The sequence below is a fragment of the Oncorhynchus clarkii genome, chromosome 24 (assembly GCF_045791955.1).
Source record: "Oncorhynchus clarkii lewisi isolate Uvic-CL-2024 chromosome 24, UVic_Ocla_1.0, whole genome shotgun sequence".
Classification (NCBI taxonomy): domain Eukaryota; kingdom Metazoa; phylum Chordata; class Actinopteri; order Salmoniformes; family Salmonidae; genus Oncorhynchus; species Oncorhynchus clarkii.
This window is the reverse complement of record NC_092170.1, coordinates 13970400-14042488: the sequence shown is the minus strand read 5'-3', so window position 1 is coordinate 14042488 and position 72089 is coordinate 13970400. Positions and strand designations below refer to the sequence as shown.

Below are 72089 nucleotides of genomic sequence, written 5' to 3'. Positions count from 1 at the left end.
ATTCTCCTCAGGACTTTAAACGGCCCCACACACTGCGGCCCCAGCTTCCGACAGGGCAGGCGGAGGGGCAGGTTCCGGGTCGAGAGCCAGACCCTGTCCCCCGGTGCAAACACGGGGGCCTCACTGCGGTGTTGGTCAGCGCTCCTCTTCTGCCGTTCGCCCGCTAACCGTAGTGAGTCCTGAACGGCTTTCCATGTGTCCTTGGAGCGCTGTACCCATTCCTCCACCGCAGGAGCCTCGGTCTGGCTCTGATGCCATGGAGCCAGGACCGGCTGGTAACCTAGCACACACTCAAAAGGAGACAAGTTAGTTGAGGAGTGGCGTAGGGAGTTCTGAGCTAGTTCAGCCCAGGGAACATACCTTGCCCACTCACCAGGCCGGTCCCGGCAATAGGACCGCAGAAACCTGCCCACCTCTTGATTTACGCGCTCCACCTGCCCATTACTCTCGGGGTGAAAACCTGAGGTTAAGCTGACCGAGACCCCCAGTCTCTCCATAAACGCCCTCCATACTCTGGACGTGAATTGGGGACCCCGATCAGAAACGATGTCCTCAGGCACCCCATAGTGCCGGAAGACATGGGTAAACAAGGCCTCAGCAGTCTGCAGGGCCGTAGGGAGACCGGGCAACGGGATGAGACGACAGGACTTAGAAAACCGATCCACAACGACCAGGATTGTAGTACTTCCCTGGGACGGGGGAAGGTCGGTAAGAAAGTCCACCGATAAGTGTGTCCACGGCCGTTGTGGAACGGGGAGGGGTTGTAATTTCCCTCTAGGCAAGTGCCGAGGAGCCTTGCTCTGAGCACACACGGAGCAGGAGGAGACATAAAATCTCACGTCTTTAGCTAGCGTGGGCCACCAGTATCTCCCTCTCAGACTCCGCACTGTCCTCTCGATGCCCGGATGACCCGAGGAGGGGAGAGTATGAGCCCACCGAATCAGCTTGTCCCGGACCCCCCTCGGTACGTACTGGGTTCCTACTGGACAGTTGGGGGGGGCCGGCTCTGACCGTGAGGCCCCCTCTATCTCTGCGTCCACCTCCCATACCACCGGTGCCACGAGACATGACGGTGAAATGATGGGAGTTAGCTCAACGGGCCGCTCCTCGGTATCATAGAGGCGGGACAGCGCGTCGGCCTTGGTGTTTTTGGAGCCGGGCCGGTATGAGAGGGTAAACCGGAATCTGGTAAAAAACATGGCCCATCTAGCCTGACGTGGATTCATTCTCTTCGCTGCCCGGATATACTCGAGATTACGATGGTCAGTCCAGATGAGAAAGGGGTGTTTAGCCCCCTCAAGCCAATGTCTCCACACCTTCAGAGCCCTGACTACAGCTAACAACTCCCGGTCCCCCACATCATAGTTTCGCTCCGCTGGGCTGAGCTTGCTCGAAAAAAAAGCACAAGGGCGAAGTTTGGGTGGCACGCCCGAGCGTTGGGACAGCACGGCTCCGACCCCAGCCTCGGACGCATCCACCTCCACTATGAACGCTAAAGAGGGGTCCGGATGCGCCAACACGGGTGCATTGGTGAACAGCTCCTTCAAACGAGTGAATGCTCTGCCCGCCTCTGCTGACCAGCGCAAGCGCACCGGTCCTCCCCTCAGCAGCGAGGTGATGGGAGCAGCTACCTGACCAAAACCCCGGATAAACCTCCGGTAGTAATTGGCAAACCCTAAAAACCGCTGCACCTCTTTCACCGTGGTCGGAGTCGGCCAATTACGCACGGCTGTAACGCGGTCATCCTCCATCACCACCCCAGAGGTGGAAATACGATATCCCAGGAAGGAAACGGACTGTTTGAAAAACTCACATTTCTCCGCCTTGCAATACAGATCATGCTCCAGCAGTCGCCCAAGTACCTTACGCACCAGAGACACATGCGCCGCGCGTGTGGCAGAATAGATCAAGATGTCATCGATGTACACTACCCCTCCCTGCCCGAGCAGGTCTCGGAGAATCTCGTCTACGAAGGATTGGAAAACGGCTGGAGCATTCTTCAACCCGTATGGCATGACGCGGTACTCATAATGACCAGATGTAGTACTGAATGCAGTTTTCCACTCATCCCCTCCCCGGATACGCACCAGATTATACGCGCTCCTCAGGTCCAGTTTTGTGAAGAAGCGCGCCCCGTGAAATGATTCCACCGCCGTGGCGATGAGAGGTAGTGGGTAACTAAACCCCACTGTGATGGAATTTAGACCTCTATAATCAATGCACGGACGCAGACCTCCATCCTTCTTCTTCACAAAAAAGAAGCTCGAGGAGACGGGTGATGCGGAGGGCCGAATGTACCCCTGTCTCAGTGATTCAGTAACGTATGTTTCCATCGCTACCGTCTCCTCCTGGGACAATGGATACACGTGACTCCTAGGAAGTGCAGCGTTCTCCAGAAGGTTTGTCACGCAGTCCTCTCGACGATGAGGTGGTAATTGGGTCGCCTTCTTTTTACTGAAGGCGATAGCCAAATCGGCATATTCAGAGGGAATGCGCACGGTGGAAACTTGGTCTGGACTCTCCACCGTAGTCGCACCAACGGCAACTCCTCTACACCTACCTGAACACTCCTCTGACCACCCCTTAAGAGCCCCCTGTCGCCAGGAAATCACCGGGTTGTGTTGAGCTAACCAGGGAACCCCCAACACCACCGGAAACGCAGGTGAATCTATAAGGAACAGACTAATCTGCTCCTTATGATCCCCCTGCGTTACCATGTCCAGTGGCACCGTAGCCTCCCTAATCACTCCTGACCCTAATGGTCGGCTATCTAATGAGTGCACGGGGAAAGGTTGATCTACCGACACCAGGGGAATCCCTAGCCTTAACGCAAGCCCACGATCCATGAAATTCCCAGCTGCGCCTGAATCGACTAGCGCCTTATGCTGTAGAGAGGGAAAAAACCCAGGGAAAGAAATCAAAACATACACATGACCGACAGGAGGCTCTGGGTGAGTCTGGTGCTTACTCACCTGGGGTGATCGAGCAGTGCTCCGCCTGCCATCCCGACTCCCAGACGAGTTCCTCCAGCACCGGTCTGACGTGTGCCCTCGTCGACCACAACTGGTGCAGGAGGACACTCCTCCTCCGGTCTCCCTCGAAGCTGCCCCTCCTAATTCCATAGGGATAGGGGCAGGAGGGCTGGGAAGTGGAAACGACAGGGCCTGATCCGAACGCCCGCGAGCAGCCAGCAGATTGTCGAGACGAATAGCCAAGTCAATGAGCTCATCCAGTGTGCAGGTGGTGTTCCGACATGCCAGCTCCCTGCGGACGTCCTCCCTGAGACTGCATCTGAAATGGTCGACCAAGGCCCTGTCGTTCCATCCTGCTCCTGCGGCCAGGGTCCTGAACTCCAGAGCAAAGTCCTGAGCGCTCCTCGTCTCCTGCCGCAGGTGGAACAGCCGTTCACCCGCCGCCCGACCCTCTGGTGGATGGTCAAAAACAGCTCGGAATCGGCGGGTGAACTCTGGGTAATTATCCCTCGCCGAGTCCGGGCCATTCCATACTGCGTTGGCCCACTCGAGGGCTCGCCCAGTCAAGCAGGAGACGAGGGCGCTCACGCTCTCCTCTCCAGAGGGAGCAGGACGCACGGTAGCCAGGTATAGCTCCAGTTGAAGGAGGAAACCCTGGCACCCAGCCGCCGTTCCGTCATACTCCCGTGGGAGTGTCAACCGCAGAGCCCCGGAGCCAGATGTGGTCACAGGAACAGGAGGTGCTGGAGAAGGGGGTGCTAGCGATGATGTGGGAAGACCACTCCTCTCCCATCGATCCATCCTCTCCATCATTTGGTCCATGGCAGAACCAATCCGATGGAGCACGCTGGTGTGGTGGAGGACTCTCTCCTCCATCGATGGGAGAGGAGACGCGGCTGCTCCTGCTGATTCCATGGGTGGTGCGGGATTCTGTCACGTATTAACAAGGTAGGTGGAATCAAGCGCAGAGAGCAGGTGCAGTGAGTCGATAGTTTATTCTCCGGAACAAACACTGAAAACCCGAAAACAGGGTGAAATAATCCAACACAGGATTAAGATATATCGGAGCAAATAGCACAATACGTAATCACTAAAATACATGAAACCAAAACAATCCCGCACGAAACAAGGGCGGGACAACCTACTATAAATAAGGACGTCAATAAACTAAAATACACACAGGTGAAACTAATAAGACAAAACCAACAGACAAACGAAAAAGGGATCGATGGTGGCTAGTAGGACGGTGACGACGACCGCCGAGCACCGCCCGAACAGGCAGGGGAGCCAACTTCGGCGGAAGTCGTGACACACTCATTGTAATTCATGAGTTGAATCAAAACCTATGTTTAAACCCTTTCTCGTGTTGTCCGGGTAGCTGGTCAGACGATCCCGCAGGTGAAGAAGCCGGATGTGGATGCTCAAAAATGCTCATTATGTAAACAAATTTGTGAACAAAACTTAAGAGAATTAAGCTTTTTGTGCGTATGATACATTTTGGAATGTTTTATTTCAGCTCCTGAAACATGTTGCGTTTATATTTTTTGTTCAGTATGCTTTAAGACAAGCTAGAGAGCACACACATTTTCTTCAAGAAATGTACAGGAAACTGACAAAATAAAGGAAACACCAACATAAAGTGTCTTAATAGGGCGTTGGGCCACCCACCATGCAGAACAGCTTTAATGGAGGGATGTGACACCATGCTTCCATGAGAAATTCCATAATTTGGTGTTTTGTCGATGGTGGTGTAAAACGCTATCTCAGGCGCTGGTCCAAAATCTCCCTTAAGTTTTCAATTGGGATGAGATATGGTGACAGACGGCCATGGCATATGGTTTACATCATTTTCATGCTCACCAAACAATTCAGTGACCACTCGCGCCCTGTGGTTGAGGGCATTGTCTCTCTTGAACAAGGCACATTCCCCATGGACATGAAACACACTAAAGTTATACCTCTGTATAAGAAAGGGATAAAGTCTGACCCAGGGAATTATAGGCCTGTATCTATAATCAGTGTAACATCAAAGATCCTGGAGAGAGTTGTACTCCAACACCATCATTATGTATGATTTTCAGTTGGATTTTAGAAAAACATACTCCACTGATTCATGTCTACTCAGTTGTGTAAAGTAACGAAGTAGAAATACTTTGTTACTGTACTTAAGTCATTTTTTGGGGTATCTGTACATTACTATTTATATTTCTGTCGACTTTTACTTTACTACATTAAAAAAAGTAGACTTTTACTCCGATACATTTCCCCTGACACCTTCGTTACTCGCTACAAAATCGAATCAATCTGAAGCTGGAAGAAAAAAATAATCATGTTGGCAAAAAGATGCAAGCAACATCGGAGAGTCGGCACACTCATGGGTGAACTTGTTTTGCTAGGCAGCAGGCAACGACATACAGAGTTTATCCAATCCTCATCAGTTTGGGCAAATCCAAGGGTCCTAAAGTGTAAACCCCATCCACCTGGAGCCTGTCACTTGCAAAACAGTCATCCACTCAGCAGCACTTCGCCCAAGTGTGTCCGAAATCGCACAATAATGTCCGACATCGCTCTACCACAACCACCAGATGAGGACGAACACCCTTGGCTGTATCTAAAATAAATGTTTTCTTTTCTCGGAATGAAGGATTCATCCTACCGGATGAAATGTCTTATGTTTACCAAAAGTTCAGGAAATACTAGCGTTCAAGAATTCACCGTCGATCCTAAAAAAAACACATTAATGTAAGTCTACTGTTAGCTTGCTAGCTAGCTAGAATAACGTTAGCATGCTAATTAGTTAACCTAACATTAGCTAACCTAACTAGCCCACATTTGCGAATGCCACAAGCAGTGTTAGTTGATGCTAGCTAATCCTATATAGTTCACTAGCTAGTAGCTACCTACTTTAGCTGGCTAAAATGTGCCCAGATTCAGAAGCTTTGTTAGCTAAAGCAATCTTTTTGCAAGACGGCGTCGATAGAGATGGCAGCTTCGATTCAAGTCCTTAGGAAACTGCAGCATTTTTGTTTTTTTTAGGTGGTATAATTTCTTAAGTGTTATTACATGCACCCGGGAAGAACTATTGGATATCAGAAAGATGTAAATTTACCAGAACAATCAGCACTACGACCAGGAATGCGACTTTCCCAAAGCGGATCCCTAGTCTGCACCTCCCAGGGCAATTGAACTGATTCCAGAGGCCGACCAAAAACAACACCGTTGGAGGAGAGGGTGCTGGAGCGGTCTTCTAGTGAGGCTTCGGATCCGCGCACACCACTCACCGCTTCCGAGTATATTACTCACTAATGTCCAGTCCCTAGTTAACAAAGTCGGCGAAATTAGGGCAAGAGTTGCTTTCCAAAGAGATATCCGGAATTGTAACATACTCTGTTTCACGGAGACATGGTTAGCAGGGGACATGATGTTGGAGTCCGTACAGCCAACAGGATTTTCCGTGCATTGCGCAGACAGGAACAAACATCTCTCTGGTAAGAAGAAGAGCGGGGTGTATGTTTCATGATTAACTACTCATGGTGTAATTGTATCAACATACAAGAACTCAAGTCCTTTTGTTCACCTGACCTAGAATTCCTCACAATCAAGAGAACTCTCCTCGGTTATCGTCACAGCCGTGTATATCCCCCGCAAGCGGACACCAAGACGGCCATCAAGGAACTTCACTGGACTTTATGCAAACTGGAAACCATATATCCTGAGGCTGCATTTATTGTAGCTGGGGATTTTAACAAAGCTAATCTGAGAACAAGGCTACCTAAATTCTATCAGCGTATCGATTGCAGTACACAAGCGAGTAACACACTCGACCACTGCTACTCTAACTTCCGCGATGCATACAAGGCCCTCGCCATTCTGCCTTTTAGCAAATCTGACCATGACTCCATCTTGTTGCTCCCCTCCTATAGTCAGAAACTAAAACAGGAAGTGCCCATGCTTAGGTATATCCAACGCTGGTCTGACCAATTGGATTCCTTTGATCACGTGGACTGGGATATGTTCCGGGGAGCCTCAGAAAATAACATTCATGTACACGCTAACTCGGTGAGCGAGTTTATAAGGAAGTGTATAGGAGATGTTGTACCCACTCTGACTATTAAAATCTTCCCTAACCAGAAAATGTGGCTTGATGGCAGCATTTGTGCAAAACTGAAAGTACGTACCACCGCATTTAATCATGGCAAGGCTACTGGAAACATGACTGAATACAAACAGTGTAGTTATTCCCTCCGTAAGGCAATCAAACAAACAAAGCGTCAGTATAGAGACAAAGTGAAGTCGCAATTCAACGGCTCAAACATGAGACGTATGTGGCAGGGTCTACAGACAATCACTGATTACAAAAAGAAAACCAGCCCCGTCACAGGCGTCTTGCTCCCAGACAAATTAAACAACTTCTTTGCACACTTTGAGGACAATACAGTGCCACCGACACAGTCCGCTACCAAAGACTGTGGGCTCTCCTTCTCTGTGGCCGAAGTGAGTAAAACATTTAAACGTGTTAACCCTTGCAAGGCTGCCGGCCCAGATGGCATCCCTAGCCGTGTCCTCAGAGCATGCGCAGACCAGCTGGCTGGTGTGTTTATGGACATATTCAATCAATCCCTATCCCAGTCTGCTGTCAACACATGCTTCAAGATGGCCACCATTGTTCCTGTTCCCAAGAAAGCTAAAGTAACTGAAATAAATGACTATCACTTACTTCTGTCATCATGAAGTGCTTTGAGAGATTGGTCAAGGATCATGTTACCTCCACTGTACCGGTTACCCTAGACCCTCTCCAATTTGCTTACCGCCCCAATAGGTCCACAGACAATGCAATCACCATCCCACTGCACACTGACCTATCCCATCTGGACAAGAGGAATACCTATGAAAGAATGCTGTTCATTGACTACAGCTCAGCATTCAACACCATAGCTTGAGACCCTGGGTCTCGACCCCGCCCTGTGCAACTGGCTCCTGGACTTCCTGATGGGCAGCCCCCAGGTGGTGAGGGTAGGAAACAACATCTTCACTCCGCTGATCCTCAACACTGGGGCCCCACAAGGGTGCGTTCTCAGCCCTCTCCTGTACTCCCTCTTCACCCATGACTGCGTGGCCATGCACACCTCCAACTCAATCATCAAGTTTACAGATGACACTACAGTGGTAGGCTTGATTACCAACAATGACGAGACAGCCTACAGGGAGGAGGTGAGGGCCCTCGGAGTGTGGTGTCAGGAAAATAACCTCTCACTCAATGTCAGCAAAACAAAAGAGATGATCATGGACCTCAGGAAACATCAAAGGGAGCATGCCCCTATCCACATCGACTTGACAGCAGTGGAGAAGGTGGAAAGTTTTAAGTTCCTCGGTGTACATATCACCGACAAACTGAAATGGTCCACGCACAGACAGTGTGGTGAAGAAGGCACAACAGCGCCTCTTCAGCCTCAGGAGGCTGAAACTCTCACTAACTTTTTACAGGTGCACAATTGAGAGCATCCTGTCGGGCTGTATCACCGACTGGTACGGCAGCTGCACCGCCCACAACCGCAGGGCTCTCCAGAGGGTGGGTCTGCACAACACATCACCGGGGAAAACTACCTGCCCTCCAGGACACCTACAACACCTGATGTCACAGGAAGGCAAAAAATATCATCAAGGACAATAACCACCCGAGCCACTACCTGTTCACCCCGCTTCCATCCAGAAGCCAAGTACAGGTATATCGAAGCCGGGACAGAGAGATTGAAAAGCAGCTTCGATTCTCAAGGCCATCAGATTGTTAAACAGCCACCACTAGCACAGAGAGTGGCTGCCTACCTACAGACTTGATATCATTGGCCACTTTAATAAATGGAGCACTAGTCACTTTAATAATGCCACTTTAAGAATGTTTACATATCTCGCATTACTCATCTCATACTGTATACTGTATCCTTCACTATCTCTTCTTTACTATCTATTGCATCTTAGCCACTCTGTCACTGCTCATCCATATATTTTATATTTATATATTCTCATCCCATTCCTTTACTAGACTGTGCATATTACGTTTTGTTGTGGAATTTTTTAGATATTAGGTTTGTTGTGGAATTGTTAGATATTACCTGTTAGATACTGCTGCACTTTCGGATTTAGATATATCGGATAAGCATTTCACTACACTCGCAGTAACATCTGCTAACCATGTGTATGTGACCAATATTTGACACAAGCTAACTAACTAGCTTCTGAAGTTTCCGAATCTGGGCACATTTTAGTCAGCTAACGTTAGTCTAGCCAAATACCTTTTTTTTAAAACACCCAGTCAAGCTAGTTAGCTAGCTAATGTTGGCTTTCTAATTTTAGCTAACACCCAGTTAGCTAGACATTTTATTATTTGTGTTAGTTGATAAAGTTGTTCTTAACTTGCTAAGTTATTGACATAACCTACTGACTAGCTAGATCAATGAACATATTTTTTTCTCATTGTAATATTAAATAGTCACTAACTGTCACTTAACTAATGTTGTTTATAGCTTTAAAATTAGGATCCTATCCTTAAGTATTTGGTGATGGTAGTTATCTACAGTTAACTGTTTTTCTCTTTTCCTTTTCTTATTTCAGAGAAAGCATGTACAATCTAGAAGAAAAAGAAGCGCACACCTATTTAGGCGAGGTGCTGGCTAGCAGAGTAGAAAACTTGAAAATGAAGGAGCTCAGATGCAAAAATGTAATATCCAACGTTTCGACAGCCAAGCTGTCTTCCTCAGGGTATAATCACAAACACTGCGGGATGACTCGTTTATATAGTGTCAAAAGACACACAGGTGTCTGTAATCATGGCCAAGAGTGGCCTAATATCATTGGTTAATTCTCAAATATTAAAATGGCATACAAAGAACATACAAAAAACAAATGGATAGCATATGATCATAAATAAATTTTAGACTACACAAGCTTACAAACAATTACAATGGCAAAGTCACAATAATCACAAGAATGGCATCAGTCTACGTTGAGACCGAAGGGAGCAAGGGTCTTTAAGTTAAAGATCCAGGCAGCCTCTCGTTTTAACAATAAATGATCAAGGTCACCCCTTCTCCTAGGGAGGGTGATATGTTCGATGCCAATATAACGCAGAGACGAAATCGAGTGGCTTGCCTCCAAAAAGGAATTTATGATCGTATGCAATCCATTTGTTTTTAACTTAAGACAGAGCTTCATTGGTGTTACTGCCCACTGTATAGACCCTGACAGTTTCAACAGATGCTCTGCAGCCCTGGCCTGTAAACGGTTGACAGGATCGCACACCTTTGATGTGTTGGCAGGCGCCCTAAATAACATCCATTCTGAGTTTGAAATCATGGTAAGGATTGTGAGAACAACAACAGACAACTGCTCTAACTTCTTGAATGCTTTCCATGTTTTTGATGAAAAGATGAAAAACAACGAGACAGTGGAAGCAGTGGGTGGTGAAGCAGCTCAGCCAGGACAGGAAGATGGCGAAGAGGAACAAGAGGAGAGTGAAGAAGTGGAGTTTGTTGATGTGGCAATGATCCTGAATGAAGATGATGGTTTTGAGTACCAGCTGCCAAAGCACCAGCGCTGTGCTTGCCACCGACTCAACTAAGTATCTACAGTCAATGCCCTGAAAGTAACATCCAGAAAAGAAAAAAAAAAGAAAGTGTCCCGTTCAACATTTGGCAAGTGTCAAGCCCCAAGCACTTTGGAACAAATGAGTAAGATCCACACTTGCAGCCGAAACGTTTGAAGATGCTTGTAGCTGCTGCGCCCGAATGCTACAGTACAAGGTGGAACTCCTGGTTCATGGCTGTAGAAAGACTCCTGAGGATCGTCAAAGACAAAGGAGATGCGGCCGTCAGAGTTCTCTGCAAAGACTTCGAGGTTCCAATGTAAGTAAGGATTATGTATGATTTTGTCATCATTTAAGTTCTTGAATGTTTAAATCTGTTGCAGTTTCCTGACCCTTTGCTTGGGGACTTATAACTGTTTCACATGTTGTAGCCATACACTAACATTGATCCATTTAGTCAACTACTCATCCAGCCATTGATTACTGTAGTTGAATCAGGTGAAATGGTTAGTGGTCCCCTTTGTATAGGGTTAGGAAACACAGTATTATTATATATATTTTTTTTTCATAGGTTCAATCCAGCTGAACTCACCTTCCTCACGGAGTATGCTGCCACCATGAGCCCAGTCGCAAAGGCCATCAACATCCTGCAGGCTGAAACCAATGTCCAGATGGGGTGGCTACTTGCAACTACCAACCTGCTCATTACAAATCAAGTTGTCCCTGAAGTACTGTAAGCCTCTGGTGGATGTGCTACAACTGAGACTGAAGAAGCGCTTCAGCCACGTTTCACGGCCCTGAGCTGATAGCCGCTGCAATCCTTCTCCCCAAATTCAAAACAATGCGGACAAAGGATGACGCCACCATCAGAATGGGTAAGACAACGTGGTAGATGAATAGTATTTTATTATTCATAAACAACTGTGTATAGTGTACATTTTGACACTTCATAGATTTGAGAAACACCCATTTAAAGTACAATCCTGACTTTGTGGTTCAGTCCAACGTGTAGCCTGTTGCTTGGTTTATATAGATAGGGGATGGGGATGGATTAATGTAGGCTCTTAACTGCATGATTTCTATTGTCGTCTTCTTTGTATTTCAGGAATGGACTACATCAAGGACCACCTGGAAGAACCCTTGCAGCAGCTAGGTGATGGAACCAGTTCATCTGATGAGTACTTCTTCTCTGCCATGAAAACGTCTCAAGCACAAGAAAGCTCCAAACAGATGGACGGACACCTGGCCTGTTCAGCGGATCATATAGAGTTGCTCAAGTCCTTCCCGGCAGTCTGTCTCTGAGGTTAAACACACCCTTACCTACATCAGCTGCCTGTAAAAGGCTGTCCAGCATTGCAGTACTTGTTTTCAGCCCCAGGAGAGCAAGGCTGGATTCCAGAAACTTTGAAAACCAGCTTTTCCTGAAGATGAACCGTAAATTCTTCAACTTCAAGTAATGACAGCTTAACGCTAGCAAGCCCAAGGACACGACTGCCTAATGCATTTTGTTAATTTATGTTTAAAATTCACAAGTTTTACCCCCAAGCCATAAGACTCCTGAACAGGTAATCAAATGGCTACCCGAACTATTTGCATTGTGTGCCCCCCCCAACCCCTCTTTAACGCTGCTGCTACTCTCTGTTTATCATATATGCATAGTCACTTTAACTATACATTCATGTACATACTACCTCAATTGGCCCGACCAACCAGTGCCTCCACATTGGCTAACCGGGCTATCTGCATTGTGTTCCACTGCCCACCACCCCCTCTTTTACGCTACTGCTACTCTCTGTTCATCATATATGCATAGTCACTTTAACCATATCTACATGTACATACTACCTCAATCAGCTTGACTAAACAGTGCCTGTATGTAGCCTCGCTACTGTTATAGCCTCTCTACTGTATATAGCCTCGCTACTGTTATTTTTCACTGTATTTTTACTGTTTTATTTCTTATTTCTACCTTTTTTTGCACTGTTGGTTAGAGCCTGTAAGAAAGCATTCCACTGTTGCATTCGGCACACGTAACAAATCAACTTTGATTTGATTTATAGGTGTCCTTGTTACAAAGGTATGATCTAACACACCGATTTCTAATACAGTTCCATCAGTGGTGATGTCCTCATATTCCTACAGTGAGGTTGTGTGCAGTTCTATACATGTACAGAATTGTTTATTTTTTTAAGTATAGGATTCTATTTTTTCTTAAGCAAAGTGTCTGATTGTAAGTGCTTGCGTTTACTGGCTATATTCCTTCATTAAGGCATAATTATATTTTGTCTGTAAGAGATATATTTTGAAGTGCTGCCTATTTGAGAATACAGTTGTTGTTTTTTTGTATCTGAGCTATTCTTGCATCTGTAAGACTACCTTTCAGAAAAGCTCAAACCAAATAAAAGGGCTGGCTGTTTTGCTTTTTGGATTTACAGTATGTTTCATACTTTTACTTTTGGAGCCAGATACTTAAGGACATCCAACAATGCTTAAAATAAGGAATTGAATGTACAACTTTTACTTTTACTCAAGTTTGAGTACTTTTTACACCATTGAACTTAAGTACATTTAACACCAGATACTTTTTGACTTTTACTCAAGTAGCATTTTACTTGGTGACTTTCACCTTTACTTGAGTCATTTTCTATTAAGGTATCTTTACTTTTACTCAAGTATGACAGTTGAGTACTTTTTCCACCACTGTGTCTACTTTAATTCACTGACCTCATCAGGAAAGAGATTGAGGTAAATCTCTGTGGAATGGTACTGCTTGACCTACAAAAGGCCTTTGATACTGTTAACCACTGTCTCCTAATCTCCAAACTGGAGGCACTGGGGTTAAGCAGTATCCCTCTAGGCCGGGTAAAGTCCTATTTATCAGGTAGTGAGCAAGTAGTAAAGGTTAATGGCTCACTGTCTCAGGCAAAATCAATGAGTTGTGGCGTCCACAGGGGAGCGTGCTTGGGCCTCTCCTGTTTTTTACTGTATATTAACGATATGAAAGATGCTTGTTCTTGCCATCTTTTCCTTTATGTGAATGACTCCACTTCTTGTGTCTCACAAAAGTAAAACTGTTGGAGAGCATACTTATCACAGAGCTTACTAGCAAATGGCATGGCGATAATAAGCTATCTCTCCACTTAGGTAAAACTGAGGCAATTATTTTTGGAGCCCGACCTAAATTGAGTAGCTCCTCTGAAATCAGAGTGTTAGGGGGTGAGGTGCTGACAACTAAAACCTGTTAGCAACCTGGGATGCTTCCTTGATGGAAGCTTGGGAGGTGTGAGCAGGGTCTCTAAGTGCAAGGGAAGGTTAATGCCAGGACTAAGTTTTTGTCTCGAAAGTCCAAGCTGCTTGATAAGGACTCCATGAAAGCGCTAGCCACTGCCTTCCTTCAATGCCATTTTGCCGACACTAGTAATTCCTGGTTTGGGGGCTTATCTAGGCTTAAGGGGAAGCTCCAGATAGCCCAGAATAAGTTGATCAGGGTAGTATTGAAGGTGAAACTCAACAGGCTCCCTGTTGAGGCTAGGGTGTCCCATATTAGACTGGGTTTGGTTTACAGGAGTATTTATGGTCTGCACCCAGATATCTAACTGATTACTTTCCCCCGTGTTAGGGATACACAAAACCACAGCACCAGATCAGGTGTTGCTAATGTATGGTTATACAGATTCAGGAGTAATGCTGGGAAAGGCACTTTTTAGTTTACTGGAGCCTCAGACTGGAATGAGTTGCCTCTGCCCATAAAATTACATATTCTCTGGGCAGCTTTAAAAATACAGTAAAAAACTGTTTGATGTCTTCTGTGTCCATATGAATGACCCCTATGATGTAACTGCAATGATAATGTTCTTATTCTTTGTTTCAAGAGGACCACAACAGAAATGAAGCCCCAGACTTTGTGTTATCCATGATGATTTTACTCATGTATGGCTTTTTCAAGTTTTATGTGTTATTTTTTTTTAAATGGTCAAATTAATAAACTAAACATCCAACGGGGGCTTTGCCATGGTAGCCAAAATCAAGGCCAGCCCAGCATTTTTATACATGACCCTAAGTATGATGGGATGTTAATTGCTTAATTAACTAAGGAACCACACCTGTGTGGAAGCACCTGCTTTCAATATACACTGCTCAAAAGAATAAAGGGAACAATTAAACAACACAATGTAACTCCAAGTCAATCACACTTCTGAGAAATTAAACTGTCCACTTAGGAAGCAACACTGATTGACAATACATTTCACATGCTGTTGTGCAAATGGAATAGACAACAGGTGGAAATTATAGGCAATTAGCAAGACACCCCCAATAAAGGAGTGGTTCTGTAGGTGGTGACCACAGACCACTTCTCAGTTCCTATGCTTCCTGGCTGATGTTTTGGTCACTTTTGAATGCTGGCAGTGCTTTCACTCTAGTGGAGTCTACAACCCACACAAGTGGCTCAGTTAGTGCAGCTCATCCAGGATGACACATCAATGTGAGCTGTGGCAAGAAGGTTTGCTGTGTCTGTCAGCGTAGTATCCAGAGCATGGAGGCGCTACCAGGAGACAGGCCAGTACATCAGGAGACGTGGAGGAGGCCGTAGGAGGGCAACAACCCAGCAGCAGGACCGCTACCCCTGCCTTTGTGCAAGGAGGAGCAGGAGGAGCACTGCCAGAGCCCTGCAAAATGACCTCCAGCAGGCCACAAATGTGCATGTGTCTGCTCAAACGGTCAGAAACAGACTCCATGAGGGTGGTATGAGGGCCCGATGTCCACAGGTGGGGGTTGGGCTTACAGCCCAACACCGTGCAGAAAGTTTGGCATTTGCCAGAGAACACCAAGATTGGCAAATTCGCAACTGGCGCCCTGTGCTCTTCACAGATGAAAGCAGGCTCACACTGAGCACATGACAGACGCCGTGGAGAACGTTCTGCTGCCTGCAACATCCTCCAGCATGACCGGTTTGGCGGTGGGTCAGTCATGGTGTGGGGTGGCATTTATTTGGGGGGCCGCACAGCCCTCCATGTGCTCGCCAGAGGTAGCCTGACTGCCATTAGGTACCGAGATGAGATCCTCCTACCCCTTGTGAGACCATATGCTGGTGCGATTGGCCCTGGGTTCCTCCTAATGCAAGACAATGCTAGACCTCATGTGGCTGGAGTGTGTCAGCAGTTCCTGCAAGAGGAAGGCATTGATGCTATGGACTGGCCCGCCCGTTACCCAGGCCTGAATCCTATTGAGCACATCTGGGACATCATGTCTCGCTCCATCCACCAATGCCACGTTGCACCACAGACTGTCCAGGAGTTGGCGGATGCTTTAGTCCATGTCTGGGAGGAGATCCCTCAGGAGACCATCCGCCACCTCATCAGGAACATGCCCAGGCGTTGTAGGGAGGTCATACAGGCACGTGGAGGCCACACACATTACTGAGCCTCATTTTGACTTGTATTAAGGACATTACATCAAAGTTGGATCAGCCTGTAGTGTGGTTTTCCACTTTAATTTTGAGTGTGACTCCAAATCCAGACCTCCATGGGTTGATAAATTTGATTTCCATTGATAATTTTTGTGTGATTTTGTTGTCAGCACATTCAACTATGTAAAGAAAAAAGTATTTAATAAGAATATTTCATTCATTCAGATCTAGGATGTGTTATTTTAGTGTTCCCTTTATTTTTTTGAGCAGTGTACTTTGTATCCCTCACTTACTCAAGTGTTTCATTATTTCGGCAGTTACCTGTACTTTTCCAGTCATTTTTATTCTTCTTCCACTGGAACCTCTGACGCAACAGTTTTTAAAGTTACTGAGACCAAAACAACTTTAAAACCTTTAGGCTGACTTGCTCCAGGTTGCTTGGAATCTTTTTTTGATAGTACTATTACTTTTCCTACGACAACCACATTTGCATGAATCACAATGGAGTTTACCCAAACAACCCAATATTCAAGTCTATCAAAGTAGTCATAGTGCTAAACAGAACTCCACCAATCCTTAGATAGAACCTCCATATGCAGCTTACTCTGTGTCAGTCTTAAACAGCACTTCCCAATCTCCGTCCTCGGGACCCAAAAGGGTGCGCTTTTTGACCTAGCACTACAAAGCTTGATGATTAGTTGATTATTTGAATCAGCTGTGTAATGCTAGGGCAAAAAAACAAAACGTGCACCCCTTTGGGTCCCGAGGACTGAGATTGGGAAACCCTGGTCTAGAATGGCAACGCAGTACGCTATTGAAGCACGTTCTTTCCGTGGCTTACCGCCCCCGGTTGAGCTGGCTGTGCCTTCACTGCCGTGGCTGAGGAGAATGGTCATTGGAGAGAGCCAAGGGGAGTGGCACTGTACTGTGCTGGCTCTGGTATTTTCTAGACACATTCTCCTTTCTGGCACAGTTCCAGCAATTATGCTGAATGCCCATTGGAGAACCCTTTGAATAACCGTTTTGGGTTCCAGGTAGAACACTTTTCACTGAATGTTCTACATGGAACCAGAAAGGGTTCTAAGCTGGAACCAAAAAGGGTTCTCCTATGGGGACAGCCAAATAACCCTTTTTTCTAAGAGTGTAGAGACTACATAATGACACCACAGACAACAGTACTGGATATGTAATAAATCACTCTGTGCCTTGAGATGTCATAATACTCCTCGTCTGTTAACTGAGCAGAATCGTGCTGGTCTACAATCTTTGTTGTTGAATTCTCATACTGCTAACAGCAATACACAAGTGCATGTGAACAGTAACCTCCCCTGAATTTCAAATCAAGTACCAGCCCCCACTACATCCTATGCACTTTCGGATTCAGGGAACATTTCAGCTTTAATAGAACATCAAATGATCAGGTAGCTTGACATCATTGGAAAGGATTCAGATAGGCTACACGATCACAACATTTATAATCACCATCTGAATATCTTTTTTAGAGAAGACTACGCTGTGATTTTGAACATGTAAACCTCAGTGTTTAATGTATGGATATTAGAGATTTTGTCAGATTTATTTTTTTAATAGATGTTGCTATGGATTCAAACCACTGTAGACTCAACATGGCCATAGTTTCATTGAAACATTTCATTTTCAGTAGATGCCTGTCGTATGCATTTTCATCATCGCAGTAGAAACATTGAAATGTCTCACATAACTTTAATAGCAGGTTTAGGGTTACAACAGCAGGTTGTGACATGTGTTAGCACAAATCAAATTAACAAAATAAAAAAAGGAGTTAAAAAGGTAAAATCCTACGGCCCATCTACGCCCATGTATTAAAATGTTTTTGTTCACAATATTAAAAACAGATCATGAGTTGGTCAATGTGTTACCAGGAACTACAAGCATCAAACCAAATAAATGGAGAGGTTCTATGAGCTCTGCCTAAAAAAAACACATGACTTCCTACACATGAAAGCACTTGGTCGGGTCCAGGTCCACTGTCTGTCACACTTCATTGACTTCGTCACCTGTGAAAATGTCAAATCATCAATAGAACATTCCCTGCTTGGCCTAGGACTTTACTCCATATAAAACAATGAACATCAATCTTCACAGGGCCGGCCCCCGACCAAATAATATTAATATATATTGAGTATATAAAACATTAAGAACACCTGCTCTTTCCATGACAGACTGACCAGGTGAAAGCCATGATCCCTTATTGATGTCACTTGTTAAATCCACTTCAAATGAAGGGGAGGAGACAGGTACGTTTTTTATTTTTAAGCCTTGAGACATGGATTGTGTATGTGTGCCATTCAGAAGGTTAATAAACAAGACAAAAAAAATGTAAGTGCCTTGGAACGGGGTATGGTAATGGATGCCAGGTGCACCGGTGTGTGTCAAGAACTGCAACGCTGCTGGGTTTTTCACACGTTTTTTTTCTCCACAGTTTCCCATGTGTTGTGTGTTATAATTGTAGAATACACAAGGTGCAGTTTCGAAATCTTGTTGTGGATCAGCAGTTTCTCTTGTTATGGCCATCACTCAATCAGCCATGTCAGCTCACAATTCTTAGATTGGAGTCCCTCTGGATGTGCCCAATTAAAGTAATCGTCCACTTGATCAAAGGCACCAACATATTTTTCACCTAATTGGCTTGGGGATTCGAACCAGCAACCTTTGCTTTTAGTGGCCTTTTATTTATTTTTTGTAGTACGTTTACTAGTTTCTCCTCAATTTCATATTATCCAATTGGTAATTACAGTCTTGAACCATCGCGGAACTCCCCTCCAGACTCGGGAGAGGCGAAGGTCGAGAGCCATGCGTCCTCCGAAACGCGACCCTGCCAAGCCGCACTGCTTCTTGACACACTGCTCGCTTAACCCGGAAGCCAGCCGCACCAATGTGGGAACACCATCCAGCTGGTGACCGGGGTCAACTTGCAGGTGCCCAGCCCACCACAAGGAGTCACGTGAGCGCAAGGTGGACAAGGAAATCCCGGCCGGCCAAACCCTCCCCTAACCCGGATAACGCTAGGCCAATTGTGCGCCGCTTCATGGGCCTCCCGGTCACGGGATTGAACCCCGATCTGAACCCCGCCTCAAGCACTGCGCCACTCAGGAGGCCAATCAGCCCAACGATCTTAACCGCTAGGCTATCTGCCACCCCGCTGATTTTGTTAGTCACTCTCATATCATTAACATGGCATAAGTCTTGACAAAATGTGTAGAATTGCAGGACATTAGCTTTAAAAACATAAAAACTTATCTCAATCCCATGACAAAATGGGAAGAATTGTAGGAAATTAACTGTAAAACTACACATTTTATACTGTAGAATTGCATGGAATTTGATATAAAGTTGCTAAACTTCTCTCTGAACCATGGCAAAATCTGTAGAATTGCCAAAAGTTTGCTTTAGAAATGCAACATTGTCTTTACTCCCCATGACAAATGTATAGAATTGCAGATAATTAGCTTTACAACAAATATATTTATCTCCGCTGTCAAGAGGGGGGCCACTAAATGTTTTTCCTGGGAGGTGCAAATCTCACTTAGGGCACTCAAAAGGCTAGGGCCGGCCCTGCATCTTCATTCCTGTCATTTAAGCATGAGTATGAGAAATGTAGGTTTGGTTATAGAAAGGTTGTTATGTACTTACTCTCTGCACACGGGGAGCTGTATTCACTCACAGCTTCATCACCTGGGAACAGAAAAGAGGAGAATGCAGAGGTCAGTTCCATTCTAATGATAACTACTTCCCTGACAGTCAACATCATTCAATTCCCACTTCAATGGTGAACCAATGGGCCCATACTGGTGAGGTCTCATTTCCTTCTTCAGGGAACTAGAGTTATGGACAGTACCAGGCAAAAGTTTGGACACACCTACTCATTCAAAGGTTTCTTAATTTTTTTACATTGCGGAATAATAGTGAAGACATCAAAACCATGAAATATGGAATAATTTAGTAACCAAAACAAAGTGTTAAACAAAATCAAAACATGTTATATTTGAGATTCTTCAAAGTAGCCACCCTTTGCCTTGATGACAGCTTTGCACACGCCTGGCATTCTCTCAACCAGCTTCATGAGGTAGTCACCTGGAATACATTTCAATTAATAGATGTGCCTTGTTAAAAGTTATTTTGTGGAATTGCTTCCCTTCTTAATGCATTTGAGCCAATCAGTTGTGTTGTGACAAGGTAGGGTTGGTATACAGAAGATGGTATTTTACCAAATAGGGCTAAGTCCATATTATGGCAAGAACAGCTCAAATAAGCAAAGAGAAATTACAGTCCATCATTACTTTAAGACATGAAGGTCAGTCAATGTGGAAAATGCATATTCCCCCTTAGGAGACTGAAAAGATTTGGCATGGGTCCTCAGATCCTCAAAAAGTTATACAGCTGCACCATCGAGAGAATCCTGCTATGGCAACTGTTCGGCCTCTGACCGCAAGGCACTACAGAGGATAGTGCGTATGGCCCAGTGCATCACTAGGGCCAAGCTTCCTGCCATCCAGGACCTCTATACTAGGCGGTGTCAAAGGAAGGCCCTAAAAATTGACCCCGTACGGCCAGCGGTATTGGAGCGCGCAGTCTAGGTTCAAAAGGCTTCTTAACAGCTTCTACCCCAAGTCATAAGACTGCTGAACAACTAATCAAATGGCTAACCAGACTATTTGCATTGAAACCCACCCCCCTTTTTTACACTGCTGCTACTTGCTGTTTATTATTAATGCATAGTCACGTTACATGTACATATTACCTCAATTATCTTGACTAACCTGTACCCCCGCACAGTGACACGGCACTGGTATCCACTGTATATAGCCTCGTTATTGTTGCTCTTAAATTTCTCTTACTTACGTTTATTTAATTGCTTTGTTGAGGGCTCCCGAACAGCGCAGCGGTCTAAGGTTGTGGCGTAACTACAGCCTGGGGTTTGATCCCAGGCTGTGTCACAACCGGCCGTGACCGAGGGTCCCATAGGGCAGTGCACAATTGGCCCAGCTTCGTCCGGGTTAGGGGAGGGTATGGCCGGGGGGGGCTTTTCTATTCTGGTTAGAGACAGTTTGTGCTGTTCTGTGAAGGGAGTAGTACACAGCATTGTACGAGATCTTCAGTTTCTTGCATGGAATCGCCCTAATTTCTCAGAACAAGAAAAGAGGCCGACGAGTTTCAGAAGAAAGGTCTTTGTTTCTGGCCATTTTGAGCCTGTAATCGAACCCACAACTGCTGATGCTCCAGATACTCAACTAGTCTAAAGAAGGGCAGTTTTATTGCTTCTTTAATCAAAACAACAGTTTTCAGCTGTAAGGTCTAATACCTGTTGTATTCGGCGCATGTGACAAATATAATGTGATTTGAAATCCATAGAATGCCAGACTTTGATGACAAAATTTCCCCACGACTGCCCGCTGCACCACCTTCCTGTTCAAGTGAGCACAGGTAAGTCGAAAAATGTATTGTATGCTGCTGCATAAATTATGTAATATGCCAGGGAGATACGTATACTGTAGCTAATTAAGTAATACTAAGTGTATGTTGTGTAGTAAGCTATTATTAGCCCATGTGCCTCACCCTAATAATTTGGTCCCTTTCCCCCTCATAATTTAGGCTAATGTTCTGACTTGGTGGTGCACATGTAGCCTATAGCCTGTTTAGTGAAATGTAGTCATTGAATATTGTAAGAGCTTTCATTGTCTGCTTATATGCCCCCTTTACTTATCCTACGGTTCTGACTTGGTGTACAGGGAGAATACTGTCAGAACGCCCATGTTCTGAATTATGTCGCTGTACATTTCAAAAGTGCTGAACAAATAGTTATATTGACTACGTCCGTCCTAGCTTGCTCATTAATGTCTTAACTTCTTTGGGGTAGGGGGCAGTATTTTCACGTCCGGATGAAAAGCGTGCCCAGAGTAAACTGCCTGCTACTCAGGCCCAGATGCTAGGATATGCATATTATTAGTATTGAAAACATTTGGATAGAAAACACCCTGAAGTTTCTAAAACTGTTTGAATGATGTCTGTGAGTATAACATAACTCATATAGCAGGCAAAAACCTGAGAAGCAATCCAACCAGGAAGTGGGAAATCTGAGGTTGGTCGTTTTTCAACTCAGTCCCTATTGAAGATACAGTGGGATATTGGTCATGTTGCACTTCCTAAGGCTTCCACTAGATGTCAACAGTCTTTAGAACCTTGTTTCAGGCTTCTACTGTGAAGTGGGAGAGAATGAGAGCTGATTGAGTCATGGGTCTGCCAGAAGGCCATGTGCTCAGTCAGGCGTGCACCCATGAGAGTTAGCTCTATTCCCTTTCATTTCTAATGACAAAGGAATTCTCCGGTTGAAACATTATTGAAGATGTATGATAAAATCATCCTAAAGATTGATTATATACATTGTTTGACATGTTTCTACGAACTGTAATATAACTTTTTTGACTTTGTCTGGACCTTGTGCCTGCGCATTTGGATTACTGCACTAAATGCGAACAAAAAGGAGGTATTTGAACATAAATGGACTTCATCGAACAAAACTAACATTTATTGTGGGACTGGGATTCCTGGGAGTGGTAAGTGAATATTTATAATGTTATTTCTGACTTTTGTTGACTCCATAACATGGCGGGTACCTGTATTGCTTGTTTTGTTCTCTGAGCGCTGTACTCAGATTATTCCATGGTGTGCTTTTTCCATAAAGCTTTTTTGAAATCTGACATAGCAGTTGCATTAAGGAGAAGTATATCTTTAATTCCATGCATAACAGTTGTATTTTCATCAAAATGTATGATGAGTATTTCTGTAAATTGACGTAGCTCTCTGCACTTTCCCCGGATGTTTTGTGGAGGCAAAACATAACGCGCCAATGTAAACAGAGATTTTTGGATATAAAAATGAACTTTATCGAACAAAACATACATGTATTGTGTAACATGAAGTCCTATGAGTGCCATCTGATGAAGATCATCAAAGGTTAGTGATTAATTCTATCTCTATTTCTGCTTTATGTGACTCCTCTCTTTGGCTGGAAAAATGGCTGTTTTTTTTGTAATTAGGTACTGACCTAACATAATCGCATTGTATGCTTTTGTCGTAAAGCCTTTTTGAAATCGGACACTGTGGTGGGATTAACAACAAGTTTATCTTTAAAATGGTGTATAATACATGTATGTTTGAGGAACTTTAATTATGAGATTTCTGTTGTTTGAATTTGGCGCCCTGCACTTTCACCGGATGTTGGTCAGGTGGAACGTTAGCGTCCCATGTAACCTAGAGAGGTTAATCGAAATGACGTATTGCCTCTTATCCGCTCGTCGTCCCCTTATGCCGTAGTTTGTACATCTCAAATGTCAGTAGAAACCACATTTGTTTAGGAAAGTCAGCCATATGAGCCATGTATTGTTTTCTTTTAAAGGCAGTAAAATTAGGCTGAATTAACTTTTTCACTGCCAGACAAGGGTTTCTGCGCATGAGATGCAATTTTTGCTGTCTGTGTTAGATGGAATTCTTACTTGTCTGGTAGTAGTCATACACTTTCACCACAGCTGGTTTCAGATTCCTCACAGGCACATCCTCATCTATGGCCAGGCTGTACGTCTTCGTTTCCTTCTGCTTGAGCTGGAAGAAAAGGAATAACACATTTGACATTGCAGTTCAATGTTATAGATTCACATAGTGTTACTGTATAAAACCTCCACTACAGTCTTACTTTGATGTTACTGTTCATGTTAAATCCAGTGTGTAGATGCAAATGAGACCACATCCAACTAGGTTCTGTAACCGATAGACAGCCCCGTTTAGATGCAACATTCATTATTCATGTTCCTACCCCATCTAGGTAGATGATGACATGTCCTTCCTCCAGGTCAACACGTTTGACAGTGGGGTCATTTTTCAACTGGAAGAACAGAACACAGGACAGTGTCATAGACAGTACAACTTATACGTTCAAAGGACAACTACTGGCATTACAATTAGAACAGACGCCATTATCATGTTATACATCAACTAATCCTCAAGGTGATTATACTTAGGGCCTGGAGTGTTCCCTAAACTGGTAAAACTCCTGGCCCTGATTAAATGGTGTTCCCCTCAACTGAGGTTCTCTTATTGACTCACAGGCCTGAGGGAGGACTTGTCCAGGACGAAGCCGGAGAGAAGCTTGACATTGATGATCACCATGTTGGTCTCCTCTCGCCGACCATTGTACCTGTCAGTCACAGAGTCAGATGAAGGATGGATATTATCTTAAAGGTGCAAATATGCAGGAATCGCTCCACCATTTCCTGATTGCTAAAATTCTACTAGTTAGCTTAAGTTAAGTTTGTGACAAACAAGCAAGAAAATCATTGTACATTCTAAACCGCTTTGAAATATATTTTCAGTAACCAAACATTTTTTATTTTATGCTGTTCAAAACCAAAAGTAAAAGACGCAAAAACGATACTTAAGAATGGGAATCATAAAAATAGCGCACATAGAACAGATCTAACAGATCTTAGACTTGCTGTCAATAAGAATGACAGATCTATAACTCATATTTCTACATGAATTTGGTCAGGTCGCCCAAAAAGTTACACAGTGCAGCTTTAAAGATACTTTTAAAATGCATCTACACACTGGTGGTTCAGTCATTATTTTCAGCTGCTATTTCAAGGGTAAAAGGAATACCACTGTACCTGACAGCCACAGACACGATCAGAGATTTCTTGGTGCCGTCACATTTCCCAAGCGTCTCTGTTGAGATGTTGAAAGCAGAGAAGTCAGGAGGAGGGGGAATATTGTAGTGCATGGCGATCTGAAAAGACAGACGATACTACTGAGATGCATGAAATCAACATACACATTTCAATGAACAGTAGCACACATGCATTTCCATTACTGCTGAAATTCTAGGGTTGAAACGTTAGTTGTTGTGCAACAGTGTGCTCTACTGAACACAAACCAGATACTCAGTACATGCAGTACTGAGAGGCAGCAAAGGGAAAAATGGCTGGAGCCTGACCTGCACAAACACGCAGCTCTTGCCCTGTGCCTTGATGTTGTAGTCCCCAGGGACCTCCCTCAGCTGCTCCTCCTGATAGAGCAGCCTGTTGTTCTGATTCACAGTAAACTCCATCTTCAGGCCGCCGGCCGAGCTCACACTGACTGTACTAGCGCCCTCTGGACTGAAGGTGGCAGCACCGTACTTGGCCAGGGCCTGCAGTGCAACCACTGTGTCCTGGTGACAGGGGTGAGGTGGGAAGAAAAGTACTGTTGCAAAAACAAATCCGGGTCGACTATAGCTTGGGTATGGATGGAGAGAATCAATATACTAAAGCAATACATATGAAGACTGTAATATGAAGCTAAACAATTCAAGGAAATCCATGTGTTGTGTTATGAAATTATTGTAAAGCTTTAATACAAATGTCAAATTTACTACATTTCATATACAAATAAGGCTTTGGTGTGATCCATGTTTGGCCATGTACTAACAGTAGCATCTATTGGCAGAGGAGTTGCTAGAGTGAATAAATGTCTACCAGACCAATAAAGTACCTGTGTGGAGGCGAATCCTCCGTAGGGGTTCTGCTGCTGGGCCAGCCAGCGGACGATGCCAGTGGAGTAGTCCAGCCCAAAGCCTGGCATGGTGGGACCGGAGAGCAGCGCCAGCAGCACATAGGATGTCATCTCCACCTCCAGAGAGTCCGTCTTCGTCCCAGAAGACTCTGCTCTCTCCCAGTGACGATTGCCACCTGTGGGAATTTTCATTGTCAGTGGTCGGCAGTGACCGTTTTACAGCAGACAAAGGTAGAGAGAGACATTTTCACCAAGAGACAAGACATACTGGAGGTAGCAGCTATCTTGTCCAGGTGGGTGATGAGCTTGGCCCTCATGTCCTGGTTTTGGGCCAGGGTGAAGGTGTAAGATAGCAGGGCCATGGTGTAGGTGTTCTCCAGCTGGTCAGACACTGCTGCCTTCAGACACATCAGACTCTTCTCCACCATGGGGTCCTGACACACCCACAGACAACATGATTGTGTTTATTAGGCACCAAACAGAGAAGCACTGATTGAAACTGGAAGGGAATATCTGGACCAATAAGAAACATGCACATTTTCAGTTGCAAAATGTTCATGGGTTTTCCATTACGCGCCCTAATGAATACAACCCAGACCTTTATTACATTTTAAATACGGGTATGAGTACCGAATCATTTTAGCAATATAAATAAATTAACTAGTGTATATACTGTGTACAGTGACAGAGCTTGAGAGGATCTGCAGAGAAGAATTGGACAAAATCCCTAATGTAATGTATGTATGTATGTATGTATGTATGTATGTATGTATGTATGTATGTATGTATGTATATATACACACACACACACAATAATATATTTTTGATTTTCTCCCATTCTTCTCTGCAGATCCTCTCAAGCTCTGTCAGGTTGGTTGGGGAGTGTTGCTGCACAGCTATTTTCAGGCCTCTCCAGAGGCAAAACAGTCGGAGGTCCTGAGCGCTCTGGAGCAGGTTATCATCAAGGACCTCTCTGTACTTTGCTCCGTTCATCTTTGCCTTGATCCTGACTAGTCTCCCAGTCCCTGCTACTGAAAAACACCTCCACAGCATGCCACCACCACCATGCTTCACCATAGAGATGTTGCCAGGTTTCTTCCAGACGTGACACTTGGAATTCAGGAAAAATAGTTAAATCATGGTTTCATCAGACCAGAGAATCTTGTTTCTCATGGTCTGAGAGTCTTTAGGTGCCTTTTAGCAAACCACAAGTAGGTTGATATCTGCCTTTTACTGAGGAGTGGCTTCCTGGAAGTCTGGCACTACCATAAAGGCCTGATTGGTGGAGAGCTGCAGAGATGGTTGTCCTTCTGGAAGGTTCTCCCATCTCCACAGAGGAACTCCAGAACTCTGTCAGACTGACCGTCAGGTTCTTGGTCACCTCTCTGACCAAGGCCTTTCTCCCCCGATTGCTCAGTTTGGCCAGGCGGCCAGCTCTAGGAAGAGTCTTGGTGGTTCCAAACTTTTTCAATTTAAGAATGATGGCGGCCACTGTGTTCTTGGGGACCTTCAATGCTGCAGAAATGTGTTGGTACCCTTCCCCAGATCTGTGCCTCGACACAATCTGTCTCAGAGCTCAACAGAATTTTCCTTCAACCTCATGGCTTGGTTTTTGCTCTGGCATTCACTGTCAACTTTGGGACATTATATAGATAGGTGTGTGCCTTTCCAAATCAAGTCCAATCAATTGAATGTACCACAAGTGGACTCCAATCAACTTGTATAAACACCTCAAGGATGATCAATGGAAACAGGATGCACCTGAGCTCAATTTCAAATATCATTGCAAAAGATCGGAATACTTGTGTAAATAAGGAATTTCTGTTTTTTTATTTTCAATACATTTGCAAACATTTCTAAAAACCTGTTTTCGCTTTGTCATGGTGTATTGTGTGTAGATCGCTGAGGTTTTAAAACATGTTTTTAATCCATTTTAGAATAAGGCTGTAACGTAACAAAATGTGGAAATAATCAAGGGGTCTGAATACTTTTCCAGACGGAACTGTATATTGGGATGTTGTTTAACAAATTCGAATACATAGCAAGTGAGGCGTTGTGTGGGTGATATCGTCTTATTTAGAATTGTGTGAAGTAGTTGGACGGCTAAGCAGAAATATCCACTAGGGCCGTTCATGTTTTGATAAAAGCACCAAATGTGGCCTTGTTAATCAATAAGATTTAAAAAATACTTGGATATGAAAGAGGTGATAACTCACAGAAGTGTTGCCATCCAGCTCCAGTAGTGCAGCGGTGATGTAGGCAGTGAGCGACACTTGATCCCCAACCCCTCCCTATGACAACAAAGGATGCCAGTAAACTTCATACAGTACTCCAAGGTGTTAGTTACAAAGTCACATTGATATCAACTGATATCAGGTAAAAACATTGCACTGTTTAAAACAACATTCACATGATAATGGTGCACAAAGATAAGGAAAACTGTACTGTTTTGGAGATGCACAAAAGCTGTCGGGACTAGTCAGCCTGAGGTCCCTTTAGGGAGGTGGTGTGCTCTCGGGACTGGCTAAAACATGCTTGGGATTCTTGTTGTGCTCAGTGTGTGCCATTTTGTGCTCTTTTGGGGCACACGTGGGGTTCTAAGGTTCTCCTGAACAGTACATTATCCTACATGTCAGTGAAATATGAATTATGTAAAGTACAGTCATGGCCAAAAGTTGAGAATGACTCAAATATAAATTTTCACAAAGTCTGCTGACTCAGTTTGTATGATGGCAATTTGCATATACTCCAGAATGTTATGAAGAGTGATCAGATGAATTGCAAAGTCCCTCTTTGCCGTGCAAATTAACTGAATTCCCCAAAAACATTTCCACTGATTGAGTTTGAATAACAGACTGGAAGCTTCAAAAGGAGGGTGGTGCTTGGAATAATTGTTCTTCCTCTGGTCAACCATGGTTACCTGCAAGGAAACACGTGCCGTCATCATTGCTTTGCCCAAAAAGGGCTTCACAGGCAAGGATATTGCTGCCAGTAAGATTGCACCTAAATCAACCATTTATCGGATCATCAAGAACTTCAAGGAGAGCGGTTAAATTGTCGTGAAGAAGGCTTCAGGGCGCCCAAGAAAGTCCAGCAAGCTCCATGACCGCCTCCTAAAGTTGATTCAGCTGCGGGATCGGGGCACCACCAGTACAGAGCTTGCTCAGGAATGGCAGCAGGCAGGTGTGAGTGCATCTGCACGCACAGTGAGGCGAAGACTTTTGGAGGATGGCCTGGTGTCAAGAAGGGCAGCAAAGAAGCCGCTTCTCTCCTGGAAAAACATCAGGGACAGACTGATATTATGCAAAGGGTACAGGGATTGGACTGCTGAGGACTGGGGTAAAGTCATTTTCTCTGATGAATCCCCTTTCCGATTGTTTGGGGCATCTGGAAAAAAGCTTGCCCGGAGAAGACAAGGTGAGCGCTACCATCAGTCCAGGCCAACAGTAAAGCATCCTGAGACCATTCATGTGTGGGGTTGCTTCTCAGCCAAGGGAGTTGGCTCACTCACAATTTTGTCTAAGAACACAGCCATGAATAAAGAATGGTATCAACACATCCTCCGAGAGCAACTTCTCCCAACCATCCAGGAACAGTTTGGTGATGAACAATGCCTTTTCCAGCATGATGGAGCACCTTGCCATAAGGATAACTAAGTGGCTCGGGGAACAAAACATTGATATTTTGGATCCATGTCCAGGAAACTCCCCAGACCATAATGTGTGGTCAATCCTCAAGAGGTGGGTGGACAAACAAAAACCCACAAATTCTGACACACTCCAAGCATTGATTATGCAAGAATGGGCTGCCATCAGTCAGGATGTGGCCCAGAAGTTAATTGACAGCATGCCAGGGCGGATTGCAGAGGTCTTGAAAAAGAAGGGTCAACACCGCAAATATTGACTCTTTGCATCAACTTCATGTAATTGTCAATAAAAGCCTTTGACACTTATGAAATGCTTGTAATTATACTTCAGTATTCCATAATAACATCTGACAAAAATATCTAAAGACACTGAAGCCGCAGTCTTTGTGAAACTTATTATTTGTGTCATTCTCAAAACTTTTGGCCAAGACTGTACTTATATTTGATGTTAGACTATGTATTGTTATCAAGTCTTTTGTTTGTTAGTCATCTAGGATTTTATGCAGACTCCACCATTGCACTCTAAATAGAATGGGACACTTGCACCAGAACCTCCTGCTGAATCTCTGCCCATAACGTTACCTTCTCACATTTGGTGGCAGCAGTATAATACTCCTCTTATTACCCACTGAGCTCTGACTCCCCTTTACCTTCATGCCGTTATGGAAGAGTTTCCCCACTGACGCGATGCAGCCATCCGTCTGCTGGTGACTGGCCAACCAGGCCTTGGCCTGGGCAATGTGGGCGGGGTCCACAAAGATGTAGGGCTTGGCCCCTCCAAAGGACTTCAGCACAAAGGAGGTGAGCCTGAGAGGACACAGGTCAGATGTCACTGGAGTTACACGGACTAGATGCCGTGAGCCTTGCCTAAACTATGGATCATAGACTCTAGATAACAGTAGCCATACTGTATGTGCTGAAGCCAACTATATTTGCCATAGCACATACTAGTATGGATTTGAGACCATCACATTCCTACCTTGATTACATACTACAACCCCCTTTGATCTAATGTAAATTTTTATGACTTAAAAAAACGAACAAATGTAAATTGAGGAATAATCTAAGAGACGGTATTAGGACTGTGTGGACAATTTAACTGACCACGTGTTTCCAGACTCATCGCTCTTCCCAAAGGCACTGTAGGAGCCATCGTCATGCTTGTAGTTGAGCTCTCTCTGGTAGCCTGCAACACAAATGGCTAAATGAACAAAGACACTCTTTCTAGGCACTTGTACTGTATGTGGAAGGTGACGTTAACTGGTTCAGAGCCAAATATATACAACAGGATGTTGCTAGTCAGAGGTGAGATGCACACAGGATCAGACAAACTATCAAACAGTATTGATCTTTGCAGAGTCCTGTTCAATCACAGCTCATTATTTAAAAAGTACAAGGCTTACTGCAAATTCTCTTGTCATGTCCCATTCTATGCATTAGGTTAAGCAATAGTCTTCAGAATAGATAGTGGTTTATTTCACCAGGGTTGTGTCCAGTAGGGAGATTAACAGTTTTATTGAGTAAAACGGGGAGTGCAGGCTGTAACTGAACAGGTCTGACAATAATTGCTTGGTTTTCGTTGCAACACATGTTGTGCCTTACTGAACTGGATCCAGCTCACTCACCACTGTCTAGGAAGCCTGTGGCCCTGGTCTGGATCTCCATGGTGAGCTGCCTGGTGCTTTGCAGGTAGTTGAGGATGTAGATGTTGGGAGCAAAAAGCACCATGTTCTGCTCTCCACAGCCATAGGGCATCTGCAACAGGCTGTCCAGGTTCTTCATGGCCCGACCCATCAGGTCGCCTGGTAAGACACCAACAATTAAGACAATCAAACAAACATAGGTCTCTAGTCAATGGCAATGAATATTTGACCGGCAGATCCCTAAAGCTAACCCTAAAATTAACCATGCTTATCCCAATCATAGATCTGCAGGTTCATAGATCTGCACTTCCCTCGTCATGAATAGAGGGATGAAAAATCTGCACCAAAATGGAAACATATCCTGAAAATGTTTTAAAACATTATATATATATATATATATATATATATATATATATATATATATATTAGGTGTGAAAACTCAGCAAAACGGATGGAGAATTCTCACCCAGTACTGAGAGGGAGGCCTTGGCAGAGCCCTCCACAAACACCTCAGGCAGCTTCAGAGAGATGTCCTTCTCCACTGGGCCCTCTGGTGACGCGAGACAGATAAACGAGACAGACTGAGTGACTGAGTGAGAACCGTTTTAACCAATTAAAAAGTATCTGTCATCTAAACCACAACAAATGCACGTCAACTTAATCATCGGGGTAATTATGAGAAAGTATGACTGATAGACGTCAGGAGATTACCTGCAGGGCAGAGCAGAGCGTTGTGGCTGACCGTCTCCTGGGTTCCCTCGGCCTGACAGAGGGAAAGTGACATTGAGATAAGACAGGCCACTGGCTTTCTTCAGCACTAAAATAAAAGTTCATTCCATTATAGAATTTATATGTATAACCACTTAAAAAGGTTCATTAAACATAGACTTGACTTGCTATACAGGACAGACACTCACCTCCACCAGCAGTGTTTGCACAATGGTGTCAATGCGTCCTTTCTCTGGCACCGTGGCCACCTCGTTACCGCAGAGCTCCTCAGTTTTCAATGCCTCGGCGCTCACTTTCACACTCACCTCCCCTATAGTTCAGTCCAGGGAGACATTAACATTCCAGTCTAGACCAGTCACCCATGAACCTGCCCCTCCATCAGCTTGCTCCTTTTACCCACTCCACCTCCAGCCTCATGTACCCTGGCTCAACTGTTCCCTCCTTCCCTCCTCATTCCTTCCCTCGTTCCCTGCCTCCATTTCTCCAATAGCCATGGATACCCCCTGAGGGAGAGCTTCCTGAGCATGTCATCAGATATCCCTCCTGACTTGTTAGTACAAGCGATTGTCAACATTTCTTTACAGGGCTAGGATATATACAAGGAATTTATTTGAGTCATGTCAATAAGATAAATAATTGAATATTCTTACATTTCAGTCTGACAAGAGCTGTGCAAAGTGAACAACCCTGTCCTTAGGCACCACAGACGGATCAATTCACATCCTACCCCCTCCACTCTGGCCCTAACCTTTCAACATTTGCATGAATTGAGGGTCTGGATAGCTATAAGCAGTATAGTGGTGGAGATACCACCATATTTCTTAAACCTTACAGAAGGGGGTAGGACCTAGGGAGTAAATGTGGAGTCTATTGCAAGAGCCTTGTGATAGATTGACAGAGTACTGTATGGCTCACCTAGAGCAGTTGGGGTGAGGATCCACTTGAAGGTCCTGCTCTCTTCAGCACACAGACACAGTGTGTACTGGCAGCCTTCACATGGCCTGGCTGTGAACTGGATCGACTCAGCTAGAGTCACCTTCACCTAGGAGAAACACATGGAGTCAATCGCAAGTCTTTACTAGATTCCATGCATTTCTCTCTTCTCTCGTCCTTAAAACGTCAGAGCGTCTATAGGTTGTCTACAGGGACTATCCAAATGAAGTGGGACTGGAGAGGTAAAGAAAGATACAACCCTGGGAGGGCTTACCATGATACACTTGGAGAGGTAGTTGAACACTGTGGCCTTGAGTGTGAACACCTCCCCCCGGATGACAGAGTAGGGCAGTGTCAGGCTCACAAAGAAGGGTTGGAAGGCAGTGAGGCCAGTGTTGGGAGCCAGGCCAAAACCCACTGGGGAAGTACAGAACGCCCCTACAGCCCACTTGGTGATGGTGTCAGGGACAGTCTTTTCAACATTCACTTTTCCTGTATGTCTGGTCGTGGTGAAAAGGGCACAATAAAAACCATGTATATTAACATCAGAACACATAACATGGCCAATTCAATAAATAAACCTACCCCATGGACAAAAACATTCTTGTAGTTTCAGTATAACCCTATTACAAGGCAGTGTCAGCTAAGCACCCCATGAAAAGGGATGTGCATTAAACTAAATATAAATGGATACAAATTTGCCGTCTGTTACAATGCTTACCCCACAGGAACCAGGTCCCAGATCCAGGTCTCAGGGAAGTACGTGCGGACGGTCTCCTTAGGCCTGTCAGAGGCTCTACCCCCTGCTGAGGTCTCTGGCATCATGTTGGCCATTGACACTGGAGCATCAATTTCTTCTACTGATTTAAATTGGATAGCTGTAAATAGAAACGAATCCTTTATTATTAGGTTAAGATAGAAAGGTTCACACATTATCATACCCTCTTCTACCATACCGTCATATTCCATTGAAAAGGGTATAATGCAGTGGTAAGGTTTTTTCACATCAGAGTTGGTCAGGATCTTGATTCCAACTTCCTAAAATGAAAAGTAAAGCAATAGAACAGTCAGTGTAAAGGCCATATCATACCTGTATTTCAGTTTTGCTCAATTATGTGAGTATTGGTTTAAAACCCCAAACATTTTTATAGATACGGTGTATACGTCTTAACAGACTGCATTCCATTTTAATTCATTCAGTGTCTACTGTCTTACTTAAATAAATATTAAGTATTTATTTATACATTTTCCATATTCCAAACAGACAAAAACAATAACATTAAACTTATTTGATCCTCTTACTTTAAAGATGTTGTAAACATCGTTTTTGTCATTGTTGGAGCCAAACCAGAATGAGCGTTTTTTCCTGTCAGGTACGGGTGGTGCTTCTAACTCCTCGGCCAGTTTAGGGACAGGTGGAGGGAGCACTTCCATCTCCTCTTTAATGATTGGAGGAAATGGTCGGCATGGGTAGGGGTCAAAGTCTTCTACCCTGTATGAATATCCAGACAACTTCTGAACAGGCAGCTGACTGAATACCTGCCGAGAGAGAAGTAATATACCTCTAGTAATACTGACTTAATAATCAGCAGCACCTTGACACGGTCAGAGCGTGGTCGGTGCATGGTCAGAGCGTGGTCGGTGCATGGTCAGAGCGTGGTCGGTGCATGGTCAGAGCGTGGTCGGTGCATGGTCAGAGCGTGGTCGGTGCATGGTCAGAGCGTGGTAGGTGCATGGTCAGAGCGTGGTCGGTGCATGGTCAGAGCGTGGTAGGTGCATGGTCAGAGCGTGGTCGGTGCATAGTCAGAGCGTGGTAGGTGCATGGTCAGAGCGTGGTCGGTGCATGGTCAGAGCGTGGTAGGTGCATGGTCAGAGGTTATAGGGTCAGTACAAAGTTAGGACAAGGTCAGTGCATAGGATAACACCTGGGTTAAATACATACGGCTAATACTTGATCTGTACTCGATTTAGCTTGAGTGGTACAACACAACCAACTAAATAGTCCCACAAGTTGAAACTTCTAAACTTTAATTATCAGACAGTGGTTTAGACATGGTTAGAGGAAGCTGAAAATGAGCCAAATCCTATCTTGAAAAACATGCCAGAGGTGTGTGTTTAGTGCTTAGTGTGGTGAGTGGTGGTGGTGAGTAGTGTGGTGAGTCAATGGTCCTGGTCAAAAGTAGTGCACTACATAGGGTATAGGGAGCCATTTGGGACGCAAACCATGGAGAACGTACAGAGTCTAGGCTGAGCTCCTGTTCAGGCTGCAGCAGCAGTACACTCTGGTCGATGGCCCTGAGAGAACACAGAGACCCTGGGTGGGCCTCGAGGCTCAGAGAAGTCTTCTCCCCTGGCAACTCCTGGAGGGACGAGAACTTCAGGGACACCTGGAGAGAAGAAAAAGGATGAGACATCACAGAAAATGTTTAAACATATCTACAGTGCCTTCAGAAAGTATTCTTAACCCTTGACGTAATCCTCATTTTGTTGTGTTACAGCCTGAATTCAAAATGGATTAAATATGTATTTTTTTCCTCACCCATCCACATACACACACACACACACACAACCCCATAATGACAAAGTGAAAATACGTTATTAGAAAATGATCGCAAATGTATTTAAAATGAAATACAGAAATCAAATTTACATAAGTATTTCTCCCCCGAGTTAATACTTTGTATAAGCACCTTTGGTGGCGATTACAGCTGTGAGTCTTTTTGAGTTATTGCGCACCTAGGGCTGTGGCAGTCACAAAATGTTGTCAGCCGGTGATTGTCAAGCAAATAACTGGTCGGTCTCACGGTAATTGACCATTAATGAACAAACATTTAGCATCTCCTGGCTTACATACAAAGCATAAATCCATTTTAAAAAGTCTAATAAATCCATGTAATACAGTGCCTTGCGAAAGTATTCGGCCCCCTTGAACTTTGCGACCTTTTGCCACATTTCAGGCTTCAAACATAAAGATATAAAACTGTATTTTTTTGTGAAGAATCAACAACAAGTGGGACACAATCATGAAGTGGAACGACATTTATTGGATATTTCAAACTTTTTTAACAAATCAAAAACTGAAAAATTGGGCGTGTAAAATTATTCAGCCCCTTTACTTTCAGTGCAGCAAACTCTCTCCAGAAGTTCAGTGAGGATCTCTGAATGATCCAATGTTGACCTAAATGACTAATGATGATAAATATAATCCACCTGTGTGTAATCAAGTCTCCGTATAAATGCACCTGCACTGTGATAGTCTCAGAGGTCCGTTAAAAGCGCAGAGAGCATCATGAAGAACAAGGAACACACCAGGCAGGTCCGAGATACTGTTGTGAAGAAGTTTAAAGCCGGATTTGGATACAAAAAGATTTCCCAAGCTTTAAACATCCCAAGGAGCACTGTGCAAGCGATAATATTGAAATGGAAGGAGTATCAGACCACTGCAAATCTACCAAGACCTGGCCGTCCCTCTAAACTTTCAGTTCATACAAGGAGAAGACTGATCAGAGATGCAGCCAAGAGGCCCATGATCACTCTGGATGAACTGCAGAGATCTACAGCTGAGGTGGGAGACTCTGTCCATAGGACAACAATCAGTCGTATATTGCACAAATCTGGCCTTTATGGAAGAGTGGCAAGAAGAAAGCCATTTCTTAAAGATATCCATAAAAAGTGTTGTTTAAAGTTTGCCACAAGACACCTGGGAGACACACCAAACATCTGGAAGAAGGTGCTCTGGTCAGATGAAACCAAAATTGAACTTTTTGGCAACAATGCAAAACGTTATGTTTGGCGTAAAAGCAACACAGCTGAACACACCATCCCCACTGTAAAACATGGTGGTGGCAGCATCATGGTTTGGGCCTGCTTTTCTTCAGCAGGGACAGGGAAGATGGTTAAAATTGATGGGAAGATGGATGGAGCCAAATACAGGACCATTCTGGAAGAAAACCTGATGGAGTCTGCAAAAGACCTGAGACTGGGACAGAGATTTGTCTTCCAACAAGACAATGATCCAAAACATAAAGCAACATCTACAATGGAATGGTTCAAAAATAAACATATCCAGGTGTTAGAATGGCCAAGTCAAAGTCCAGACCTGAATCCAATCGAGAATCTGTGGAAAGAACTGAAAACTGCTGTTCACAAATGCTCTCCATCCAACCTCACTGAGCTCGAGCTGTTTTGCAAGGAGGAATGGGAAAAAAATTCAGTCTCTCGATGTGCAAAACTGATAGACATACCCCAAGCGACTTACAGCTGTAATCGCAGCAAAAGGTGGCGCTACAAAGTATTAACTTAAGGGGGCTGAATAATTTTGCACGCCCAATTTTTCAGTTTTTGATTTGTTAAAAAAGTTTGAAATATCCAATAAATGTCGTTCCACTTCATGATTGTGTCCCACTTGTTGTTGATTCTTCACAAAAAAATGCAGTTTTATATCTTTATGTTTGAAGCCTGAAATGTGGCAAAAGGTCGCAAAGTTCAAGGGGGCCGAATACTTTCGCAAGGCACTGTACATTAATAATAATAACCAAACCTCAGGAACATTCAATATCGTCTTGGTAAGCAACTCCAGTGTAGAAATAGCCTTGTTTTAAGATATTGTCCTGCTGAAAGGTGAATTTGTCTCCCAGTGTCTGTTGTAAAGCAGACTGAACCAGGTTTTTCGTCTAGGATTTTGCCTGTGCTTATAGCTGTATTCTGTTTCTTAGCCCTTGCTGATGACAAGCATTGTATTGGTTTTGCCCCAAACACAACGCTTCATATTCTTTGCATTATTCTTTTGCAGTATTACTTAAGTGCCTTCTTGTAAACAGGATGCAGGTTTTGGAATACTTTTATTCTGTTCAGGCATCCTTCTTTTCACTCTGTCATTTAGGTTATTATTGTAGAGTCTCTGAGCAGTTCGTTCCTCTCCGGCAACTGAGTTAGGAAAGACACCTGTATCTTTGTAGTAAAGCCTAATTAATAACTTCAACTTCAATAACTTTTAATTGTATATGTGGGGTACAGAGTTGGGGTAGTCATTCAAAAATCATGTTAAACAATATTATTGAACACGGAATGAGTCCATGCAACTTATTATGCGATTTATTAAGCACATTTTTACTCCTGAACTTATTTAGACTTGCCATAACAAAGGGGTTGAATACTTACTGACTTAATAAGACATCAGCTTATCCTCTTTTATTCATTTCTAAAATGTTCTACAAACAAAATTCCACTTTGACATTACGGGGTACTGTCTGTAGATCAGTGGACAAAATCTAAATGAAATACATTTTAAATTCAGGCTAACCCAACAAAATGTAGGGAAAATAAAGGGGTGTGAACGTTTTCTGACGGCACTGTATACTAGCATACATGTCCATCACATTGGTTCATTTCAAGTACAGTAGCATACTGATGTGAATATTGGAATAAAGCCCACACAACATAATAAATGCTAGAGGGATAGAAACAGGCCCGACGAACATGATGATCAAAGAGGAGCAGTTGAAGCATTTCATATCATAGTCTGATGCAAAGTCATTTTGGAAATTGATAGTGCACATGTTGCCCCAATATACAGTATATACATGGCTCAGGCTCTCTGATGAGACATTTTGACATCTCATGTGGCTGGCAAAAGATGCCGAGTTGCCTACCTCGTTTTTTAGGCAGAGGTGAATGGGGAAGTCTCGGCTGTCTGCTACTGCCTCCCCATCAGGCAACACGGTGTACACCACTACCTGGGCAAAAGGGGTCAGCTCAGGCATCCGCTGCAGCGAGAGAGTCAGCTCCCCTTGGTTTACTAAAATGAGAGATGGACAATGGGATTGCCATTAAGTCACCGTAAACCACCAATCATCCAATACGAACATTGTGTTCTCTGATTAGCGTATGAACTTGAAATATACTGTGCAGTAAGAACTGGTATTGAAGATGTAATCTGGATGATTGAATCCTGTCGTGTCAGCTTTTTATCCCATGCCAGCTTAATGCCATTAGGCATGTTCTCTAATCAAGTGGGGTTCTGAGAAGTTCTAATGAAAAACGGCAAGAAACATTCGGGAGAATCCAAGTCCAATGTATTTACCTTTTCCTTCTGTAACAGTCACCGGAAGATGGCCGTGCTGCTGAATGCTGCCTCTAGATATAACCTGGGACAGCCAGGTGGCAGCATCAACATTAATAACCAGAGAGTGACCCAGGGAGACTGGAACATTGGCTAAAACTGGGAGATCTGCTATCAAATATCTTGAAGTTAATGCATTATTGAAGTGTAAAATTACTGAATATCACCAATGATTAACTTTTCAACTGCATGTAAAGTACTGTACGGTTTGCCTGAGCCATTCTTAAAATATTTCCAGACGCAACACAATATGACAATCAAATACCGAAGTAAGTAAAATGTATATCCTAAAGCCACAGACAAAGTGTAAAAATCATGTTAGGTTGTATTTTGAGTGAAACATCCCTTTAATCTTACCAGATAGAAAAAGTCCAGGGTCGTCTGTCCCTTTTTCAGCTCCACCCCTTGGATGATGTAGTGAGCAAGAACAATACCGTCCTTCTCACAGGAGAACTTCCCTTCGCCCTGCATTATCTTCACAAAGCTCTTGCTCTTAGAATAAAATTTTCTTGTGAAGTGGTAATCGGATGAATATTCTGGTCTACGCACACCCTGCACGTACGGATAATCCTCCTCAGCCTTTTGATAACGAGCCTGGTTCAAGAAACACAGAAAATATATGAAAAATAAACAATTGTAGTAACCTTGGAGAATACATCAGGAGAAATGAATGATCTCACACAGAAAAAACAATTGAATATTTAAATAATATCATTAAATATTTAATAGAGGAAAACATGAGTGAGTGACCACTGACCGACAGAGAGACAGAATCAGAACTCCATAGAGAAGTGTTGAGAGAGAAAGAAGCAATGCCCTTGCTGTCTGTGGTGAGAGTCCAGTTCTCAGATTTGCCACTGTTTTGTAGGAAGAGATACACAGGCTCATTGGGAACGGGACTAGAGTCGGGACCGGTCACCTTGATCTGAAAACACAGGACAGGATGACTGCAGATATCCAATATACTAAATGTACACTCCCATTGCATACAAGACATCAAAAGCCTAGTTTAGACATCCATATACTAAATGTACACTCCCATTGCATACAAGACCTCAAAAGCCTAGTTTAGACATCCAATATACTAAATGTACACTCCCATTGCATACAAGACATCAAAAGCCGAGTTTAGACATCCAATATACTAAATGTACACTCCCATTGCATACAAGACATCAAAAGCCTAGTTTAGATGCTCCAAATTACATGTTAACATTTATCACCACTTCATGTTCAAATCCATTTTTCTGAGTAAACCATTTTCTGCAGTGTTATTAAAAAGGCATTTGTTAATATAGTTTGTTCTCACCTTCCCCTCGTATGCAATTCCTGGTTTATATGCTTGGGGCACGTCCTCAAAACGAACAGTTACGATGACATTGGTGAAGCTTGCCTTGCCACTACCTTTAAGGATGACCCCTGGAGAGAACACAGGCAAGGGTCAGAGGTCAACAGTTGAGCATGTAAACACCTCTACGTTCAAGATAAGGCTCTCTCCTACCCGTTCCATATTCTTCCATCTCAGTCTCCACTTCGAAGTCGTCAAACTTTGATTCATTTAGACCGAACCGGGTCACGTCAATAATTTGGGTTGCACAACCAGTTGTGTCGGTCTAGGCAGAATGAGTACAGTTATTGTAGCTCAGCTTAAATCCGCTACGAAAACGTCTATAAACCTCAACATTTTCCCCACAGTTCGTCATCAAAGAATTTGGCATAACAAGAATTTAAAAAATACTTACTTTCATAAGATACAACTCGCAGATATTAATAGCATCATATAACCAGCGATATTGAATGATATTTCTGCAAACTTTCGCTGTGACAGACCCCAGCACTGGTTTTCCATAAGTGTATCTAGAAACAAAGTCAACAGAAGAAAAACAATTCAAGAATGGCAATCACGTGTTGTAAAAATAGAAACAGCTATGAACATGAGCAAGTATCAAACATGGGACAGTCTCTAAAGTAGTCTATGCAACACACAAATTAAGGCTTAATATTCTGTCCATAAAGTGTCCCAGTTTACATTATCATCTTACTGTCTATCATCTTATGCACTTACTTTCCACAAACTCTCAGTGTTGCTTGCTTGTCCAGAATAGTGATTGTTTGGGGTAGATAGACTTTGACCTCATATTTGGGTAAAACTGTTAAAAAAAAAAATACATATCAAATGTTATTTCCTCATTGTCTGTTGAACTACACCAAAAACATAATCCCAGACCACAATGGAATCACCATGTAAAAACAATATAATCAGATTTTTTTATCCCATGCTTTTCTCTTTTTATCCCATGCCAATTTCCTCACCATATTCTTTGATGTCAAAGTTTTGGGAAGTTTGCTCTCCCTTCTCATTCCATGCAGTGATGATGTAACTTCCTTGCGTTGCCTCTGCAGACATGGGATGGGACAGGTCCAGAATTCCACTCACTGTTGACTGGTTCAACCACTGAGCAATGCGGTTGGAGTTTGGGTCCTGTATACAGATTCATAATAGGTTGAAGGAAGGTATTTTTGTTATTGAGACAGGCATTGTATAAATTCATGCCACAGTACACATTGGCAGGTAATATTTTTGAAGGAAGATCATGTCATTATTATTGCTCATGTTATATACAGCTTTGGTTTTTAGTTGCAATGGATTTGAATGAGTCTCACCTGAAGCTCCACTGTTAGATACTAGAAAAGAGAAACAAAACATTCAGCATTTAACATTTGTCCCAAAAAAACATTTTCAAACTTATTTTCACAGGAGGCCTAAAGTGAACTACTATCGTGTCAGGAAATGGGTTTAAAACAAACATTTCATAACTTTCCAAAACAGTTTCTACAGTACAGGCATCTTTATCTACAGAGTTACAGTACAGAGCAGGCCTTGAGCTCATGTTGACTCAGATGCTCTGCTCAAACAGCCAGGCCAAATGAACTCTGACCACATGTTTGCTGAGCCACCTACACACACACACACACACACACACACACACACACACACACTGACCCATTAAACAAATAAAATAATAGTAGACAAAATTGGACTGCAAGAGGATGAAATCATTGCTCCATCTCTTGCCTTTCTTACTCAACTACAGTAAACCTCTCCCAAACTACACCTCCCTAGAATGTTGAAAAGCTGACTAACACTCTGCTGTCCTGTTCAACCCAACTTAAATGCTTTGAAAGAGTAACTTTATTTATATTGAACAACATTGAAAGAGTAACTTACCATCTGATTGAATGACAAGAAACTGGCATCCAGCGAGACGATTCGGAACTTGACTGGAAAAGTGGTAGAAACATTTGTCTATATAGTATCTGTCTATGTACAGTATATCCATCATCCATTTCAGGAAGGACCTTTCTGATGGCCTCACAAATATACTGTAAAGTACATGCATAACCATCAATCAAAATCAACAGTTGGCCTAGACAAAAGGGTCAGTTTAGTACATTTACAAGTAATAACTCAGGAAGGGTCAGTTTCAGTGTTCATCAAAGATTGTATCTAACTACCTGTCTGTCCAGGTTTGTAGACTGGTTTGTCGGTCTGGAAAATGGTGAAGAACTTTTTAGGCTTGATAAGGATCTTGGTCTTTTTACTCATCTCATCCTTCCTCCCCTTGATACTGACATGGACAGTGGCCACACTGTCAGCCTTCACTGGGGGTACCTACAATATGAAGAACAGAAAAATGGAAGCTTGGTAGAACTTCTACAATCCTCTAGCCCCTTAACCAAAGTATGGCTCTCTGACTGAGTAGCTTGAGAACAGAGGGCTTTTTGTTAAGTGGTAGATAACCTCAGCATAGCAAAGTATGATTAATATAACTGCTATTGCCTTTCATAGGTTTGATAATTTTGCATATAGCACCCAGCCTGGAATTCAAGTTGAGTTCCACATAACATGACGGAGTTAAAACCAAACTATTCAAAATAAAAGACTGAAATGAATGTGTTTTGTTGAATGAATGTGCATAGGTAACTTAAAAGCTAGTAAGAATAATACTTTATTTAGATGACAAAATGACCACAGAAGAAGAGCCAGGAGATTCTATCAACTGTAATCTTACATACACTGAGTGTACAAAACATTAAGAACAACCTGGTCTTTCCACAACACATATAGACCAGGTGAATCCAGGTGAAAGCTATGATCCCTTATTGATGTCACTTGATAAATCCACTTCAAAAATCTGTGTAGATGAAGGGGAAGAGACAGGTTAAAGAAGGGTTTTTAAGCCTTGAGACAATTGAGACATGGATTGTGTATGTGCCCCATTCGGGGGGGTGAATTGGTAAGACAAAAGATTGAAAAGATAAGTGCCTTTGAACAGGCTATGATAGTAGGTGCCAGGTGCACCAGTTAGTGTCAAGAACTGCAACGCTTCTGTGTTTTTCACACTCAACAGTTTCCTGTGTGTGATGTGTCAAGAATGGACATCCAGCCAACTTGGGCCAGCATCTCTGTGGAACCCTTGACACCTTGTAGTGTCCACCATGCCCTGATAAATGTAGGCTGTTCTAAGGTCAAAACTCAAAATTGGGAAGGTGTTCATAATGTTTGGTATGCTCAGTGTATGTACAACTGATGGGGGTAACTGTTCAACAAAAATCAATATGAAGCGAGGCACAAGTTGTGTAACACCCAACACTGATGGGAAAGAGACCCAATTCAAAGTGTCAGCTACTATTAAAGCTGATGACTCAGGTCAGTGTTAGTCAAGTACAGAAATGATGTCAACATTTAACCCATTGGCTTGTTGACTGTGGTCGGGATGCTTTTGCATGACAGACGATAGAATAGGGCCACAGTCAGTAGCTCACATCGTTGAGGAACTTCGCATTTAGAAATGTCATACATAGGGCTGGCATGATTCCTTAACCCATATGTCAGAGAGGCATGTTGGTTCTACATGAAATATTTCTATCAGAGCGGTCCACAACGTTGTAGCCTGCTGAACACAGCACAGTTACAGCTGACCTGGAAGGAGATGCAGCGATAGAAGTCCTGTGTTACGTCTTCCTCCAGTAGAATGGTGCCGCTGCCACCCTCCATTTCCAGCGACACATTCAACAACAGAGGCTCTGTGGCTTGGTGGACCTGAGCACAAAGTTTCTCTGTGGTCCCTCCTACCACCTCCGAGCTGACCGTCACCAGGTAAATCCTAAAAGGGGAAAGAGTCAGCATGAATGCAGCTGTGGTAATAATACTTAAGTGGCAGTGTACTCAAACAGCTCTTTAGTTCCTTTGTACCCTACTGATTTTTTAAAGTTGGGGACGAAGTGACCTTAATTGTCTCTGGCTATGTGCCCCACTCAGAGTCCAAACAATGAGAAATTGAGGGCACAATTGATTCCGTTTCAGATAGTGTTGGAGGGAATACCAATTAGTTGTTTGATGGTCTGTCAACCATGTATTGGTGAACAAAGGCAGCATGCCCACTCAGATTTGTACTGTTTAAAATAGATATACATATACACACTGGACAAACATATAAAACACAACATGTACAGTGTTGGTCCCGTGTTTCATAAGCTGAAATAAAACATCCCAGAAATGTTCCATTACGCACAAAAAGCTTATTTCTGTCAAATTTTGTGCACAAATTTGTTTACATCCCTGTTAGTGAGCATTTCTCCTTTCTCCACCAGAGAGATGTGGCATATTAAGCTGATTAAACAGCATGATCATTATACAGGCGCATCTTGTAAAAGGCCACTCTAAAATGTGCAGTTTTGTCACACCAGAATGCCTCCGATGTCTCAAGTTGAGGGATCGTGTAATTGGCATGATGACTGCAGGAATGTCCACCAGAGCTGATGCCAGAGAATTGAATGTTAATTTCTCTACCATAAGCCGCCTCCAATGTCATTTTAGAGTATTTTGCAGTACGCCCAACCGGCCACACAACCGCAGACCACATGTAACCACGCCAGCCCAGAACCTACACATCCGGCTACTTCACCTGCGGGATCATCTGAGACCAGCCACTCATAAAGCTGATGAAACTGAGGAGTACTTGTCTGTAATGAAGCCCTTTTATGAGGAAAAGCTCATTCTGATTGGCTGGAACAATGGAGTCATGGTTGCTGATAATGGGCCTCTGTACGCCTATGTAGATATTCCATTAAAAATCAGCCGTTTTCAGCTATGATAGTCATTTATAATATTAACAATGTCTACACTGTATTTCTGATCAATTTGATGTTATATTAATGGACAAAGAAAATTGCTTTTCTTTCAAAAACAAGGACATTTCTAACTCCAAACTTTTGAATGATAGTGCACACACACACAGCATTTGGAAAGTATTCAGACCCCTTGACTTTTCATGTTACAGCTTTTCTCCTAAAATTGATTAAATTGTGTGTGTGTCCCCCCCCCCCCCCCCCCAATTTAAACTGAAATACCACATTTACAGAAGTATTCAGACCCTTTACCCGGTACTTTGTTGAAGCACCTTTGGCCATGATTACAGCCTCGTGTCTTCTTGGGTATGACGCTACAAGCTTTGCACACCTGTATTTGGGGAGTTTCTCCCATACTTCTCTGCAGATCCTCTAAGCTCTGTCAGGTTGGATGTGGAGCATCACTGCACAGCTATTTTCAGGTCTCCCCAGAGATGTTTGATCGGGTTCAAGTCCGAGCTCTGGCTGGGCCACTCAAATACACAGACCTTTCCCGACGCCACTCCTGCATTGTCTTGGCTGTGTATTTAGGGACGTTATTATTTTTGTTGTTTCTCTAGGATACTACTACCCACCTGGCAATTGTATTTAGTTGGCATTAGCTAGCCCAGATATGTTCCCAGTGTCCTAACCTTATAAAGCTACCAAGAAGCCATTTCAGGCTATCAATCAAGATAGACAAGCAAGCTACTCTTAGCTGGCATGCCTGTTGGCAAGTCGGGAGACTTTAGAAAAGCAACATTCCACATTCTCCAACTTCAGGCCAGGGGCCTAAGCTCCCTATGGACCACCCCCCCAGCCATCCTTACATACTTTGTGCCCCTCAGATTTTTTTGTGCCCATACTTTGTGCCCCTCAGATTTTGCAATCAGCCCCTGTTGGGGATGATTGCACAGAAGGACATTGGAGGAAAGCACACTAATATGGACTATCACAAGTCGGATTTGTAACCCACAAATGTACAGGCCTGCTTGCCAGAATGTCTCATAAGGTATGAAAAGCCTCTCACGTGCAAGAAAGAGAGAGAAAGGTACTTTTCCTTCCCACTTCCAAATGTTTTATATATAAATATTGTTATTCACAAATGGAGACAATTAAAATCAGATATTCAGCTATATCAGTGCAGTAGGCATATACACGATTTTGTTATGTAATATTATGTTTATAACTAAAATAATTATATTGCTCAGGTGACCTACCCTACATCTGCAGGTGCATAGCCTGGAGAATAATGAATTCCTCAATTTGATTATAGACTGTGGTATACAGCCAAACATGTAAACAACAATTGCTTGTTGTGAGTTTAATCCCTCAATTAAATGACGAAAATACTACTTGCTTCTACTGCCTACTACTGTACGTGAAATGTTTTGTAGCGTACTTACGATTCATTGAAGGTGCTCGATGTCGCAGTTCGTAAAATTACTGATGTGATAAATACAAGGCAAAGGAAGTTGAGAGCCATGGCCATAACCGTGGTACACATCCTCCGCACTTCGAAATGCTCCCTTCCCTCGTCCAGATGGTCAGGAAAGTTGCACAAACCGTGCTGTTTATACCCAAATGCACCCTCTTGTGTCACTCCCTTCCAAATAATTTGGCACACGGCAGCCACCTCCCGTTTCCTCCCAATTCCGAAGAAGTTCTCAAACAGTCACAGCCCCGCGAGAAATGGGATGGTCAGAATGACACCAAAATACCTCAAGCTATTTTTCCCAAAATTCGGCCGTTCCTGCAAATGGGCATTCCATCTGCAGGAACTCTTCCCCCCTCGAACATCCACCGAGGTAAAAAAAGTTTCAAGTTGGATATTCGACGGATATTCGCGCTTTCAAACCACTTGAGCCAAAGACTCCAAATAAGTGGCAAGATGTTGGAAAAATTGCGCACAACATTATTTTCACGATTTGGACATTCATTCACATTCCAAAGCTAATAAACATGTGGAAATGTGAGCACTATTTGGTATTCCTAGTCGAATTAGTTAGGGAGCGTAAACAAAGTGCAAACTTTTTTACTTTCGAATTTCAATAGCTCCTTGTCTCAAACAAGTGTCAGAATGTCCACTGGCTACCCTTCTGTATTGCACACCCTTTGGTTTGTTCATTTTCATCTCACACGTTTTTACATGAATTGTTCAAACTTTAAAATCGAAATGGCTCCTTGGTCATGTGACCTACTGACTTCAAACAAGGTTCAGAATGTCCACTCGAAGACAACAGGCCAGGTATGTTTTTTTTCTCCAAATGTTAAAGGATTGTGATAGTTTGTTTTCAGTTCATGTTTAAGAGGACAATAACTTTTCTAAATGTGTTTCATTTGCATATTGCAGGTCACAGCTCTGTGGCGAAGAAACAATTGCGAGGTGGTGGTTGCTGATGTGAGGTCTACAGACAAAAAATCCTCTTTGCTTCTCCAACATTCAGAGTTTAAAACTCTGCAGCCCCACAAATGGCTTGTGGATGAGGTAATAAATACGAGTCGTAACATGACAATAAGCATTTTTTTCAATCGCAATTCTAAACATGTTGTGGAGAAAAAAAAATCATACAGTATTAATGATGAACATAGAAGTACATTAGATGTGCACCTAACCAAGTCTAAGGACATGTAATATCATTATGTAGTTAAGTGGAATTGGAGTTGAATGTTTCTGATGTACACCTGAATATTTATGGCCCTTATTCTGTCACTTTAAGTAAATAGTGAAGATGTGTCATCACGTAAACACAGTATTGTCAGAATAACACACTTTTTTTGACTACATAACACCTTATGTATGATACTTAATCTCCCTAACAAGGCATATAAACTCAGCAAAAAAATAATGTCCCCTTTTCAGGACCCTGTCTTTCAAAGATAATTTGTAAAAATCCAAATAACTTCACAGATCTTCATTGTAAAGTGTTTAAACACTGTTTACCATGCTTGTTCAATGAACCATAAACAATTAATGAACATGCACCTGTGGAATAGTTGTTAAGGCACTAACAGTTTACAGACGGTAGGCAAATAAAGGTCACAGTTATGAAAACTTAGGACACTAAAGAGGCCTTTCTACTGACTCTGAAAAACACCAAAAGAAAGATGCCCAGGGTCCCTGCTCATCTTCGTGAACGTGCCTTAGGCATGATGCAAGGAGGCATAAGGACTGCAGTTGTGGCCAGGGCAATAAATTGCAATGTCCGTACTGTGAGACACCTAAGACAGTGCTACAGGGAGACAGGACAGACAGCTGATCGTCTTCGCAGTTGCAGACCACATGTAACAACACCTGCACAGGATCGGTACATCCGAACATCACACCTGCGGGACAGGTACAGAATACTTCCGGCGCCGACAGAGATGGCCGCCTCGCTTCGCGTTCCTAGGAAACTATGCAGTTTTTTGTTTTTTTACGTGTTATTTCTTACATTAGTACCCCAGGTCATCTTAGGTTTCATTACATACAGTCGAGAAGAACTACTGAATATAAGATCAGCATCAACTCACCATCAGTACGACCAAGAATATGTTTTTCGCGACGCGGATCCTGTGTTCTGCCTTACAAACAGGACAACGGAGTGGATCCCATGCAGCGACCCAAAAAAACGACTCCGAAAGAGAGGGAAACGAGGCGGTCTTCTGGTCAGACTCCGGAGACGGGCACAGCGCGCACCACTCCCTAGCATTCTTCTTGCCAATGTCCAGTCTCTTGACAACAAGGTTGATGAAATCCGAGCAAGGGTAGCATTCCAGAGGGACATCAGAGACTGTAACGTCCTTTGCTTCACGGAAACGTGGCTTACTGGAGAGACGCTTTCCGAAGCGGTGCAGCCAACAGGTTTCTCCACGCATCGCGCAGACAGGAAAAAACATCTTTCTGGTAAAAAGAGGGGCGGGGGCGTATGCCTTATGACTAACGTGACATGGTGCGATGAAAGAAACATACAGGAACTCAAATCCTTCTGTTCACCTGATTTAGAATTCCTCACAATCAAATGTAGACCGCATTATCTACCAAGAGAATTCTCTTCGATTATAATCACAGCCGTATATATCCCCCCCCAAGCAGACACATCGATGGCTCTGAACGAACTTTATTTAACTCTCTGCAAACTGGAAACAATTTATCCGGAGGCTGCATTCATTGTAGCTGGGGATTTTAACAAGGCTAATCTGAAAACAAGACTCCCCAAATTTTATCAGCATATCGATTGCGCAACCAGGGGAGGAAAGACCTTGGACCATTGTTACTCTAACTTCCGCGACGCATATAAGGCCCTGCCCCGCCCCCCTTTCGGAAAAGCTGACCACGACTCCATTTTGTTGATCCCTGCCTACAGACAGAAACTAAAACAAGAGGCTCCCACGCTGAGGTCTGTCCAACGCTGGTCCGACCAAGCTGACTCCACACTCCAAGACTGCTTCCATCACGTGGACTGGGAGATGTTTCGTATTGCGTCAGATAACAACATTGACGAATACGCTGATTCGGTGTGCGAGTTCATTAGAACGTGCGTTGAAGATGTCGTTCCCATAGCAACGATTAAAACATTCCCTAACCAGAAACCGTGGATTGATGGCAGCATTCGTGTGAAACTGAAAGCGCGAACCACTGCTTTTAATCAGGGCAAGGTGTCTGGTAACATGACCGAATACAAACAGTGCAGCTATTCCCTCCGCAAGGCTATCAAACAAGCTAAGCGCCAGTACAGAGACAAAGTAGAATCTCAATTCAACGGCTCAGACACAAGAGGCATGTGGCAGGGTCTACAGTCAATCACGGACTACAGGAAGAAACCCAGCCCAGTCACGGACCAGGATGTCTTGCTCCCAGGCAGACTAAATAACTTTTTTGCCCGCTTTGAGGACAATACAGTGCCACTGACACGGCCTGCAACGAAAACATGCGGTCTCTCCTTCACTGCAGCCGAGGTGAGTAAGACATTTAAACGTGTTAACCCTCGCAAGGCTGCAGGCCCAGATGGCATCCCCAGCCGCGCCCTCAGAGCATGCGCAGACCAGCTGGCCGGTGTGTTTACGGACATATTCAACCAATCCCTATACCAGTCTGCTGTTCCCACATGCTTCAAGAGGGCCACCATTGTTCCTGTTCCCAAGAAAGCTAAGGTAACTGAGCTAAATGACTACCGCCCCGTAGCACTCACATCCGTCATCATGAAGTGCTTTGAGAGACTAGTCAAGGACCATATCACCTCCACCCTACCTGACACCCTAGACCCACTCCAATTTGCTTACCGCCCAAATAGGTCCACAGACGATGCAATCTCAACCACACTGCACACTGCCCTAACCCATCTGGACAAGAGGAATACCTATGTGAGAATGCTGTTCATCGACTACAGCTCGGCATTCAACACCATAGTACCCTCCAAGCTCGTCATCAAGCTCGAGACCCTGGGTCTCGACCCCGCCCTGTGCAACTGGGTACTGGACTTCCTGACGGGCCGCCCCCAGGTGGTGAGGGTAGGCAACAACATCTCCTCCCCGCTGATCCTCAACACTGGGGCCCCACAAGGTTGCGTTCTGAGCCCTCTCCTGTACTCCCTGTTCACCCACGACTGCGTGGCCACGCACGCCTCCAACTCAATCATCAAGTTTGCGGACGACACAACAGTGGTAGGCTTGATTACCAACAACGATGAGACGGCCTACAGGGAGGAGGTGAGGGCCCTCGGAGTGTGGTGTCAGGAAAACAACCTCACACTCAACGTCAACAAAACTAAGGAGATGATTGTGGACTTCAGGAAACAGCAGAGGGAACACCCCCCTATCCACATCGATGGAACAGTAGTGGAGAGGGTAGCAAGTTTTAAGTTCCTCGGCATACACATCACAGACAAACTGAATTGGTCCACTCACACAGACAGCATCGTGAAGAAGGCGCAGCAGCGCCTCTTCAACCTCAGGAGGCTGAAGAAATTCGGCTTGTCACCAAAAGCACTCACAAACTTCTACAGATGCACAATCGAGAGCATCCTGGCGGGCTGTATCACCGCCTGGTATGGCAACTGCACCGCCCTCAACCGTAAGGCTCTCCAGAGGGTAGTGAGGTCTGCACAACGCATCACCGGGGGCAAACTACCTGCCCTCCAGGACACCTACACCACCCGATGTCACAGGAAGGCCATAAAGATCATCAAGGACATCAACCACCCGAGCCACTGCCTGTTCACCCCGCTATCATCCAGAAGGCGAGGTCAGTACAGGTGCATCAAAGCTGGGACCGAGAGACTGAAAAACAGCTTCTATCTCAAGGCCATCAGACTGTTAAACAGCCACCACTAACACTGAGTGGCTGCTGCCAACACACTGACACTGACTCAACTCCAGCCACTTTAATAATGGGAATTGATGGGAAATGATGTAAATATATCACTAGCCACTTTAAACAATGCTACCTTATATAAATGTTACTTACCCTACATTATTCATCTCATATGCATACGTATATACTGTACTCTATATCATCGACGGTATCCTTATGTAATACATGTATCACTAGCCACTTTATACTATACTATGCCACTTTGTTTACATACTCATCTCATTTGTACATACTGTACCCGATACCATCTACTGTATCTTGCCTATACTGCTCTGTACCATCACTCATTCATATATCCTTATGTACATATTCTTTATCCCCTTACACTGTGTACAAGACAGTAGTTTTGGAATTGTTAGTTAGATTACTTGTTATTACTGCATTGTCGGAACTAGAAGCACAAGCATTTCGCTACACTCGCATTAACATCTGCTAACCATGTGTATGTGACAAATAAAATTTGATTTGATTTGATTTGATTTTGATTTGATTTGATTTGATTTGATTTGATTTACAGGATGGCGACAACAACTTCCCGAGTTACACCAGGAATGCACAATCCCTCCATCAGTGCTCAGACTGATGTAGGCCTGTTGTAAGGCAGGTCCTCACCAGACATCACTGGCAACAACGTCACCTATGGGCACAAACCCACCGTCGCTGGAACAGACAGGACTGGCAAAAAGTGCTCTTCACTGACGAGTCGCGATTCTGTCTCACCGGGGGTGATGGTTGGATTCGCGTTTCTCGTCGAAGGAATGAGCGTTACACCGAGGCCTGTACTCTGGAGTGGGATCGATTTGGAGGTGGAGGGTCCATCATGGTCTGGGGTGGTGTCACAGCATCATCGGACTGAGCTTGTTGTCATTGCAGGCGATCTCAACGCTGTGCGTTACAGGGAAGACATCCTTCTCCCTCATGTGGTACCCTTACTGCAGGCTCATCCTGTTATGACCCTCCAGCATGACAATGCCACCAGCCATACTGCTCGTTCTGTGCGTGATTTCCTGCAAGACAGGAATGTCAGTGTTCTACCATGGCCAGCGAAGAGCCCGGCTCTCAATCCCATTGAGCACGTCTGGGACCTGTTGGATCGAAGGGCGAGGGCTAGGGCCATTCCCCCCAGAAATGTCAGGGAACTTGCAAGAGCCTTGGTGGAAGAGTGGAGTAACATCTCACAGCAAGAACGGGCAAATCTGGTGCAGTCAATGAGGAGGAGATGCACTGCTGTACTTAATGCAGCTGGTGGCCAATACAGAAGCTGATTGTTACTTTTGATTTTGACCCCCCCCCCCCCCCCCCACCCCCCCTTTGTTCAGGGACACATTTATGTTAGTCACATGTCTGTGGAACTTGATCAGTTTATGTCTCAGCTGTTGTATCTTAATGTTCATACAAATATTTACACATGTTAAGTTTGATGAAAATAAACTCAGTTGACAGTGAGAGGATGTTTTTTTTTTTTTGCTGAGTTTATATGTGACAATGACCCAATAAATTGAATCTAGGCAGAATATATTAGACAAATAAAAACAAATGCAAATGTAGTTATGTTTGTTTTAAATCTCGATAAACAATCCTGTCTAACTAACCGACATTCTCTGAAATGTCTATGCATATTTAGTTGTTGCTTAATTATTTGTATAATGTTCTTCACATTCAAAGCATTTGTGGTTTTACTTTCTCTCCTTATACAGACAATCGAATGGTACTTTCAAGCCACCACAAAAAGCTGTGGTCACGGGACAAAGAGTTACACCCTAAATCATTACTCAGCCCAAGTCATTCTAAATGGAGAAAGAAGTTCAGTGTGCAAGCAAAGTCTGCCCAAGGTACTAATTCAATCTGTTAGTGGAATTTTAAAGGATTAACTATTGATAAAAAATGTTGGGCTTAGTGGCAAGCATGTGAAATTATTTATTTCAGGTGAACTTCGGTAACTACAATGCTGTCATGAGTTTCTTAAATGCGAACCAGAACCACTGGAAGTTCATTGTGTAAAATCCTTTTCCCAAAATTGATTTAGATACATTTTTTTGTGAAGAGGTATGAGGGTTGTGATATGGGTGATTTAATAGTAAAACAATTTAAGGGATCAATACATTTCTATATTGCTTCCCCAGTATTTGCATGAACCATCATGCCAAGTGTTCTTGGTTGACCCTGCTGGACAGAAAGAGAACGAGGAATCGGAACACGCTGCATTAAAATTCAGGTCTTAGTTATTCCATTGTCCTGGATCTAATACATATTAGCATTTTACATATAGTTGAAGTCGGAAGTTTGCATACACCTTAGCCAAATACATTTAAACTCTGTTTTTCACAATTCCTGACATTTAATCCTAGTAAATATTCCCTGTCTTTGGTCAGTTAGGATCACCACTTTATTTTAAGAATGTGAATTGTCAGAATAATAGTTGAGAGAATGATTTATTTCAGCTTTTATTTCTTTCATCACATTCCCAGTGGGTCAGAAGTTTACATACACTCAATTAGTATTTGGTAGCATTGCCTTTAAATTGTTTCACTTGGGTCAAACGTTTCAGGTAGCCTTCCACAAGCTTCCCACAATAAGTTGGGTGAATTTTGGCCCATTCCTCCTGACAGAGCTGGTGTAGCTGAGTCAGGTTTTTAGGCCACCTTGCGCACACGTGCTTTTTCAGTTCTGCCCACAAATTGTCTATAGGATGGAGGTCAAGGCTTTGTGATGGCCACTCCAATACCTTGACTTTGTTGTCCTTAAGCCATTTTGCCACAACTTTGGAAGTATGCTTGAGGTCATTGTCCATTTGGAAGACCCATTTGTGACCAAGCTTTAACTTCCTGACTGATGTCTTGAGATGTTGCTTCAATATATCCACATAATTTTCCTACCTCATGATGCCATTATTTTGTGAAGTGCACCAGTCCCTCCTGCAGCAAAGCCCCCACACAACATGATGCTGCCACCCCTGTGCTTCACGGTTGGGATGGTGTTCTTCGGCTTGTAAGCCTCCCCCTTTTTCCTCCAAACATAACAATGGTCATTGTGGCCAAACAGTTCTATTTTTGTTTCATCAGACCAGAGGACATTTTTTCCAAAAAGTATGATCTTTGTCCCCATGTGCAGTTGCAAACCGTAGTCTGGCGTTTTTTATGGCGGTTTTGGAGGCTTTCTCCTGGCTGAGCGGCCTTTCAGTTTATGTCGATATAGGACTCATTTTACTGTGGATATTGATACTTTTATACCTGTTTCCTCCAGCATCTTCACAAGGTCCTTTGCTGTTGTTCTGGTATTGATTTGCACTTTTCGCACCAAAGTACGTTAATCTCTAGGAAACAGAACGCGTCTCCCTCCTGAGTGGTATGACGGCTGTGTGGTCCCATGGTGTTTATACTTGCGTACTATTGTTTGTACAGATGAACGTGGTACCTTCAGGCGTTTGGAAATGCTTCTTAGGATGAACCAGACTTGTTGAGGTCTACAGTTCTCTTCTGAGGTCTTTCTTTTGTTTTCGCCATGATGTCAAGCAAAGAGGCACTGAGTTTGAAGGTAGGCCTTGAAATACATCCGCAGGTACACCTTCAAATCAAATCCAATTTTATTGGTCACATACACGTGGTTAGCAGATGTTAATGCGAGTGTAGCAAAATGCTTGTGCTTCTAGTTACGACCATGCAGTAATATCTAACAAGTAATCTAACAATTTCACAACAACTACCTTTTACACACAAGTGTAAAGGAATGAATAAGAATATGTACATATAAATATATGGATGAGTGATGGCCGAATGGTATTGGCAAGATGCAGTAGATGGTATAGAGTACAGTATATACATATGAGATGAGTAATGTAGGGTATGTAAACATTATGTGACGTGGCATTGTTTAATTAAAGTGACTAGTGATACATTATTACATCAAATTTTTAATTATTAAAGTGGCTAGAGATGAGTCAGTATGTTGGCAGCAGCCACTCAATGTTAGTGATGGCTGTTTATCAGTCTGATGGCCTTGAGATAGAAGCTGTTTTTCAGTCTCTCGGTCCCAGCTTTGATGCACCTGTACTGACCTCGCCCTCTGGATGATAGCGGGGTGAACAGGCAGTGGCTCAGGTGACTGTTGTCCTCAATGATCTTTTTGGCCTTCCTGTGACATTGGGTGGTATAGGTGTCCTGGAGGGCAGGTAGTTTGCCCCCAATTGACTCAAATGATGTCAATTAGCCTATCCGAAGCTTCTAAAGCAATGACATAATTTTTGGGAATTTTCCAAGCTGTTTAAAGGCACAGTCAACTTAGTGTATGTAATCTTCTGATCCACTAGAATTATTATTACAAGTGAAATAATCTGTCTGTAAACAATTGTTGGAAAAAATGACTTGTGTCAAGCACAAAGTAGATGTCCTAACCGACTTGCCAAAACTATAGTTTGTTAACAAGACCTTTGTGGAGGGGTTGAAAAATGAGTTTTAATGACTGCAACCTAAGTGTATGTAAACTTCTGACTTCAACTGTACATTCATAAGTGTACTAATATTTTATGACATAACTGTGAAAAACTCTCTTGGCTGCTGGCTCTGTCACTTTCAGACATACGCAGAGCAGACTGAAAGGGGAAGGGTAGCTCTTGACTTGAACCACAAGGGTTCTCTGTAAAGAGAGAGTAATCCAAAAGGCACACCCCTTGACTTTCAATTGGCACCCTTGACCTGTATGTATTCTCTCCTGATTGGCTCTGTGGTGCTTAGTCAACAGGAACTCCGTTGCCGGCCCCATCATAAAGTTTTTACACAGTCTGGCAGCCTGACTAAAGTGTCAGAGGTATGAGGAGAGACATCCTTCTATGTATTTATGGGAACAAATATTTCCTAACACTTTGGATCCTATTATTTCACAGTTAGATGACACAATGCGTCAATGCAACAAAAAAATAAAAAATTACTAATTACTGTCCATGAGTAACTTCAACCTTGTGGGTGTTTGGGTCAATAAAGTGCCAACTCAATTCTACCACTGACTAGTCTCTCATGCCCCTATGAACGGGGACACAGGGAAATAGTTTTAAATCTAAACCAGCCCTTTTTTACTGGAGTACACTAACCCCTAATTGGGCCTCTTTTCTTGACACACAGTAGCAGTTTACCAGATAAGTAGTCAAGAAGATCAAAAAGTAGATTGCTTTAAGGGTGTATTACATCCTGTGCTGGCCACAATGTCATATCCATTCTGGATTCTGAGTGGTAAAATCATAGCTGAAAAATGCCTCTATGTGTCTACTGTATGTGGGAATGTCTTATGTCCGTCCTACATGTAGTGTTGGTACATGGAATATTCCACAACTGCATATACCATAAATTGCTATTGCAAATAGAAGTATTATGTTCAACAACTGACATTTTCAGATGTTATTTTGACAAACACACTTTAAGACACTTTGGTGCTTACAGTTCATTATCTATTGTCATAGATTTGGTGGGCACTGTCATCTGTGACCTTTGTGATATGACTTTCTAAAAGCACGTACTGATGAATCTGTCACTTCATATTTTTTTCTTAAAATCTACAAACGCTCTACATTTATTGACTCTGTGATAAGGTTGGATCCTATATGCTACTTTTGTTATTCTCCTGTAAATGGTTCAGTGCCTATAATTTAGGCTGTGTGTAGAATGGGACATAAAGGAAACTACCTCTACTAGATAAGGAAAACAGCATACAGTTTTGGCCTGTGTATTCATTGTCCTATAACTAATCAGAATTCCATTATGTTTACATAAAAAAGAGAATACTTCAAAATGAGAAGATCCTGCCATGGAAAAGACGACTTGGTGGACATAAAGTGGAAAGGAGGGGAAATAACTCACAACATGCAGGAGGACACCTTCAACTGCGGGGTCTTTGTAATGCAGGTTTGATAGTTATATTTTCAATAATGAATGGTTAGCTGTTATGTGGCAATTAGGTCAAAAACTCAATTTGTTGGTGTAGCTGGCCAAGGAAGTTGCACAGAACTTCCCCAACATCCACTCCCAAATTGATAAGGAACCTTCACAAAAACACATGGAGCAACTGCGAAAAGAAATGGCTGAGGATAATACTAAAAATGTCTGGTATGTAATGACATTTAAATCAAAGTATACAGTGCCTTGCGAAAGTATTCGGCCCCCTTGAACTTTGTGAACTTTTGCCACATTTCAGGCTTCAAACATAAAGATATAAAACGGTATTGTTTTGTGAAGAATCAACAACAAGTGGGACACAATCATGAAGTAGAAAGACATTTATTGGATATTTCAAACTTTTTTAACAAATCAAAAACTGAAAAATTGGGCATGCAAAATTATTCAGCCCCTTTACTTTCAGTGCAGCAAACTCTCTCCAGAAGTTCAGTGAGGATCTCTGAATGATCCAATGTTGACCTAAATGACTAATGATGATAAATACAATCCACCTGTGTGTAATCAAGTCTCCGTATAAATGCACCTGCACTGTGATAGTCTCAGAGGTCCGTTAAAAGCGCAGAGAGCATCATGAAGAACAAGGAACACACCAGGCAGGTCCGAGATACTGTTGTGAAGAAGTTTAAAGCCGGATTTGGATACAAAAAGATTTCCCAAGCTTTAAACATCCCAAGGAGCACTGTGCAAGCGATAATATTGAAATGGAAGGAGTATCAGACCACTGCAAATCTACCAAGACCTGGCCGTCCCTCTAAACTTTCAGCTCATACAAGGAGAAGACTGATCAGAGATGCAGCCAAGAGGCCCATGATCACTCTGGATGAACTGCAGAGATCTACAGCTGAGGTGGGAGACTCTGTCCATAGGACAACAATCAGTCATATATTGCACAAATCTGGCCTTTATGGAAGAGTGGCAAGAAGAAAGCCATTTCTTAAAGATATCCATAAAAAGTGTTGTTTAAAGTTTGCCACAAGCCACCTGGGAGACACACCAAACATGTGGAAGAAGGTGCTCTGGTCAGATGAAACCAAAATTGAACTTTTTGGCAACAATGCAAAACGTTATGTTTGGCGTAAAAGCAACACAGCTGAACACACCATCCCCACTGTAAAACATGGTGGTGGCAGCATCATGGTTTGGGCCTGCTTTTCTTCAGCAGGGACAGGGAAGATGGTTAAAATTGATGGGAAGATGGATGGAGCCAAATACAGGACCATTCTGGAAGAAAACCTGATGGAGTCTGCAAAAGACCTGAGACTGGGACGGAGATTTGTCTTCCAACAAGACAATGATCCAAAACATAAAGCAAAATCTACAATGGAATGGTTCAAAAATAAACATATCCAGGTGTTAGAATGGCCAAGTTAAAGTCCAGACCTGAATCCAATCGAGAATCTGTGGAAAGAACTGAAAACTGCTGTTCACAAATGCTCTCCATCCAACCTCACTGAGCTCGAGCTGTTTTGCAAGGAGGAATGGGAAAAACATTCAGTCTCTCGATGTGCAAAACTGATAGAGACATACCCCAAGCGACTTACAGCTGTAATCGCAGCAAAAGGTGGCGCTACAAAGTATTAACTTAAGGGGGCTGAATAATTTTGCACGCCCAATTTTTCAATTTTTGATTTGTTAAAAAAGTTTGAAATATCCAATAAATGTCGTTCCACTTCATGATTGTGTCCCACTTGTTGTTGATTCTTCACAAAAAAATACAGTTTTATATCTTTATGTTTGAAGCCTGAAATGTGGCAAAAGGTCGCAAAGTTCAAGGGGGCCGAATACTTTCGCAAGGCACTGTATGTAAATTCTTTAATTTTATGTATGTAGTTGTGTGGGACAGCCATATGTTCAGTTCATGCCTATGATATCAGAGTTCAACAAAGCCAACAACTGCTTCATGTGTGCCACTGATAAAGAATCTGGATGTGGCCCAAAGACTGGGTTAGTAACTTTATTTAAAATGTTTATAATCTTTTGACAACAGTGACGGCATGTAAGACAATGTATGATATAACACAATGGATGGCTAATTCGTCATATTGCATTGATATTTGATATTATTTATAACGTGTTATGCTTTGTTTTGTTTTAGATTGAATATTTTGCATGCCAACGGTGGGTCCATGTGCTGTGCCTAGGAATGAAGACAAAGGAGTTCAACAGAGTAAAGAACACAAACTGGAAGTGCAGTCTTTGTTGTTGAAAATCCACACTGAAGAGGCTCTGAAATGTACATCAACCAGGGATAAAGAGAAAGTTAACACTGAAATGTTTTGTACTTTGAAGAAAAGTGTCTGACATGTTGGAAAAGATTAAAGGTCTACAATTTCTGTTTAATTTGCCAAAATTAAATTTTTATTCATTGATTTACTGGCCACCATTACTGTGGTTACATGTTCAGTATATGTATTGACCAGCCTACCTCACTAGCTCACTCTCCATCCCTGCTTTGGACAATTATTAACATGACTCTCGTACTTTGCCCTTTCCTTTATGGTTGATATTAATGATGAAAGGAGATATTCTGTACAGCTGTTAAATACTGAGGAGAAATAAATAAAAAATAGGGAAAATATGTACTTAGAACTACCAATTATTAAAGATAAATATTAAAGAAAAGGGTAAACACAACACTGGACTGAATTCCCTAATTGTCAAACTAATATTAATAAACAACAATATCGAAGATGCATGACTAGAGGTTATGCAATATGGGTGTATATAAATTTAAAACTATGAAAAATGTACTGCGTGATTTTACAGTACACAAACAAGAGTGTGCAATATATAATGCTAGTCCGTGGACATTCTAAAGTTTGAGTCTAGTAGGTCACATGACCAAGGAGCAATTGAAGTTTGAAAGTTTGAAAAATGAATGTAAAATCGAGTGAGATGAAAATGGACAAACTAAAGGGTGTGCAATGTGTAGGCCCACTGAGTGGACATTCTGAACCTTGTTTGACGTCAGGTCACATGACCAAGGAGCTATTGAAATTTGAAAGTTTGAAAAATTAATGGAAAAACATGTGAGATGAAAATGGACAAACTAACGGGTGTGCAATGGTATCAAAAATGGTATAAAAAAATCTGTATACAATCAACCTATTCCAGACCAGTCTGCACGTTTTAAAGTTTGAATGGCGTTTCTATCATTGAAATGCATTGGGATTCATGCACATTTATTTGTAGTGTGAAAGTATAAGTTGTATCAAAACGTTTTTTTCAAGCAACTTGGAGACATTCTGCACCTTTTAAAGTTGCTTTAGTCTCGGTAGCATTAGCTTTTTTTGCGCTAGAGGTTCCAGCAGAAGGCAAATCATAACTGTACTGAACAAAAATATAAACACAACATGTAAAGTGTTGGACCCATGTTTCATGAGCTGAAATAAAATATCCCAGAAATGTTCCATACACACAAAAAACGTATTTCTCTCCAATTTTGTGCACAAATTTGTTTACATCCCTGTTAGTGAATGTTTATCCTTTGCCAAGATAATTCTTCCACCTGACAGGTGTGGTATATCAAGAAGCTGATTAAACACCATGATCAATACTGTGCTGGTGACAATAAAAGGCCACTCTAAAATGTGCAGTTTTGTCACACAATAAAATGCCACAGATGTCTCAAGTTTTGAGGGAGTGTGCAATTGGCATGCTGACTGCAGCAATGTCCACCAGAACTGATCCCAGAGAATTGTATGTTCATTTCTCTACCATAAGCCGCCTCCAACGTTGCTTTAGAGAATTTTGTCAGTACGTCCAACAGGCCTCACAACCGCAGACCACATGTAACAACGCCAGCTCAGGACCTCCACATTCGGCTTCTTAACCTGCGGGATCATCTGAGACCAGCCACACGAACAGCTGATGAAACTGAGGAGTATATATGTCTGTAAAAAAGCTATTTTGTGGGGAAAAACTTATCCTGATTTCCTTGGCCCGCCCCTGCTCAGTCACGTGAAATCCATAGATTAGAGCCTAATGAATTTATTTCCTTTGACTGATTTCCTTGTATGAACTGTAAATTGTTGCATGTTGCGTTTATATTTTTGTTCAGTATAGAAATCTACAGAAAATGTTTGTGCTTGCTAGGCCCTGTGGGGCAGGGGCTGGGATTAAAAATAAAATCATAAATTAAACATGGCAGCAGCATAAAACAGGGTACAAACATTATTGGGCACAGACAACAGCACAAAGGGCAAGAAGGTAGAGACAACAATACATCATGCAAAGCAGCCACACCTGTCAGTAAGAGTGTCCATGATGGAGTCTTTGAATGAAGAGATTGAGATAAAACTGTCCAGTTTGAGTAGTTGTGGCAGCAGTTCCAGTTGCTAGCTGCAACAAACTGAAAAGACGAGCGATCCAAGGATGTGTGTGCTTTGGGGACCTTTAACAGAATGTGACTGGCAGAACGGGTGTTGTATGTGAAGGATGACGGCTACTGCAAATATCTCAGATAGTGGGGAGTGAGGCCTAATAGGGTGGTATGGTAGCAACTGGTTATAGTTGAAAAGTAGATAGATGGGACAATTGATTGATTGATTTATTGATAGGATAGCCTGAACTTGTGAAAGTTAGTTTGGTGTCTTTAACTTGAATGGTTCAAGAGTTGCTATTGTTGTTTGCTGGGATATTAATGATTTATGAAGAAGACATTTTTTTTATCAAGTTTTATAATTTTGGGGTTGACAAGACAGAAAAACACAAATCAACAGACATTACACAGATACACACGTATCCCCCCACCCCTCCCCTTCCCACCCACAATACATGCTTATTTGAGAACATAAGGTGCATTCGGAAAGTATTCAGACCCCTTAACATTCTGTTACGTTACAGCCTTATTCTAAAATAGATTAAATAAAAACAAATCCTCATCAATCTACACACAATACCCCATAATGACAAAGCAAAAACAGGTTTTTAGATTTTTTTATTAAAAATAAAATTCCTTACTTAAATAAGTATTCAGACCCTTTGGGATGAGACGCGAAATTGAGCTCAGGTGCATCCTGTTTCCATTGATCACCCTTGAGATGTTTTTACAACTTGATTAGGTTCACCTGTGGTAAACTCAATTGATTGGACATGATTTGGAAAGGCATACACCTGTCGATATAAGGTCGAAAAAAATGTCTGCAGCATTGAAGGTTCCCAAGAACACAGTGGCCTCCATCATTCTAACATGGAAGAAGGTTGGAACCACCAAGACTCTTACTAGAGCTGGCCACCCGGCCAAACTGAGCAATCGAGGGAGAATGGGCCTTGGTCAGGGAGGTGACCAAGAACCCGATGGTCACTCTGAGAGAGCTCCAAAGTTCCTCTGAGGAGATGGGAGAACCTTCCAGAAGGACAACCATCTCTGCAGGCGGACAGGAAGCCACTCCTCAGTAAAAGGCACATGACAGCCCGCTTGGAGTTTGTCAAAAGGTACCTAAAGGACTTTCAGACCATGAGAACTTCATGTCTGGAGGAAACCTGGCACCATCCCTACGGTGAAGCTTGGTGGTGGCAGCATCATGCTGTGGGAATGTTTTCCAACAGGACCACGTTCCTAAGCACACAGCCAAGAGAACGCAGAAGTAGCTTTGAGTGGCCCAGCCAGAGCCCGGACTTGAACTCAATCGAACATCCCTGGAGAGACCTGAAAATAGCTGTCCAGCGATGCTCCCCATCCAATGTGACAGAGCTTGAGAGGATCTGTTGAGAAGAATGGGAGAAACTCCCCAAATACAGGTGTGCCAAGCTCGTAGAGTCATACCCTGTCACACCCTGATCTGTTTCACCTGTCCTTGTGATTGTCTCCACCCCCCTCCAGGTGCCACCCATTTTCCCCATTATCCCCTGTGTATTTATACCTGTGTTCTCTGTTTGTCTGTTGCCAGTTCATCTGGTTTGTCGAGTAAACCAGCATTTTTTCTCAGCTTCTGCTTTTTCCCAGTCTTTCCTTTTCTCGCCCCCCTGGTTTTGACCCTTGCCTGTCCTGTCTCTGAGTCCGCCTGCCCAACAACTCTGACTGTCCTGACCCTGAACCCGCCTGCCGTCCTGTACCTTTGCCCCTATACTCTGGATTATTGACCCCTGCCTGCCTTGACCTGTCGTTGCCTGTCCCTGTTGCTATAATAAACATTGTTACTTCGACAGTCTGCATCTGGGTCTTACCTTGATTCCTGATAGTACAAACTGGCCATGACTGACCCAGCAGACCTGGGCCAGCTGCGCAACGCCATCTCCACCCAAGAAACCACCATCGGTAAGCATTGCATCGTGGCTTTGTGGTGGGGGTACAAATATTGTCTGAAAGCCATGACTGGGCATTGGACCGTTTGCTGGAGCAATTCCACAGTTGTCTGGGAGGCCGCCTGCCTATGTGGTAACCCCCACAGCTGCTAGCAGCGCCATCTCATTGGTCAATCCACCTTCTCGGGAGCCTCACTTACCTCCTCCGGAACACCTGTCGGGTGTTCCTAGGTCAGTGTGCCCTCGTCTTTGAGCTTCAGCCCTCCTTCCCCTTGGATCACTCCAAGATAGCCTACCTCATCATGCTGATGGCCGGGAGATTGGGGCGATTTTGGCCTCCAGAACACTTCTGTCTCAGTACCTTTTGATCCGAGGACGCTTGCCCTTCCATATACATTTGGAGATCAAAGTGTGCAGTTTCTTCCAATATGTGAAAGGGGAATCATAGGGCTGTAAAAGTTTATCCGTGGAAGTATGTTCATCTTAACGATGGAAATGCATGTATGAACAGAGCTTGAATTTGAGCATTGAGACCACCTTTGCAGGTCAGACTCTATTTGTTTTAAACACTATTCAAATCGGTGGTGATCTGTAAGGACGGGGAGATGTCAACACCTAAGTATTTGAAATGGCTTACTATTGGGATGTCAGGGGACAAGGAGGTATTCCTCATATCTTCATTCGGTGGTTGTAGTGCACATTTTGACCAATTAATGTTGTAACCTGAGATTGAACTGACGTTTTTAAAGATATTGAGAAGGAAAGGTGGAGAATGAGGAACGTCTCCAACATATATTATCAAATATCATCTGCATAAAGGGAGATATGGTGGTCAGAGTTGTGAGCAGTGATAGGAACATGTGTGGACTGACAGACTGCCTGAGCCAAAGGTTCTAGTGATAAAGCGAAGAGTAAGCTGTTGAGAGAACAGCCTTGCCTTGTCCCTCTGTCAATGGGGAATTGTTTAGAACATAATTTCCCAGGAAGCACCATAGTGTATGGGTAAGAATACAGTACTTTGATCATATTGATAAAACAATCTCCAAAGCCCATATGTTTGAGTACTGTCCAGAGGTAGTGCCATTCAAGGCGATCAAAGGCCTTTTTGGCATCAAGTGAAAGAACAGCAGCAGGTAGTTCTTTTCAGCTGTGTCAATGATGTGTAATAGACGGCAGATGTTGTCAGAGGCCAGACAACTTTTTATAAAGCCAGTTTGAACGTGATGAACTAAATTTGTCATGTAAGATTCAAGTCTTCGAGACATTCATTTTGCAAATAGTTTGACATCTGAATTTAACAGTGATAGGGGTTGATAGTGAGCACACTCTAATGAATCTTTATTTTTCTTAAGTAAAGCGAGATAATTGCTTTGTTTACATCTATTGAGAATTACCTTTTGGACACAGAGAACTGGATCATATTAAATAGTGGCTTCCCCAACTGCGCCCAAAAAACAGTCAATAACTCTATTAGTCTATTGTGAATCCATCATAGCCTGGTGATTTTCCTATGCTCAAGTTTTGTACTCTGTATTTAAGCTCAGCCAAAGAGATTGGAGCATCTAATTGAGATGCTGCAGGATTAGGGAGATGTCTGAGTTGTACATTATTTAGAAAACTGGTGCAATCAGTATCATCATGTTTAACCTGTGATGAGTACAATTCAGAGTAAAAAGAGCGATATGTATTGTTAATTACCTTTTGGTCTGCATGGACTATCCCCTCTGTTGACACGACTGCTGTAAGGTTTGCAAAGCACTCATTGAGCTGACTTAGCTCGTTGAAGTATTCATTTTGCCAAGTTTTGTGCATAATACATTCTGCCTGTTGTCTGTATAGACCAGTCTGTTCTTTCTTAACCAATTCTAAGTAATTCTAATTTGAATTGTTATAGTTTACAAAGTTTTGAAGATGTTAAAGTTGTTGAATGTGTCACTGTCTGTCCATGTGTCCCTGTCTGTCATCTCAAATTTTTCTCTCAACCTGTGTGCACCTATGTTGTAATCCTTCATTCATAGGCTAGGTTGTAGCAAGCTCATGATGGGTATAAGGACATTTTCAGTATCATGGGGTCAATGTCAATAGTCCAGGTAGCCATTTGATTAACTGTTTAGCAGTCTTATGGCTTGGGGGTAGAAGCTGTTAAGGAGCCTTTTGGACCTAGACTTGGCTCTCCGGTACTGTTTGCCGTGCGGTAGCAGAGAGAACAGTATATGACTTGGGTGACTGGGGTCTTTGACAATTTTTAGGGCCTTCCTCTGACACCACCTGATATAGATGTCCTGGATGGCAGGAAGCTTGGCCCCAATGATGTACTGGGCCCTACGCATTACCCTCTGTAATGCCTTGCGGTCGGAGGCCAAGCAGTTGCCATACTAAGCAGTGATGCAACCAGTCAGGATGCTCTCGATGGTGCAACTGTAGAACTTTTTGAGGATCTGAGGACCCATGCCAAATTTTTTCAGTCTTCTGAGAGGGAATAGGCATTGTCGTGCCTTCTTCACGACAGTCTTGGTGTGTTTGGACCATGATAGTTCGTTGGTGATGTGGACACCAAGGAACTTAAAGCTCTTGACCCGCTCCATTATAGTCCCGTCGATGTGAATGGGGGCGTGTTTGGCCTTCCTTTTCCTTTAGTCCACGATCAGCTCCTTTGTCTTGCTCACGTTGAGGGAGAGGTTGTTGTCCTGGCACCACACTGCCAGGTCTCTGACCTCCTCCTATAGGCTGTCTCATCAATGTTGGAAATCAGGCCTACCATTGTGTCGTCAGCAAACTTAATGATGGTGTTGGAGTCATGCGTGGCCACGCAGTCATGGGTGAACAGGGAGTACAGGATGGGACTAAGCACGCACCCCTAAGGGTCACTGTGTTGAGGATCAGCGTGGCAGATGTGTTGTTGCCTACCCTTACCACCTTGGGGTATGCAAATTTTAAATGTTGAAAAACTATAGATAGTTGGAATGTTTGTTTGATTGCTATGATAGGATAGCCTGAACATGTGAAAGTTGATTTGGTGTCTCTAGCTAGAACAGTTTGTGAGTTACTATTACTGTTGGTGCTAATTTATGCTAATTTGTGCAAATTTAAACAGAGTGGTCTAGCCTTCAGCAAGCACATTAATGATATGAATATGTAAGAACTCTAGAGTAGTCTAGCCTTCAGCAAGCACATTAATAATACAACTATGTAAGAACTCTAGAGTAGTCTAGCCTTCAGCAAGCACATTAATAATATGAATATGTAAGAACTCTAGAGTAGTCTAGCCTTCAGCAAGCACATTAATAATACAACTATGTAAGAACTCTAGAGTAGTCTAGCCTTCAGCAAGCACATTAATAATATGAATATGTAAGAACTCTAGAGTGGTCTAGCCTTCAGCAAGCACTTTAATAATACAACTATGTAAGAACTCTAGAGTAGTCTAGCCTTCAGCAAGCACATTAATAATACAACTATGTAAGAACTCTAGAGTGGTCTAGCCTTCAGCAAGCACATTAATAATACAACTATGTAAGAACTCTAGAGTGGTCTAGCCTTCAGCAAGCACATTAATGATATGAATATGTAAGAACTCTAGAGTGGTCTAGCCTTCAGCAAGCACATTAATAATATGAATATGTAAGAACTCTAGAGTAGTCTAGCCTTCAGCAAGCACATTAATAATATGAATATGTAAGAACTCTAGAGTAGTCTAGCCTTCAGCAAGCACATTAATAATACAACTATGTAAGAACTCTAGAGTGGTCTAGCCTTCAGCAAGCACATTAATAATATGAATATGTAAGAACTCTAGAGTAGTCTAGCCTTCAGCAAGCACATTAATAATATGAATATGTAAGAACTCTAGAGTAGTCTAGCCTTCAGCAAGCACATTAATAATACAACTATGTAAGAACTCTAGAGTAGTCTAGCCTTCAGCAAGCACATTAATAATATGAATATGTAAGAACTCTAGAGTAGTCTAGCCTTCAGCAAGCACATTAATAATACAACTATGTAAGAACTCTAGAGTAGTCTAGCCTTCAGCAAGCACATTAATAATATGAATATGTAAGAACTCTAGAGTGGTCTAGCCTTCAGCAAGCACATTAATAATACAACTATGTAAGAACTCTAGAGTGGTCTAGCCTTCAGCAAGCACATTAATAATATGAATATGTAAGAACTCTAGAGTAGTCTAGCCTTCAGCAAGCACATTAATAATATGAATATGTAAGAACTCTAGAGTGGTCTAGCCTTCAGCAAGCACATTAATAATACAACTATGTAAGAACTCTAGAGTGGTCTAGCCTTCAGCAAGCACATTAATAATATGAATATGTAAGAACTCTAGAGTGGTCTAGCCTTCAGCAAGCACATTAATGATACAACTATGTAAGAACTCTAGAGTGGTCTAGCCTTCAGCAAGCACATTAATAATATGAATATGTAAGAACTCTAGAGTGGTCTAGCCTTCAGCAAGCACATTAATAATATGAATATGTAAGAACTCTAGAGTGGTCTAGCCTTCAGCAAGCACATTAATAATACAACTATGTAAGAACTCTAGAGTGGTCTAGCCTTCAGCAAGCACATTAATAATATGAATATGTAAGAACTCTAGAGTAGTCTAGCCTTCAGCAAGCACATTAATAATACAACTATGTAAGAACTCTAGAGTAGTCTAGCCTTCAGCAAGCACATTAATAATATGAATATGTAAGAACTCTAGAGTAGTCTAGCCTTCAGCAAGCACATTAATAATATGAATATGTAAGAACTCTAGAGTGGTCTAGCCTTCAGCAAGCACTTTAATAATACAACTATGTAAGAACTCTAGAGTAGTCTAGCCTTCAGCAAGCACATTAATAATATGAATATGTAAGAACTCTAGAGTGGTCTAGCCTTCAGCAAGCACATTAATAATACAACTATGTAAGAACTCTAGAGTGGTCTAGCCTTCAGCAAGCACATTAATAATACAACTATGTAAGAACTCTAGAGTGGTCTAGCCTTCAGCAAGCACATTAATAATACAACTATGTAAGAACTCTAGAGTGGTCTAGCCTTCAGCAAGCACATTAATAATATGAATATGTAAGAACTCTAGAGTAGTCTAGCCTTCAGCAAGCACATTAATAATACAACTATGTAAGAACTCTAGAGTGGTCTAGCCTTCAGCAAGCACATTAATAATATGAATATGTAAGAACTCTAGAGTGGTCTAGCCTTCAGCAAGCACATTAATAATATGAATATGTAAGAACTCTAGAGTGGTCTAGCCTTCAGCAAGCACATTAATAATACAACTATGTAAGAACTCTAGAGTGGTCTAGCCTTCAGCAAGCACATTAATAATATGAATATGTAAGAACTCTAGAGTAGTCTAGCCTTCAGCAAGCACATTAATAATATGAATATGTAAGAACTCTAGAGTGGTCTAGCCTTCAGCAAGCACTTTAATAATACAACTATGTAAGAACTCTAGAGTGGTCTAGCCTTCAGCAAGCACATTAATAATATGAATATGTAAGAACTCTAGAGTAGTCTAGCCTTCAGCAAGCACATTAATAATACAACTATGTAAGAACTCTAGAGTAGTCTAGCCTTCAGCAAGCACATTAATAATATGAATATGTAAGAACTCTAGAGTGGTCTAGCCTTCAGCAAGCACTTTAATAATACAACTATGTAAGAACTCTACAGTAGTCTAGCCTTCAGCAAGCACATTAATAATACAACTATGTAAGAACTCTAGAGTAGTCTAGCCTTCAGCAAGCACATTAATAATATGAATATGTAAGAACTCTAGAGTGGTCTAGCCTTCAGCAAGCACATTAATAATACAACTATGTAAGAACTCTAGAGTGGTCTAGCCTTCAGCAAGCACATTAATAATACAACTATGTAAGAACTCTAGAGTGGTCTAGCCTTCAGCAAGCACATTAATAATACAACTATGTAAGAACTCTAGAGTGGTCTAGCCTTCAGCAAGCACATTAATAATATGAATATGTAAGAACTCTAGAGTGGTCTAGCCTTCAGCAAGCACATTAATAATATGAATATGTAAGAACTCTAGAGTGGTCTAGCCTTCAGCAAGCACATTAATAATACAACTATGTAAGAACTCTAGAGTGGTCTAGCCTTCAGCAAGCACTTTAATAATACAACTATGTAAGAACTCTAGAGTAGTCTAGCCTTCAGCAAGCACATTAATAATATGAATATGTAAGAACTAGAGTGGTCTAGCCTTCAGCAAGCACATTAATAATATGAATATGTAAGAACTCTAGAGTAGTCTAGCCTTCAGCAAGCACTTTAATAATACAACTATGTAAGAACTCTAGAGTGGTCTAGCCTTCAGCAAGCACATTAATAATATGAATATGTAAGAACTCTAGAGTAGTCTAGCCTTCAGCAAGCACATTAATAATACAACTATGTAAGAACTCTAGAGTGGTCTAGCCTTCAGCAAGCACATTAATAATATGAATATGTAAGAACTCTAGAGTGGTCTAGCCTTCAGCAAGCACATTAATAATATGAATATGTAAGAACTCTAGAGTGGTCTAGCCTTCAGCAAGCACATTAATAATACAACTATGTAAGAACTCTAGAGTGGTCTAGCCTTCAGCAAGCACATTAATAATACAACTATGTAAGAACTCTAGAGTGGTCTAGCCTTCAGCAAGCACATTAATAATACAACTATATAAGAACTCTAGAGTAGTCTAGCCTTCAGCAAGCACATTAATAATATGAATATGTAAGAACTCTAGAGTGGTCTAGCCTTCAGCAAGCACATTAATAATATGAATATGTAAGAACTCTAGAGTAGTCTAGCCTTCAGCAAGCACTTTAATAATACAACTATGTAAGAACTCTAGAGTGGTCTAGCCTTCAGCAAGCACATTAATAATATGAATATGTAAGAACTCTAGAGTAGTCTAGCCTTCAGCAAGCACATTAATAATACAACTATGTAAGAACTCTAGAGTGGTCTAGCCTTCAGCAAGCACATTAATAATATGAATATGTAAGAACTCTAGAGTGGTCTAGCCTTCAGCAAGCACATTAATAATATGAATATGTAAGAACTCTAGAGTGGTCTAGCCTTCAGCAAGCACATTAATAATACAACTATGTAAGAACTCTAGAGTGGTCTAGCCTTCAGCAAGCACATTAATAATACAACTATGTAAGAACTCTAGAGTGGTCTAGCCTTCAGCAAGCACATTAATAATATGAATATGTAAGAACTCTAGAGTAGTCTAGCCTTCAGCAAGCACATTAATAATACAACTATGTAAGAACTCTAGAGTAGTCTAGCCTTCAGCAAGCACATTAATAATATGAATATGTAAGAACTCTAGAGTAGTCTAGCCTTCAGCAAGCACATTAATAATATGAATATGTAAGAACTCTAGAGTGGTCTAGCCTTCAGCAAGCACTTTAATAATACAACTATGTAAGAACTCTAGAGTAGTCTAGCCTTCAGCAAGCACATTAATAATATGAATATGTAAGAACTCTAGAGTGGTCTAGCCTTCAGCAAGCACATTAATAATACAACTATGTAAGAACTCTAGAGTGGTCTAGCCTTCAGCAAGCACATTAATAATACAACTATGTAAGAACTCTAGAGTGGTCTAGCCTTCAGCAAGCACATTAATAATACAACTATGTAAGAACTCTAGAGTGGTCTAGCCTTCAGCAAGCACATTAATAATATGAATATGTAAGAACTCTAGAGTAGTCTAGCCTTCAGCAAGCACATTAATAATACAACTATGTAAGAACTCTAGAGTGGTCTAGCCTTCAGCAAGCACATTAATAATATGAATATGTAAGAACTCTAGAGTGGTCTAGCCTTCAGCAAGCACATTAATAATATGAATATGTAAGAACTCTAGAGTGGTCTAGCCTTCAGCAAGCACATTAATAATACAACTATGTAAGAACTCTAGAGTGGTCTAGCCTTCAGCAAGCACATTAATAATATGAATATGTAAGAACTCTAGAGTAGTCTAGCCTTCAGCAAGCACATTAATAATATGAATATGTAAGAACTCTAGAGTGGTCTAGCCTTCAGCAAGCACTTTAATAATACAACTATGTAAGAACTCTAGAGTGGTCTAGCCTTCAGCAAGCACATTAATAATACAACTATGTAAGAACTCTAGAGTAGTCTAGCCTTCAGCAAGCACATTAATAATATGAATATGTAAGAACTCTAGAGTGGTCTAGCCTTCAGCAAGCACTTTAATAATACAACTATGTAAGAACTCTAGAGTAGTCTAGCCTTCAGCAAGCACATTAATAATACAACTATGTAAGAACTCTAGAGTAGTCTAGCCTTCAGCAAGCACATTAATAATATGAATATGTAAGAACTCTAGAGTGGTCTAGCCTTCAGCAAGCACATTAATAATACAACTATGTAAGAACTCTAGAGTGGTCTAGCCTTCAGCAAGCACATTAATAATACAACTATGTAAGAACTCTAGAGTGGTCTAGCCTTCAGCAAGCACATTAATAATACAACTATGTAAGAACTCTAGAGTGGTCTAGCCTTCAGCAAGCACATTAATAATATGAATATGTAAGAACTCTAGAGTGGTCTAGCCTTCAGCAAGCACATTAATAATATGAATATGTAAGAACTCTAGAGTGGTCTAGCCTTCAGCAAGCACATTAATAATACAACTATGTAAGAACTCTAGAGTGGTCTAGCCTTCAGCAAGCACTTTAATAATACAACTATGTAAGAACTCTAGAGTA

The 72089-nt window shown here is 42.7% G+C and overlaps 1 protein-coding gene and 1 long non-coding RNA gene across 3 annotated transcripts; one reads left to right on the top strand and one right to left on the bottom strand.

Annotated features, from left to right (window-relative positions):
• Positions 1–17660: 17660 nt before the first annotated feature.
• On the bottom strand, positions 17661–46663 carry LOC139383124 (alpha-2-macroglobulin-like). Of its 2 annotated transcripts, none has more exons than XM_071127447.1 (36): positions 46190–46663; positions 43597–43780; positions 42129–42285; positions 41842–41894; positions 41277–41297; positions 40926–41094; positions 40678–40762; positions 40355–40469; positions 40114–40225; positions 39922–40031; positions 39370–39537; positions 38970–39206; positions 38574–38637; positions 38143–38288; positions 34729–34878; positions 33794–34030; positions 33448–33529; positions 33213–33369; positions 32766–32991; positions 32474–32600; positions 31747–31868; positions 31541–31592; positions 31296–31379; positions 30812–30988; positions 30291–30372; positions 29837–29993; positions 27757–27831; positions 25809–25974; positions 25520–25716; positions 24984–25199; positions 24658–24776; positions 24098–24188; positions 23808–23876; positions 23491–23596; positions 19631–19672; positions 17661–17994 (listed from the first exon to the last, which is right to left on the bottom strand). In XM_071127447.1, the coding sequence occupies exons 1-36, from the start codon at positions 46288–46290 to the stop codon at positions 17972–17974; spliced, it is 4479 nt and encodes a 1492-aa protein (XP_070983548.1). In that variant the 5' UTR covers positions 46291–46663; the 3' UTR covers positions 17661–17971. The 2 variants fall into 2 exon arrangements, with proteins under 2 accessions (XP_070983548.1, XP_070983549.1); XM_071127448.1 differs by having other exon boundaries at positions 41842–41996; positions 46190–46575.
• A 470-nt stretch (positions 46664–47133) lies between these two features.
• Positions 47134–59324, top strand: LOC139383125 (uncharacterized). The gene is made up of 4 exons (XR_011628696.1): positions 47134–47271; positions 52833–52967; positions 56900–57026; positions 59173–59324. It is a non-coding gene; the product is annotated as an uncharacterized lncRNA (long non-coding RNA).
• The last annotated feature ends 12765 nt before the right edge of the window (positions 59325–72089 follow it).

Coding starts and splice junctions, on each gene's coding strand:
- LOC139383124 (XM_071127447.1), bottom strand. CDS start 46,290: ATGTGTACCACGGTTATGGCCATGGCTCTCAACTTCCTTTGCCTTGTA. Junction 33,370..33,447: donor CTTTTCAATGGAATATGACG/GTATGGTAGAAG, acceptor TTCTATTTACAG/CTATCCAATTTAAATCAGTA. Junction 17,995..19,630: donor CAGCTCCCCGTGTGCAGAGA/GTAAGTACATAA, acceptor ACATTTTCACAG/GTGACGAAGTCAATGAAGTG.